The 70,816-nt window shown below is 37.1% G+C and overlaps 7 protein-coding genes across 10 annotated transcripts in view; 3 read left to right on the plus strand and 4 right to left on the minus strand.

Moving 5' to 3' along the window:
* Window positions 1-3,020: 3,020 nt before the first annotated feature.
* On the plus strand, window positions 3,021-22,435 carry LOC132149780 (zinc finger CCCH domain-containing protein 7A-like). The gene is made up of 23 exons (XM_059559182.1): window positions 3,021-3,209; window positions 3,676-3,781; window positions 4,089-4,128; window positions 4,215-4,412; window positions 4,965-5,123; window positions 5,202-5,282; window positions 5,434-5,487; window positions 5,568-5,607; window positions 7,012-7,319; window positions 7,399-7,642; window positions 15,818-15,849; window positions 15,936-16,107; window positions 16,223-16,381; window positions 16,465-16,670; window positions 16,969-17,069; window positions 17,790-17,971; window positions 18,052-18,122; window positions 18,205-18,341; window positions 18,602-18,707; window positions 18,820-18,928; window positions 20,195-20,331; window positions 21,508-21,671; window positions 21,746-22,435. The coding sequence occupies exons 2-23, from the start codon at window positions 3,714-3,716 to the stop codon at window positions 21,933-21,935; spliced, it is 2,958 nt and encodes a 985-aa protein (XP_059415165.1). The 5' UTR covers window positions 3,021-3,209; window positions 3,676-3,713; the 3' UTR covers window positions 21,936-22,435.
* Window positions 22,436-24,492: 2,057 nt separating this feature from the next.
* Window positions 24,493-27,977, minus strand: LOC132149788 (stannin-like). Of its 3 annotated transcripts, none has more exons than XM_059559191.1 (2): window positions 27,672-27,977; window positions 24,493-26,333 (listed from the first exon to the last, which is right to left on the minus strand). In XM_059559191.1, exon 2 carries the CDS (start codon window positions 26,247-26,249, stop codon window positions 25,986-25,988), a length of 264 nt encoding a protein of 87 aa, XP_059415174.1. In that variant the 5' UTR covers window positions 26,250-26,333; window positions 27,672-27,977; the 3' UTR covers window positions 24,493-25,985. The 3 variants fall into 3 exon arrangements, with proteins under 3 accessions (XP_059415174.1, XP_059415179.1, XP_059415180.1); XM_059559196.1 differs by lacking the exon at window positions 27,672-27,977 and adding an exon at window positions 27,308-27,569; XM_059559197.1 differs by lacking the exon at window positions 27,672-27,977 and adding an exon at window positions 27,300-27,569.
* A 3,640-nt stretch (window positions 27,978-31,617) lies between these two features.
* Window positions 31,618-33,899, plus strand: LOC132122153 (lipopolysaccharide-induced tumor necrosis factor-alpha factor homolog). Its single transcript, XM_059532133.1, has 3 exons — window positions 31,618-31,853; window positions 33,397-33,553; window positions 33,650-33,899. The coding sequence occupies exons 1-3, from the start codon at window positions 31,634-31,636 to the stop codon at window positions 33,756-33,758; spliced, it is 486 nt and encodes a 161-aa protein (XP_059388116.1). The 5' UTR covers window positions 31,618-31,633; the 3' UTR covers window positions 33,759-33,899.
* Window positions 33,900-40,168: 6,269 nt separating this feature from the next.
* Window positions 40,169-45,452, minus strand: LOC132149819 (ubiquitin domain-containing protein UBFD1-like). Of its 2 annotated transcripts, none has more exons than XM_059559198.1 (7): window positions 45,330-45,452; window positions 44,182-44,463; window positions 42,938-43,146; window positions 42,756-42,821; window positions 40,912-41,017; window positions 40,757-40,839; window positions 40,169-40,588 (listed from the first exon to the last, which is right to left on the minus strand). In XM_059559198.1, the coding sequence occupies exons 1-7, from the start codon at window positions 45,343-45,345 to the stop codon at window positions 40,478-40,480; spliced, it is 873 nt and encodes a 290-aa protein (XP_059415181.1). In that variant the 5' UTR covers window positions 45,346-45,452; the 3' UTR covers window positions 40,169-40,477. The 2 variants fall into 2 exon arrangements, with proteins under 2 accessions (XP_059415181.1, XP_059415182.1); XM_059559199.1 differs by having other exon boundaries at window positions 45,199-45,335.
* Window positions 45,453-46,227: 775 nt separating this feature from the next.
* LOC132149845 (UNC93-like protein MFSD11) lies at window positions 46,228-55,983 on the plus strand. The gene is made up of 14 exons (XM_059559200.1): window positions 46,228-46,520; window positions 46,990-47,169; window positions 48,022-48,077; window positions 48,608-48,715; window positions 48,804-48,883; window positions 49,373-49,469; window positions 50,409-50,467; window positions 50,654-50,798; window positions 51,200-51,249; window positions 51,445-51,510; window positions 51,599-51,724; window positions 51,853-52,027; window positions 52,200-52,335; window positions 55,306-55,983. The coding sequence occupies exons 2-14, from the start codon at window positions 47,080-47,082 to the stop codon at window positions 55,456-55,458; spliced, it is 1,341 nt and encodes a 446-aa protein (XP_059415183.1). The 5' UTR covers window positions 46,228-46,520; window positions 46,990-47,079; the 3' UTR covers window positions 55,459-55,983.
* A 2,161-nt stretch (window positions 55,984-58,144) lies between these two features.
* Window positions 58,145-60,475, minus strand: LOC132149877 (interleukin-4 receptor subunit alpha-like). Its single transcript, XM_059559202.1, has 6 exons — window positions 60,302-60,475; window positions 59,987-60,141; window positions 59,726-59,882; window positions 59,543-59,636; window positions 59,358-59,424; window positions 58,145-59,278 (listed from the first exon to the last, which is right to left on the minus strand). The coding sequence occupies exons 1-6, from the start codon at window positions 60,393-60,395 to the stop codon at window positions 58,913-58,915; spliced, it is 933 nt and encodes a 310-aa protein (XP_059415185.1). The 5' UTR covers window positions 60,396-60,475; the 3' UTR covers window positions 58,145-58,912.
* Window positions 60,476-70,322: 9,847 nt separating this feature from the next.
* Window positions 70,323-70,816, minus strand: part of LOC132149861 (uncharacterized) — a 4,093-nt gene continuing 3,599 nt past the window's right edge. The window contains exon 9 of the mRNA XM_059559201.1: window positions 70,323-70,816. This exon is cut by the window's right edge and continues 1,465 nt beyond it. The gene's annotated coding sequence lies outside the window, so the exon portion shown is untranslated.

Consider the following 70,816-nt stretch of genomic DNA (forward strand, 5'->3'; position numbering starts at 1 on the left):
AACAAACAAACCTGGCTATGTGTTCTATACTAGACTAATTGAGACTTGTCATGGCACTTGTATACTGTAGTTGTTCTCTTGTTGACCTGACTGCTTCTATTGTTCTCAATTGTAAGTCGCTTTGGATAATAGCGTCTGCTAAATGATTAAATGTAAATGTACATGTAATGATGACTCAATAAATACAATTCACCCTTATTTTTTTCAGTGTCACTGTTTCATAGACAATGACCACGCCATGTGGTGTTTCACTCATTTTTACCACAGATCTGCGAAAATGTAACTGATTTGAACAGCTTTAAGTGTCACAGTCATTTGATGGTGGATGTGAATAGCGATCAAAATGTTGTTTCTGAAGACGTTGAAAACGAAAATTTTTAGGTTGTATTTTATAACCTAAAGAGAATCTTCCCAGAATGTTCCCTGCAGGTTATTTTTAGTTGTCATAATGTAAACTTATTACAACTTTGCTGATGTTTCTGATTATTCTAATGCTGAAATGGGCATTTTTTAAATCATAAGCAAACTATTTTTTGCAGAGTTTCAAGAACAGAAATAAGCTTTTAATAAAGTGTATTTAAAATCGCATTATAATTAATATAATTCCAACTTCATAGCTGAAATTAAGCCAAAGTTAAGCGTAGTCTGAAAAAGAGTACACTGTGAAAAATATTCCGTAAAATATACGGTAAAAAAACGGCAGCTGTGGTTGCCAGAAATAAACTGTAACCGGCAGCTGTGATTGCCAGAATTAAACTGTAAAAAATACAGCAACACCATTTTAGGTTTAATGGATTTACCTTAAATTTACAGTTTAATACCATAATTTAACTGTAATGATATAATATTAATATTCCAACTTATTGAAGTTTTAAATTCTGTTTTGTACCTTTGTATTAACCTGGTAACCACTATAAAAGCAGGAGGTGATAAGAAAGTCACGTGATGAAACAAAACCCATCCCAAGCAGCTTTTAAATATTAAGTAATATAGAAGGTGCAGAGTGTCATTCACACAGACACTAAACACCATCATGGTGAGACTCATTAAACTGAAATATACAATAAACATTAAATTTAACAACATTATATGTAACAAACAACCCTAATAAACATAACAGATAAGAAAAAAAATAAGAAGAAACAGTTATTTCAAAGAAAAAATATCAAATTCAAACAAAATTTAAAATGCAACGCAGAGAACTCTGGGAACGAAAGTTTACGTTTTTTCTCTGTAAAGTTTACAGGAAATTACCCTTAACCATTTAACAGGTTTGTACTGTAGCATTTTCACAGTTTTTTACCGTTAAAATCACAGTAATTTTTTTACAGTGTATCATAAACACTGGGTTTGTTTGTATCTTTCTTTACTGCGCGCCTCTGATCTGCACGAGATTCTCCAACATGCAGTTTTCTCCTGTCTTCCATATAAAGTCTCGCAAAACAATCATTTTATGTTTTAAAACAAGTAAGTAAACTGTTAGTATTTCTTTAAAATTTTTGCTTCAGTTAAAGTTTTGCAAGATAGAACCTTAATAATAATTCCAAGCGGAAAATTACTTTTTAGAATTAGAAGGTTCTATCTGCATTTAACCTGTTCCAAAAATCCCCTTTTAAAAATTTGAAAGGATTTTGATTTTGCACATTTAAAATACATTTAGGGTCTCTGCCATTTTCCTGTATGAAATATATTTGTCCCTCATATCACTTTTGCTGTATGGAATGCAAAATCTTTGAAGGTCAATATCTCAAAACTCAGAATGGAGATAGAAGCTTATAATTCCAAGGCAGCAGGTCCACTATTTGCTCTCTACTGCATCTGTAAATAAAAAATTCATAAACTGATTTATGAAACTGAAAACGTTTACAGCGGCATGAGTCATGACTGTCATTAACCTGATGGGATCAAACTTTCTCTGCATGTGAATTTAAAACATAACACAGTACCTAGATTTGAAGACTACAATACGATTTCACTTCTACTGTTAATTATTATTATTATTTTGTAGGCTACTATGAGATGGATGGACTAAATGTTTTTTAATTCAAATGGGGTTTGTTGGCACATTTTACCAGTATTTTTCCATACTTTTAAAACAAAAAATTTAATAAAAAAAATATGCAATATGAAAATAATTTAGGAAATTAGGAATAATTTAGGAAACTTTTCCAAAGAGAGAGAGAGAGAGAGAGAGAGAGAGAGAAAGAATTTTTGGTTTCCAAAAAGCCTTTTTCCAAGCTTATTTATTCAGGCGATGTATAAATCTTTCAGGTGATGTATACATCTCTATTTCAATTGTTTTTTTGCTCCAGGGTCATAGTTGTGCAGGTGTTTCTCTTCACTTTCTTCTCACAAAATAATTGAAATCCCCCGAAAATAATTTAAACTCAATTAAAATGAATGTTCAATCTTGTTTCCTTTATTCATTTGGTAAGTAGACAAATAAATAAGTACTATTTAAATGCAACTGAATCAACAAATAAGCTTTAAAGGCAGATGAATTGTTGCTTTTTTCTTCATGTAGTATCCATTTTATGTATTAATCTGCAATGGCTATTTTTACACATTAGATTTGACTCTATTTGTTTTAATAGCATATTTGTTAACTTTTTTTAGTATTGAGTAGCCTAATCTGTGCAAAGACCGATTCAATATCCATTTTATTTTTCAAGGTGGAAGTATAGTTTAAAAGTCCGTAAAAATAGTCCATAAAAATAGAAGGGATTTTTAGGATTTTGTTTTCTTTTGCAGGTGTTTGACCTAAAATTTTGAACTACTTTAATGTACATAGCAAATAGCAATAACAAAGCAATTTTATGTGCTGCCATTTAATGTAAAATAAGATGCATTAATTAACCAATGTTCAAACACTGCCCACTATTATAATTTCCTATAGTAATTTAATTGCAAATTAAATAAATGTTCGAAAACCATAGAGAAAAAATATATAGCCTACATACAATTGTATGTTTTATATTGATTTAGCTAGTCAGCATGCCATGAGTGTGGAAATGAACGCAGCTGTTTTTGAGTGTGTCTCAAGGGGGCGCTGTAACCTTCTTCAGCCGCTGAGCGAAAAAAATGTGAGCAAGACACGTCACGAAGATCACGTTGCCCAAAGAAGAGACAGGATTGACGAACAGAGCATATGAAAACATTTGTGATTGTATGGGGCGCTCTCTTTCCCGTTGAAAATTGATCTATTTAAGGTGAGTCATGTTTTCAGGTTAGTGTCTTCTGTATTTTTTCTTGTTCGTAATCCTCGTCTGGCCGCTGTGTGTCTGTGTGAGTGGGCAGAGGTGCGCGGTAAAAATGCTATAATGCTAGTTTACCTAGCGACTGTTCACACTAGAGTTTGCGTGACCAAACATTTGGCTTGCACACAAGACCTGTGTGTGTGTTCCTGGTTTCCTCGGTTTTTTTTTCTTCATCGAAAATTGATTAAACCGAATCAATTCTTTGAACCGAACTGTTCTGAAGAATCACTTTGCGTGAATAAAAGTCGAGCATCATATCACTGTTGAAAAACCTTTTTCTTTTTTTTCCTTTCTTTTTTTATAGGAATACTTTTCCTATTTCACTATAAGATACGTCAATACGTGATACTTAGGGGAAATCTGTGTTAAGTCAATGTATCTTTTTGATGTCCGTGTATGTTTATTGTTTAAATCCTAGGTGTTGACTACGGTCAAGTCGCGAACGCGCATGGGAAGATGTCAGCCACGGGCCAGGACCGAAGCAGCCGCTGGCAGGACATCCAGAAGGGCTTGCAGTTCCTTCAGTAAGTGTTCAGAGTGAAAACCTGTAACCTGCAAGTTTCGATCATGAAGAGACGACTACAGTGACTTCAGAGGGGGAAAAAGAGAGAAATAGCTTCAGGCTGACTTCATCCACTGATGTTTTATTTCTGTCCTATCAAAGGAATTTGGTTGCGGTTCAAACACTTTCTGGAATGCAAATTACACACCGCTTTTAACCTCACTAATTCACGACATGTTGTTTATCGGCAAATCTGTCATTGCACATGTTCATTGCATCTGTGTTATATTGGTTTCAGATTGTTTCCTTAATCTTCTGCTCGATCTTAGGTCCACCCTGCCCTTTCCTGGCACTCAAGAGCAGTACGAGGTTAGTGGTTTCCACTCCCAATCAATCCAGCGCTGATCGCAGGTGTGCATTAGATGTTTATATTGTGCGCTGTTTCGTTCCTCTAGGTGTTCATCCAGAGTTTGGTGAGGAATCTTTTTGGCGAGGGAAATGATGTGTTCCTTGAAGGCGATTGGGCGCGATCTGTTGAGTTGTACACCGAGGCCTTAAACATAGCAGAGTACGCGGGATCAGAGGACATCCTCATCTCGCAAAACCTGAGAGAGAAGCTTCATGCGAACCGTGCTGCATCCTACTTGAACATTGTAAGAATACGCATCAATGTGGACATTCAACTTTTATTCAGCAAGGATGTGTTAAACTGATCAAAAATGACAGCAAAGGCATTTATAGTCTTACAAAAAAATTATTTCAAATTGAAGAATCCTAAAAAGTGTCATCTTGTTGATATCAATAAAACTGTTGATAAATCGATATTCGAATGCAATAAAAAATCGTCATATTAGTATGATTTCTGAAGGATCATATGACTCTGAAGGATCATATGACACTGAAGACTGGAGTGATGATGCTGAAAATTCAGCTTTACTATCACAGGAATAAATTACACTTTAATATACAATATAATAGAAAACTGATTATTTTTAAAGTGCAGTTATCACCGTATTTACTGCATTATTGATAAAAAAAAACTACAGCCTTGCTAAGCTTAATAGAATTCTTCTCAAAATATGAAATCCTAAAACTGTTGGAAGTGGAACAAGCAAGCAGTGTTTTTCCATGCAAAGTTTGAAGTCCGATTATGCTGCAAACTTAATTGTCCCTGTTGGTTTATTTAATTTACTGTAATGATGCAGGGACTGCACGATCAAGCCCTTGAGGACTCTGAAAAAGCTCTTCAACTCAATGAAAGCAACTACAGAGCTCTTTACCGGAAAGCCAAATGTCTGAAAGAAATAGGAAGACATCAAGAGGCTTACGAGGTGGTTGCTAAATGCTCCATGGCAGTGCCTCAGGTCAGAGCACTTTACTCTTGGTTTTTAATCAAGCCTTTTTTACAGTGCTTTGTTCGTCATGTTTCATTTGCCTTGCAGGATACTCATGTGATTGAAATGACCCAGGAGCTTGCCAAAATGTTGGGATTGAAAATCCGTAAGGCTTATGTCAGAAGCAAGGTAAAAAACAAAACAAATTATGGGTGTGTCTATTTTATAGCAAGTTGGGGAAAAATATTTAGTTGGAATAATTGTGCCAGGGAAAATAAAGCTCATAATCCATATTTATTTGTCTCTGATCATACTTTTTTTCTTTTTTTTCTGAAATCAGCCTGCTTTAAATGTTTTGCCCGGTTCAAGTCTATCAGGAGCGGTTAATGATAAGGTAGGATAGTGTATGTGTGTGTGTGTGTGTGTTTAATATTAATTTCAGCAACCCTACTGAGATGCTTTATTTCCCAACAGCATTCTCACAGCTCTTCCTCTGTGGAGGATATTGAGATGGGTAAGTCAGTGTATACCTGTCATCAGTAATGTTTACTACTGGTCAAAATTTGAAGTCTTTTCTTTACGGAAGTTAATACTGTTAGACAGCAGGGATACACCAAATTGATTAAAAGTGACAGTAAAAACATTTATACTGTTACAAAATAATGTTTTTTTTTAAATAAACTGTTTTTTACTTTTTCTGTTTATTAAAAATATGAAAAAAAAATATGAAAATAATATGAAAAGAGTTTTATAAATATTATAATATAAACATAGTAAGCGGCACAACTGTTCACAACTGATTTCTGAAGAATGGTACTGAAGTGGAGTAATGGCTGCTAGGGTTGTGCCTATAGACGATAGTCAGAAATATTGACATAAGCAGATTTCTCTGTCGATAGTCAATTAGATATTAGGCTCTTTCTCCTATTAATGTATTAATTTATAATAATAATAACTATTATTATTTGTATTTTTATTAGGCTGCCTATTATAATTCGGCTATCAACCTGCCCAGCTATTTCACTTCAGCACCGCATTTCTCTATCTCTCTCTCTCTCACACACACACAGCGCGCGGGCGCGCAATAGAGGATTAGAGCCTGTAACGTTAGTCGCTGAAGTTGTAACGCTTTGACTCGGATAACTCGTTAAATCCATTAAATAAAAGAGATAAAAAACGAGGAGTTGGTGTCCCACACATTTAATGGCTGATACACGGCAACGTGCTCTTCTCATATATGAGAGATTAACTCTTTCTTGGCATTACAAATAAAGAAAAGACTAAATAATAACATCCTTATGTTCTCACGTAGTCCTTCTCTTAAGGACTGATCACCTAACTTATAACACACACTATGAAGTGATGATCTAGAAGGACTACGTGAGAACCACTACGGATAAGTTCGCTCTGCCGCCTTGTTATTATCTTCATGCACACTGCACTATAATGGGATGCATGCAAAATAAATCGTTTTGGCTGTTACAAAGTCTCTATCCACAAACAGACGTACATCGTATTTCATTACACTTTAACAAGTAATCTGAGCGGCCTATATATGTGCACTTTTTAAATGAGCCCTCACTAACTGAGTTTAATGCCACAGTTATGTTAGAACGCATCTCATTCTTGTTCCGGCGCGCGGTCCGAAGCGATGTATGACTGATGCATCAGTTCAATTAAACTTCACTCCAAATATATCAACTTGCCCGTTTTGAATACTTTATATTTAACGTTTTCGTTTATGTCCAATATTAGTGTTAAACTGCTGGACCTTAAATGAAATCTACTATTGATTTTCACCATTGACTGAAAAACAATAACAACAAAACCTTAAACCCTGAAATATTGAACAGTAGTGTGTGTATAGTACATACAAAAAAAAAAAAAAAACCTTAGCACTGCCTCCTTGTCTCCATAGAAGTGGACCAGTCTATGCAGGGCATGGGCGGCCCGGTACAAGTCAGCATGCCATTGTGTTCGACAGTGAGTGAGAAGAAAGAAGTAGAGTCCAAGCCTCTTGTTGGTGTGATCTCACCTCCAGTCGTCCCGGTTGAGTCCCATAATCCAGAGCCTGTTCCCATGCCCATACATATGCCTCTGGCCAATGGAACCAGGCCCAGTGACTCTTACACGGTACCAGACACCCGCTTGGACTATGATACAGATATTATTGGGGATGAACTGGATGAGTTGTTGGACAGGGCAAGTCCTCCAGAGTCATCTTTGGTAAGTCTGAGAAGGGCCACAGATCTGCTTTTGTTTTGAGTGTGTACAAGACATGTTAATGTATTTTTTTTTCACACAGGATATTCCCACAGTGGATGGACCTATTCCTTTACCGACCAGTATTGCTGTCAGTAGTTCGATTCAGAGTTCTTTGCTCATGCCTTCACACCTGGGCCATCCGTTTTTGAGTATGGCTCCACGGTGCACAGTAAATTTGCCCGCACTGTATCACAAGCCAATTTCATCCTATTCTCTTGGTCTGGACACATATTCATCTCCTCTGGATTCATTGGATAGTTTGTCAATTTCAGAGTCTCCTACAGGTGCGTTGTTCATCATTGCTTCTTAGTAAGTAGGATCTCAATTCCAAAGTATGTTTTGGTTGTTATACGTACACTAGGTTATGCATACAGTGCATGTGACTAGAGGTGTGCCATATCATACAGTCCATGACAATAAAATACAGTCCACGGTATACATTTTTACATGATAAAGAAAAGTGTCTCATCACAACATCAATGATACAGCGACGTATGGTGGATATGTTCCCTAGCATGCACAACAACTCCACCACAAACCTGATAGGTGTGTTTGACTTGAAGCAGCACTGCCCAGACTGATCGGTGTATGATGACAAAGTATCATGAGAGGGGTTTTAGAGTACATTTGAGCACACACTTTTATCTTCAGAAATAGGCGAGGAGCATATCTTTATTAAATTGGCGTGGAGAGAAGGTCTGTGACTTCAACCGACTGCCTGAGGCCAGCGTAAAAAGACATTCAAAACAGTTTAAAGCATTCAGAAGACACGGAAAAATGAGTTGAAAATGACCAAACCGAGCTCCTGTTCACGGCCTCCTATGCCTGAATGAACTAATACACCTCACCAGTTTAAACATACAAGCAAAAAAAGACATGAAAAGCTTAATTCAGCACCACATGCTGTTCTGTGTGTACAGTGTGCATGCAAAGAGCCACGTCTACAGTCCTTAAACACCCAATTGAGTTTGGTCTCTTCTTGCTCTTGAAACAACAAATGTATACAAAATTGTCACCTCGAAAGTATCCTCGAAAAAATTATGTCTTTAGTTAAAGTTAATCGTTGTGAAAGAAATTAAATGTGTGTCATACTGGATGTATTGTCTCTTAAAGTGACCGCGCCTAATTTACTAGCTGCTGTCAGTCTCCTCAATGTTAATCCAAGAAATGAAATAGCAGAAAACTGCTCACTGCTCTTTACTGAATTACGGTACCAAGTCCATACTAAAAAAATTAAAATGCCCGGTCAACCTGATTCTTGATGCACTACCTGAAAGGTGCGCAGATGCGCGCTCTTCATAAAAGCGGTGAGACGTGACGACATCAAAAGAAGGAAACGCACCAAATTAACAAAACACTTTAAAGACAGACGCCCAGATAAAATGAAAGATTTTCAGAGTGTTCCCTCTCGAGGCGGTAACTCAACATTACATCAGCTAAGACGTATATGGGAAAACTCCTCCCTTCTCCACTTTCGCTGAAATCTTATTGGCTAATGCCAGCTGGGGGCAGCTGGCCAATTGACGTGAAGCATGCAAATACTGGCAGGTCAGCGGGCAGTATAAAATGCATGGGCACGAAAATTACGTCAGAATCTCTTTCTTCACACTAGAAGTCTTATCTAAGTCATCGTGGAAGTTGCAATAGAGGACTACTCACCCTGTTTTTCCTATCCGCATCCGATGGCTGCTAATGCTAGATTCGGACCTTCACCAGTTCTGTGTGACCTGCCGGGGAGCCTCACACGGACCACACGTGCGCCCACTGTGCCGAGCTGCCAGTGCGCGCCCTCAGAGCCAGAGTGGCTCGGAAAACAGCTGGAATGAGGCCCACTGCCGCCAGCGAGCCGCTGGTGGGCCCTCCCCCGCCCGAAGATGAGTTTGACGTCGGCTTGGTGGACGATAGCTTCCGCTCCGCGAACTTCGTCTTCTTCGGAGCTGGCGAGGAAAACGACTCCATGTCGCTTTCGACGTCGGAAAAGGTTTGGGCGTCGCAGTGGGACCACCCCGATCAAGATGGCCCTGCACACCTCCAGGAGGAGCTCGTCAGGGTCTTCGGAAAGGCCGTCACGGACCTGGGTCTCGCTTGCAACGCACCTGATGAGCCTGTGAAAGGTAGCTGGCTCTTCTAGTCGAGCTGCTGCCAGACGGCATTGAGACATGCAAGAACTCGTGGTAAAGTCGTGGGCTGCACCCCAATCGGCGCGCACCCACTCGGCCACGCAGGCCATGTTAACGCACCCCCCATCAAGGAAACTGTTACCGCACACCTGTGCCCGTCTCCCTCTGCATTGGGTTCGGACCACAGCCTGCCTTCCAAGCCGTGCGGTTCACGGCCCATAGACGGACAAAGCCTATACTTCTGAGGGAAGGCAGCTTCTGCTCTTTATGCCAGGGCAATACTCAAGGTGTTTCAGGCAGACGGCGGCACAGTAGCACTGACGTCATCAGGGATCTGCGCGCGGCAACTGATCTCGCGCTGATGGCTACTAAGCCATTTCATGGGGCTCATGGTTGTCCTTACAGGCACCTTTGGCTTACCCTAGCTGACCTGGAAGACGCGGACCGTAGGATGCTCCTAAACGTTCCAGTTGCTCCCTCCGGCCTCTTTGGTGACGCCATGGAGTCATGCGAGTTTGTGTGAGTAAAATTTTACAATAGAAGCATGTATCCAAATTCTTCCCTGTCTCAAACAGCGCAGAGCCACAACCCATGATTATAATGGCCTCTCGAGGGTGCAGGAGTGCCACACCATTAAATAGCCGACGCGAACTGCCCTCCCACCAGTGCTTCTAGCCTCGCGGGGCCAGGGCCCTGGTCAAAACAAGCCATCAGTGGCTGTAGACCTAACGCATCCGCGGTGTCATTTCATGGATGGTAGGAGGGCTATTCCGGGCGTTTCGCCGTGGATACTGGGAATAATTCACGACGGATATTCTCTCCAATTCAAACGCAGACCTCCCCGCTTCAATGGCGTGGTCCCGTCAATGACTTTGCCCCAAAACCATCCTGTTCTTCCACAGGAAGTTCTCAGTCTGCTCGAGAGGGAGCGATAGAGCGAAATTTCCACTCAGACCGAGCGGAATGCATATGTTGAATTATCTGGACGATTGGCTGATTTTAGCTCACTCAAGAGATGTGCTATCAGTCACGTGGAAACAATGCTTCGCCGTTTGGATACGCTGGGACTGCGTGTGAATATGCAGAAGAGCGTGTTTTTATATCTGGGAATATGTTTGGACTCGATGGCGTTGCGAGCCCATCTCTCTCTAGAGCATTTCATCGACTGTTTCAGACTGTGCAGGTCGTTTTCACTGAGGGAATTTCAGAGGCTTCTGGGACTGGTGGCGTCGGCTTCTTCAGTGTGCCATCTAGGTCTGCTACATTTGCGGCCGCTACAGTTTTGGCTGTAACTCGAGTTCCGCCGAGGGTGTGGTCTTCGGTCCACAAGCACATATCGGTCATTCACAGTTGCGTCTGCACTCTGAGACCGTGGAACAGCCCGGATATGTTCAGCCCCGGAGTTCCTTTCTCTAAGAAAAAAAACAAAAAAAACAAACGTGTCTACTTCAGGCTGGGGAGCAGTGCATCTGGGCGTACCTGCCTCAGGCCTGTGGTCGGAGTCACAGAGAAGGTGGCACATAAACCGTTTGGAATTGGAAGCGGTGTCCTTAGCCCTGCAAGCCTTTCGGTTGAAATTGGAGCGGCAACATGTACTGATTCAAACAGACAACACGTCTGTGGTCTCGTACATAAATCGCCAGGGTGGCGAGATGTTCTTCTCGCTTTCTCACTCCCCTCTGCCGGGAGATGCTCTGACATCGCGTTGGCCGGAAGCCAGGCTTACACGTTCCCTCCGGTGAAGATTCTACCTGTGTTATGCAAAATCAGGGAGGAGAGAGCGTCAGTTATACTCGTGGCCCCGAACTGGCCGAATCAGCCCTGGTTCGCGGACCTGAGAGAGTTAGTGATGGCTCCCCCATGGCGAATCTCCCTCAGGCAGGACCTGCTGTCTCAGGCGAACGGCACGATATGGCAACCAGCCCCGAGCTGTGGAACCTTCATGTGTGGCCGCTGCGGGGACCCTAATGAGCGGGACGCTCTGCACTAATGATTGCTAAACACACTTACGGAGACGCGTGCACCATCAAACAGTCGCTGCTACACGCTGAAGTGGGGAGTTTTCACAAAATGGTGCGAGGACATATATATTGACCCGGGGACCTGTTCCGTGTCGGATGTTTTGCGCTTTCTACAGCACAGTATGGATAGCGGGAGTTTGCCATCCACTCTGAAGGTGTATGTGACCGCTATTGCCGCTTTTCGTTCCCCGGTTGATGGGCAAACGATCGGTAAGCACGCTCGGGTAATCGGTTTTCTCAGGGGAGCAAGGAGATTGTGTACTTCATGGCCGCCCCCCATGCCGCCGTGGGATTTAGCTCTAGTGTTGAGGGCTCTATCTTTTACTACCGTTCGAGCCCTTAGCTTCGATTGCGGTTAAGTAGCTTCCCTGAAGTCTGCTTTGCTTCTTGCTCTCGCCTCGGCGAAGCGCCTTGGAGACTTTCATGAGTTTTTGGTGAACGATATTACATTGGTTCCGAAGTAACTCAATACACCGTTTTGTTTCCCTGCCCGCCTTATCTGCTGAGCAGTCAGCCTCGCGTGACGCTGATGCTCAGAGCGCCGGGACCCTGTTAGGGTTTTACGGATGTATATGGATCGCTCGGCTGCCTTTTGTCAGTCGGACCAGCTGTTCGTGTGCTTGGTGGATGTAATAATGGACGTGCTGTTTCTAAACAGAGACTTTCTCACTGGATCGTGGACGCTATCGAATGCCAGGGGAAGGATTATCCCCTCAACATCAGAGCTCATTCTGCAAGGACAATATAAATGCTTCCTCATGGGCCTGGTCTAGAGGTATGTCTATCCAGTATTTATGTTTTGCTGCTGGCTTGTCTTCCAAGAACACATTCGCCAGGTTTTACAAGCTGGATGTACCCTCTGTAGCGTCACATGTACTTTCGGTGAGTTAAGTTTTATTCATTCTGTTATAACCAGCTATACAGTAGTTACCATGGCTGCTAACTCTGTGTTATGGTTTATGCAGTTGTCACCGCAAACGCCGTCGACTCTGTTTAACTCTCATGCTTGAGTGCTTATTGCGTTGTGTCTGCCCTGGTTAGTGCTGACCTCGATTTATTGCTTGAAGTTATGCAAATTTTGTTAGGGTCGGAGCAGATTTCTCATTGGTCTAGTTCCGCCTATCAGATGCAAGCACTCTTAGCGACACGGCCATTGGGTAGAACTGTCCTGCTTATGTTTGGGGGTGATTGACTCCATTCAGGGAGTTCTTAGCTGACGTAATGTTGAATTATCGCCTCGAGAGGGAACGTTTCCAGTTACTATCGTAACCTCGGTTCCCTGAGAGGCGGGAACGAAACATTACGTTAGCCGCCGTGGTCGCTGTTTGATCAGCTGTGCTAGCGTTCAGTCGTGATTCTGATGTAATTTTCGCACCCATGCATTTTATACTGCCCGCTGACCTGCCAGTATTTGCATGCTTCGCGTCAATTGGCCAGCTGTCCCCAGCTGGCGTTAGCCAATAAGATTTCAGCGAAAGTGGAGAATGGAGGAGTTTTCCCATAAACGTCTTAGCTGACGTAATGTCTCGTTCCCGCCTCTCAGGGAACCGAGGTTACGATAGTAACCGGAGACGTTTCCCATACATTGGGAAATATCAAAACTGACCGCCACAAACAAAACTTTGACTTAGTTTAATAAACATGAGAACTGCACGTGTCAAAGTCGAAACCCGTGCTGGTGTTTCGATATCACTGTATTCCTAAGGAAAACCAAATGTCTTTAGAAAATTATGGATGTCATTTTTATTTCATCTTGCCTGTAATGCCTGAGCAGCGTTTGTGATCGCAGGCTCAGCACGTACTTGATTACAGCCGTTACCAAGGAAACCTCTCTCGTGCTCTACAAGCGCCTCCTGCTGGAAGAGAATGAACTTGCATAGATATGACAGATATGCTAATATAATGAGTATTAGAATTAAGTTTCTTTATTAACTACTTAATGCTCCAATAACATATTAGGTTAAAAAATCAGGAGGAAATTATGATATTTACTAATTTACATGCCAGATGCTTTTAAATGAATTGTAATCTCTTAAATATGAGTGTTCGAGAATGTAAAAGCAGGTCTGGACTTTTTTTTTTTTTTTTTTTTTTTTTTTTTTGAAGCTAGCTGTTATTCTTGGCTGTAAAATTCAAAAGCCCTTTGAAATTAAATATGTACACAGTTTGAATTGAATGAATGTATAGTCAATTTTTTTAATTAGCATGTTTTTGTGTTTTGCTTTGGTACCAAAATTGGTACAGAGAACCGTGGATTTTCACTAATATTGGTACTGAATATTGAAGTTTTGGTGACAACACTACTACTATTTACATTAGATTATTCAGTTTCTGTACCTGGACACCTACAAACAAATATATTTGTCTATTTGTGCGTATTTGTTACACAATTTCAAACCGGGCCCACTGGTAAAACCTGCACCGGAGCCCTACAAAACCCCAGATGTGGCCCTGTACACGGATCAGTCTGCTTCAAGTCGAACACAGCTGCTGCTGCCACCTTATGACAATAGATTTACACTTCACTTTAGGTAGTATCTGTCATCGATGACACTAATAAATGCTGCTTCCTGCCAGCTGCAATCCCCAGGCTGCAATTTTTTTATATATATATATATATATATATATAATCATAAACATCGTTATTGCAAATACTCCTGAAATTTTGTGATATAATTTTGAGGCTATATCGCCCACCCCTACGTGTGACGCAATAGTAGCATGGTACATAATGCACCCACATTTTTTGCACTAATTTTGTCCATTAGTGTTGTGACACTGGCCCTTCTGTTTCGCAATAGAAAAAAGAAATTATAACAATCTACTGGAGATGCAACAACATCAGACCCAGTGTTGAAATCTAGTATAAAATACAACAGACTTTTTTTTTTTTTTATGAATACAGAAGTATACTTGGTGCTTTGGTCATCTGAACATACTTCCAAAAGCAGTAATTTGCCTCACCTAAAAATGAATTAAGATCATTTGCCAGCCATAAATATTTGTTACCCAGCAGTGTTACGGTATTGAGCATGTTTCCTGGTGTATTTGTTTGTACATACATTAATTTGTTCTCAAAGGGGTCATGAACTGAGAAACTGAAATTCCCTTGATCTTTTGACATATGAGAGGTCAGTGCACTATAAAAACATCCTGTGAGTTTCAAAACCCAATTTCTTAAGGATTGAAACTAAAAGATGATGCTGTGTCAACTATATTGGATCCAAGAGTAATGTCGCAACACACAAGTGTGCATGACTCTTTTTTTTTTTTTCATTACGTAGTCACATTATTGCTTTGTCTGTTATTACAGATCGTTTTATATGAACTGAGTATTGATATGTTTTTGACCTAAACCACAGCAGCTTGTTATCTAAAACACGACTCTCGTCAAACTTGCTGCTGTTTGCAGATTCGCTCTCGCCTATGGAAGCTTGTTTCCATCACAGAATAAAACATAAAAATAAAAAAATTGCGACTTTATCTCACAATTGACTTTTTTAATTCAGAATTGCGAGATGATTGCAGTTCTTTTAAGATGTTTTATTCTGTGGTGGAAACAAGCTTCCACACTCGCCCGATCCTCGTGCAATGCCAGGTGTGTCATTCTCACCAGTGCTCACAATAAGCACCTCATACATGCGGTCTCATGAGAAACCTCATAGATGAACATATAATGGAGCTTTTCTCCCTCTTCCACTGTATATGATGGAATGTATTTAAGATTAAATGAAACCGTATTATTTAATAATTATATTATAGAATTTATTTATGGATAGTATAATAATAGATAGTATAAATTAGTGCGATTATATATTAATTAATCTATATTATATAATAATATTTAATATTAATCTATATTATGTTAATTAAATAATTATATATTAATTAATCTATATTATATAATATTGAAAATAAGAATATAAATGTGTGTGTGTGTGTGTGTATGTATATATATATATATATTAGTAAACAAACTTATTTTGGATGCATTTAATCGCAATTAATCATTTTATGGCACTAGAAATGTTTGATTTGTTCTTAAAATCATTTGTACGCACATTTCACACAAAAATTTGTGTACGCAAGCTTAGTGAATGAGACCCATAGTGTCATTAACTGAAATTTTTATGTATTAGACTATATCTTTGAGCCCATGTAGTGTTATGTGAATGCTTTTTTTTTTTTTTTCAATTTAGTCATAAAAAAATTGTTTACTCCCATTTAACTCTTAACAGGTTAATTTTGGACCCTGCTGCCACTGTTTCCTTTGCTCATTTCTGTTTTCCCTTTTGTTTTTTAATTCCTTATGGACCAGATAAACCTTTTAGCCAGCATAATTTTATGCAGGTAAGAGTTCATCTACATCAGTGTGATAAACATTTTCCTGAACATTCAGCTGTGCTCTTTGGTTAATCTGTTATTGGCTCTTTCAGCTGAGCAATAGCGACATGTCGGTGCCAACCATTCCACCCATCGGCATGGGTTTCAGCACATCCGATAGGACATTTATGCAGGATTATCCACCGCAGTTAGACCTTGCCAAGAACCCACTTGCTGATACCCATGAATTTAAACAGGCCTGTTCCTCATGCTACATTAAAACTGGTAAGCTGCAGTCATGCAGGAGTGTTGCTAGGCAGCGTTTCCAGTGTATGACCTTTTAAAGATGCAAACACTGAGGTTTTGCATTCGGTTCTTAATCCCCTGTTTGTATTTACAGGACCCGGAGTGCTGGATTACTCTTACCTTCCAGATGACCACAAATGCAAAAAAGATTTCCTTTTGGGAAGAACCAAACATTCTGAACTTCCAACATGGAAGCTTATTCGGCCGAGACCCACTAAAAACCAGTACATGGGGCCTTACTATATTTGCAAAGGTAATTACAGTGATCTCCTTTGAAGCTTTATTTTACAGTTTCACAGACTATTTGCTAAGATACTAAAAACGTCTGCTTTATAGATGTGGCGATTGGACAAGAATGCCGGTATCTTGGTCACTGTACCTTTGCTTATTGCCAAGAGGAAATTGACGTGTGGACGCTAGAACGCAAAGGCTTCATCTGCAGGGAAAATCTGTGTGATCCTTATGGATCTAAACCGAAGATCAATTTGACTGTGCCCAAAATCTTACAGGAGCACCATGGGATATTCATGTTCCTCTGTGAGGTAAAACGTGCCGTTGTTTCAATGGCTTGCTTATTTGTAGCTATGACTAACTGGAGGTCAGCTGACCAAAATAAATCAAATTTATGATTAGGCCCATTTCCTGTTGGAGATTTGTTTTTTAAGCAGCTGACTGTGTATTTAACACACCTTCTCATTTCATCATTGAACTGGAATGACCGGTTTTCGGAGGAATGGATTTTTAGTTTCTCTGTTTGTATTTCGTCATTGCTGAAATTTGCATTGGTTTAAAGTTTAAAGAAGCTGTACAAATATCTAACATGTGTGACTTGGTCTGTAGGTGTGCTTTGATCACAAACCCCGAATAATCAGCAAAACCAATAAGGACAACCCCAGTCTGTGCTCTCACCCAGTGACAAAGCATACATTTGAGGAAAAGAAGTAAGCGTCTTTTCTTGTGCAGACATGTCAAACACTAAATGTGCAGATTCATGCTTTGCAGTGAATGCCGATGGTCTGAATTAATGGCAATATGTTCAGTGTGTCTTTTTGTTAGACCATTAAATTTCCTAAACTCGTCCTAAACAAGTTGGTTGCATTTAATTTTAAGGTCCTTAAACAGTGTAGTTATACATTTAACTACCGAGTTATATTAATTAACTACATGTACTTCCTTTAAAGTTAGGGTTTGGCTTAGGGCTTAGGGTTACTTTCATGTAAGTATGCGTTATTAATTGTTATTATAATAGGACGTGCATGTAACTTTTAAAAAAGGACACCTTAAATTAAAGTCCTATGACATGATTCCAGTAGTCACACCACATACAAATCTACTGTTAGATAGTATTAGCAATATGGTGTGAAAAACATACTATTACTAAATTTTATTAAGCATTTAAAATGTGATCATTATTAAGTGGTGGTTTCTCCCCCGTTTAAGCCATTTCAGAGCAAGTACACTATAACATATGCAGTTTAGCAGTCTTTATTTTTATTTGGCCTAATACTATATTTTTGTATAAAGCCTTCTTCGGAGCCGGGAAATGATGAGATTGTTTTTAATTTTCTTTTATAGTCTGTATTGCCTGGCCCTAGGTTAGACCTTTTTGAAAGTGATGTTGCATTAACACTTTTTTTTTGTTTTTGTTTTTTCTCTTTCAGGTGCCTTGTACACTTTTTAAGGGACAAAACCATCAGGTACTCCAAAATCCGTCCATACATCCCTCATTGCCAGATGGATCTGTGTAGGCATGAGGTACGGTATGGCTGCCAGCGGGAGGATTTCTGCTTTTACGCCCACAGCCTCATCGAGCTCAAAGTATGGATGATGCAGAGTGAACAAAGTGAGCTGCCGCTCAGGATCGTGCATTATCCCACATGAAGGCTGACTGGAAACGCTAACTGTTGTGTTGGTTTGTTTCAGGTATCACACATGAAGGTATCGTCCAGGAGTCACAGAAATATTGGAATATGGATGCTGCTGTTCATGCTCAGGTAGAATTTTTACATGCAGACTAATAGATAGTGTATATACCTGCAAGAGATGTCTTATGTTATTTTTATACCAATCCTATAGGAACTCCCACCGGCCCTGCGCAGATTTGGACCAGTTAACCTGAAGATGCAGTTTGTATGTGCTCAGTGTTGGAGGAACGGCCAAGTCAGCGAGCCAGACAAAAACAAGAAGTACTGCAGTGCAAAGGCCCGGCATCCGTGAGTCCAGCTCATATGATCCAAAAATGGAAATTCTGTCATTTACTCTTAATTTTGTCAAACCCCACATAAGTTTCCTTTGTGGAACTCTAAAGGAGAAATGCTCATGAGTGCCTAGCACGTTCTTCAGAAAGCTTCCTTTGTTTCATGGAAGAAATAAAGTCATACAGTTCAAGTAAACTTCCTTTAATTCGCAAAACTGCAATTTTGAGTTCAGTATTCTGATAACATGTCATCATGTGTCCCTTTCTGTGGACCAGTTGGTCAAAAGAGAGACGGGTGGTTCTGGTTAGCTCTATTGAACGGAAAAAGTGGACTACAGTTCGACCGCTCCCAACCAAAAAGCCCATTCCTGCTCAGTTTGAGGTAGGTGTAATATTTCTCTTTAACGCTAAAAACATTAACCCTTGTTTTTAATACGACCTGAAACTGATGTTTTATTGTCTCTTGTATAATTGTTATTGCTGCATGTTTGCAGATTTGTTTGCATGTGGCAGCTGGCAAAAAGTGTCAGTACATTGGAAACTGCTCCTTTGCTCACAGCACAGAGGAGAGAGATCTGTGGACCTTCATGAAAGATAACAATAGTAAGTTCACTGTGCATGTACATGCATTACGGCCATTTAGGGACAATATATACATTCTATTTAATTTGATTGCAGAATAGTTGTTCAGTGTTTAAGTTTTGCTTTAGCTTAGCTTTAATGGTCGAAATTTTCAGATGATGACAAACAATAGAGTGAGCAGTGTTATGTAGTCTTTTTGTTTGTTTAAAGTAATGTTTAATTACAATATCCTAGCTTGCACTTCCTCCTAAACGGCTTTCCTGTTCTGTTGATAGCCAGCAGTCCAATAGCTGTAAGCTTATTCATACACTACTGTTCAAATCTGGGGTCAGTAAGATTAAAAAAGGGGAATTTACAGTTAAACCCAAGGACCAGGTAAGGCGAACGAAGACCAGGAGTCAACTGAACTAAAAATAGTTTGCAGTTTTATCAGCAGAAGTCAGCCTCAGTACTTCTGAGGAGTTTGTAGGCTGCTCTGCATACACTCTCAATACAGCAGTATTTATACTCTAACAGAGGTGCCTAGCTAAGTTAGGACTTGGGTAAAAAGAATTCTGATTGGTTAAATCATAGGAAAACAGATGCGTAAAGTTCAAATCCTGGACACAGTTTCCGATTCTTCCTTGAGACCAGTCCTGCACAGACAAATACTAACACACATACACAGAGAATACACAACTTCTTCAAGGCTGGGTTGTTCAAACCCAAGCTCTTATCAGGAACTGCTCCCACACATCCTGATATGAAGTACTTTTTCTCAGCTAGTGGTTTCAGAAAATATTCTTCATTATTTTCTTCTGTTTAAAGATGAAAAATAAACTAAATGCTTTAATTGTAAATCGATCCTGTAGATGAGAGAGGCCCTAATGACCCCTGTGACCTAAGCGGTCTTTGTAGGTTAATAGAATAAATGTGTGTTTTCATGTGTTTGGTGCTTTCCTTAAACCAAGGAGATTCAAGCACATTCCAGTGAGAAGACATGTAATTCTACACTACTCAAGCTTCACATAGGGAAAGCCTTTCAAATCATTTTATATTTCGAAGAATGATACTTATCACCAACTTAATAAACCACAAAAGGATATATATATATGGACGCAGCAATGGATTCCAGAGTCCACCACTTCATTACAATTTTCAATTTGGATTTTATTTTAAACTTTATTACTGTTATGCAAAGATTTCCAAATCCAGATTATTCTGATCCATCTTTTCTGAACACCTGGCCCTGACAGATACTGATGTTGTGACTGATTAATCCTGTATCCTTTGTGTTTGTGGATGTAGTTGCAGACATGGAACAGCTGTATGAAATGTGGCTGCAGTCTCAGAAGCCGGGCTGGAGCGAGGAGAGCAGCAGCAGCAGCGCTACGAGAGAGAACGGCAAACAGATTCACATGCCTACGGACTACGCTGAGGAAGTGGTATGGAAACTTGAGCAGCATTCATATTACCACGCATCATTATCACGCTCTTCTTACTCTGACACAACCTTGGTCTATCTTAGAGTGTCCGGTACACACAGGCAAGGAAATTACAAAATGCTGATTGTCAAGAACAACACACACACTCAAGGCTCTGTTTTATCTCATGTTTGCATGCTTCTGTCTGATGCATCTGTCTATTTTCACTTGGACTAAAGTGCTAAAATTTGTTCCACTTAAAAAGGCATCTCGATCTCTGCAGTGTGTTCCAGTGCGTTGTGCTTCCTCTAGCTGTTTAAACACTAAACACGTCCTGTATGTAAAATTAGTAAGGTAGAGTATAGTGAGTGAATATTAATTGCGAAATAAAGATACTGCTTGGTAACCTTAGTGGGAGCATTGTCGTAACTTAATAAATATTCATGAATACCATTAGTTCGCCAACTGATTAGCGCACACTCTTGAACTCAACATCTGTATTTCAGGCAGTGAGTTTGACCTTCTGGGCCAAATGTCAGATAATGCAATTAATATTCATGAGCAAATCCTTCACCCAAATAGGACTATACAAGTAAGTTACAGCATACATACTATGAAAAATCATGAGGTGGTCAATGTTAAGCTTATAATTTGTATTAATATATTTAAAATATATGGTATATTATGCAGTACATAGCCACTTTAAATGAAGATTTCATCAATATTTGTATGTTCATTAACTAATAATCCTACAAGTGTTTATGTAATTATTTTATTTTTTATAAATCTACACTATCATTCAAAAATTGGGGATCGCAAGATGTTATGAATTTTTTATGTGGCAAAGACAAATTATTTGCTTTACTGTCACTTTTGATTAATGTATGTTAAAAAAGATCTGTTTCAAATAAATGCAGTACTTTTGAACTTTCTATTCATCAAGTAATCCTGGAAAAAATGCATTACGGTTTCCACTAAAATATTAAGCAGCACAACAGTTTTCAACATTGATGAGATGTTTCTTGAGCGGCAAATCAGCATATTAATATGTTGAAGGATCGTGTGACACTGAGGACTGGAGTAATGATGCTGAAAATTCAGCTTTGCAACTTGGGAATTAATTACATGTATAACACATTTTTTCTTTTCTAAAAGTGACTGAATACATTCCTAAATCTCTAAACGCTGTTTCATCAGGCTGGCAACCATTGCTGGTTGTGTGGGAAGAACTGCAACAGTGATAAACAGTGGCAGCAGCATATCACCTCCGAGAAGCACAAAGAACGAGTGTTTAACTCGGAGGACGATCAGAACTGCTGGCAGTATCGCTTCCCCACAGGAACCTTCAGAGTTTGTGAACGGTCAGTCTAACACCACTCATATCACATGAACCCTTAACAGCCGTCGCTGACAGATTGGTTTCTACTCACTCCAGGTTCCTCTTGGGCACCTGCACGGAGGAGGAGCTTTGTAAGCTGGCACATGGAGATGAGGAGCTGAAGGAATGGAAGGACCGAAGAGAATTTCTTTTGATGAAACTTGCCAAAGCCAGAAAAGATCACTTGATAGCACCAAACGATAATGACTTTGGCAAATATAGTTTTCTGCTTAAAGATATTAAGTAATGTTTTAATTAATCTTAATCTGTTAAAGCAGTGTGTTCTGGAACTATGATGTCTTGAGTTCAGTATTGAATCGGGCGAGCGTGGTGTGGCTCTCCAGAGAAGGAGGACATCCTCCTCCTGGGTTTTCACAGAAAGCACAGAGCTGGCCTTGTGTTCACAGTAATCACGGCTTTGTTGCTTTTATCACCAGTTAAAAATAAACGCACCATCGCCTTTTATGTTTCTTTTATTAAATGGCACACATCGGATCGCCTTTCAGGAACTGGATTTTCTCTTGAAACCCAACGCAGAAGGCAAGAACTGGCGCATCTGACATTCCGATGTCAAATTCCCGCCATTTTTTTTTTTTACCCGCGGTTTGTTTTGGAATGTTGGGTCCTGAATCTGTTATTCTACATCCGCACCGAATTACTTTACTATGTTGTGTGTTTTTATTGTGTTAATGCCTATTGGTATTATATATGGACCAACATAAACACAATAAAGTCGTATTCTTATAAGTGTCTGTAGTTCCTGAAAGTAAAATGGCGAGGGAAGTAATACCATAACAGTGTATTAAAGGGTTAGTTCACCCAAAAATGAAAATTAGTCATCCTAGGAGAAATTACTTTCTTCTTTCAGACGAATCTGGTTGGAGTTATATTAAAAATTGTGTTTGATCATCAAGCTGTTTCATGCCACTCAGCGGGTGTTGCACTGCATCAGTCCAAAAGAAGTTTAAAAGTTTAATAAAAAGCGCCCATCCATAAAAAAAGAAAAAGTGTCTCGCATGGCTCCGGGGGGTGAACAAAGTCATCCTGTAGTGAATTGATGCGTTTTTTGTAAGAAAAATATCCATAACGTAATAACCACTGTAATGTAGCTTGCGCTCACATTTGTAATCTGAAGCAGTTCTTGGTGGATGACATATGGAGGTCAGCTTTGCGCATGCGCCGCTCAGAAGTGATGCACATGGAAACGCAGTGGAGAGATGAAATCAAAACAACGGTCACTAATTAGAAGTACAAAACAAGGATTTGTAAAGAATGTTAGAGGATTTCGATATAAGCCAAGAGGAGACTGGTTTTCCCTTGCTAAGGTACGGAAACTTTGCTTCTGTTAACAAAACGTTGGATTTCAAGAGACTCACCAGTGCATTTGCAACACCGAACACATACACGTCATCAGCCTGGAGATGCTTCTGTGAACAACTGTTGGCACAAGCTACATTAAACTGATTATTACATTTTGATTATGGATATTTTTCTTGCAAAAAATGCATTGATTCACTACAGGAAGCCTTTGTTCACCCCCCGGAGCCATGCGAGACACTTTTTCTTTTATGGATGGGTGCTTTTTATTCAACTTCTTTTGGACTGATGCAGTGCAACACCCGCTGAGTGGCATCAAACGACTTGAAAGATCAAAGACAATTTTTTATTTAACTCCAACTGAAGTCATATACGCCTAGGATGAATTGAGGGGGAGTAATTTATGGGTTTATTTTCATTTTGGGGTGAACTAACCCTTTAATGAAAATTTAAGACCGGAATTGTCATGCTGTAGTAGGCGAATTATGTCAAGACTTGTTTTATCCACTAGAAGGATACAGAATAAGTGATAACCTGCCAGATGCACTTCTGTATCTTAATAAAAACATTATAGGTTGGATCTGCTGTACATTCCCTTAATATTTCATTTAAATTCTTTATATATAGTTATTTTATACTTGTTTGATCTAATTAAACTGGTGTATTCTATTGTCTTGTTTTATTAATTATATTCAGCAAGCATGTGTCCAGTTCATTAAAGTGGTAAAATGACAGTGGAGATGCTTGTGCTATAGATTTCTATTTTTTAAATAAATACTGTTCTTGAGCAGCAAATCAGAATATTAGAATTATTTCAGAAGGCTCTTGTGACCCTGGAGACAGAAGTAATGATGCTGAAAATTCAGCTTTGCCATCCCAGAAAAAAAATGAATTTTATAATTTTCAAATAAAAAAAATCTTTAAAAAAATTATTTTTAAATAAAATTTTTTACATTAAATTAAAAAAAAAAAAAATCTTACCAAGTTCATGTAAAAATGGGATGAACAATTTTAATGTCATTCCAAATAAGACTTGTTGACCCCCAAGTTGCAAAAACTATTTTGACAAACTAACTTTCAAGCAATATCGATGAGTAGAGTTTACACTGTGCACACGCTTAATCATGTGTGGCATTTTCTTCACAGTTCTGCACTGCACGTAATGTGGTTTGCCTTCATCTCGAAATTGTCCCCATCTGCCTTGTGCTGTTGTACATTAGCAGCAAGTGTTTACAGAGCTCTTTATAAAGAACTTTGCATTAGGTGTTTTTGGACCAAAAACAGGAAGCGTTTCCAACACAAACACAAACCTTTATGACTAATACATGCTATAATATGAAACTAGGGAAATTCACTGGGCTAACTTATGTTGTAAGAAAACTTTTCCATAAATGCGTATCGCTTATGCATAATATTTAAAAAGTTAACCGAAGAGTTAGGACTTGCATTTAAAAGTTGTGAATGCACATAAAACTCACAAGCAAGCATTTGTCTAGTAACAGGTTTTATTGTTCAGTACAGTCAAACACTGGACAGACACACTGGCTGGAGTGACATAAGCTATATACTGGGCGCTTTACTCACAAGAAGTTGCTTTTCTCAAATATGCAGATTAAATTAACATGCATGTACTGTCCTTGTTTATTTCTGTATATTGAACAGCAGATTATACACACACAAAAAAAATCAGCCGACTTCAAATGACAGAACCCAAAACATCGATCAAATCATTTTAGCTGCATTTTCAAGCTTCACCGTCTACTTCCCTACATGCCTGACTGATGATTTTGTCCCTATAGACAACATTTGCATGAATACTGTATAAAAATAAATCATTTCTCTCTTTCATCTTGCATCTACAAACAGCAAACACTGCGATATCACAAATACATTCGGAATTATTGAAACAAAAAATAATACTATGAAGGAACGTGTTAAAAACACAAGACAATGACTTTTCAGTATCCAGGAACGCATTAAGCCATCTATAAAAATAATATCTACACTTTCAAATGACTTCTTCCGATGTAGAAATGTGCTCAACCACGAAAAACGAACGCCTCTGGGGTCACAATAATATAAGAAAAAGACCTCAGTCACTGGCTTTCATTCTTATAGTGGTTTCCTAGCAGGTTTAAATCGGAATCGGCAAATGCAGTTTACAAAATCACTTGAATGTCACATCAAAGATGAAAAGTGCTAATGAAACCATGATTTTAAACATGTCTACATATAATGTAAGAGCTTTCAAAAGCCAGTTTACATAATTTGGCAAGTTCTGGAATCCTGAAGTGCTTATTTGTAATGAAAAACATGTTTCTTTTGTATTGCAATTCAACATTTAAAAATAAAGGGAGTTTTCACAGCGATGCCATAGAAGAGCCATTTTTGTTTACCAAAAAAACATACAAGTGAACAATTCTTAAAATTACCTTTTTCTTTTACAACTTTTTTTTTTTTTTTTGCTATAAAGAACCTTTTGTGGAATGGAAAAATTCCATGGAGGCTCTTCAATGGAACCATAGATAAGCATAACGAACCTTTATTTTTAAAAAGTAAATGGAATGAACTGGATAAAAACCTCAAAACTATCTAAAACTTTGACGTGGTTTTGAAATCAGTCCATTAAAACTCATGTTGAATTTCTTAATCGCAGAGCCAGCTCTGGATGAAAAAAAATAAATCAAGTAAAAACACCACTAAAGAACTCAGAATCATTTTGATTTAGCTTCAGAACGCAGATACGGCTTTACAAACAGCATTGCACAAAACGCTGACAGTTGTCAATTTCACATTATAACAGGGCTCTACCAACACAAAATGGAAAAAAAATCAAGTCAAAGCAACTAGACAACTGCATGCACTAGCTTCGTCTCAGTTCATTTCAGTGTTGATTGACACTGTAAGGTTTAAAATTCTTTAAGACTGACGGAGTCTACAAACACAGCACAGTATGCATTGTGAAGGGAGATGAGAGGACTTAGGTGTGGCTCTCGGTGCCGTTAGGGGTGAGCTTGGTCTTGTGCTCCACCCGCGGGCCTTTGGCCGAATACTGGACCAGCAAGAAGGGCTCCTTGGTTTCACCTTCACCAACAATGCTTTCCTCGTCTTCAGACTGACTGAGGCGCTGCAGCCGCAAGTAGCACCAACAACCGAGAATTAAAGCCCCCAGAGCGGCAATGGCAATGAGTATTACAATAATTGTGACGACCCCGGTGGTGGGGCTATGGTCCGTGATAGACATCCTCAGTCAGGAAAAGTTCAACAACAGGCCTTCAAACGTCCACGAGAGGCAGTTCTGCAGAGTTTGTGTAGGTCAGGGCTACATCTGAAAGACATTAGAACCAGGATTATTCCTCAATAAGCACAAATTCTGAGAAGCTTCCTGAACATTTTCTCACTGGAGATATTAAATGGTTTCAAAACATTGCTTTATGTAGCATCCAAACCTTTGCCAATCATTTCTTTCAAAGAACTTCTCTAACCGCCAATGTCATGTCATTTCAGCCATCTGAAAACTTATGTGGGGGAAGTCGTGGTCTAGTGGTTAGAGAGTTTGACTCCTAACACTAAGATTGTGGGTTTGAGTCTCAGGCTGGCAATACCACGACTGAGGTGTCCTTGAGCAAGGCACTGAACCCCCAACTGCTCCTGGGGCGCTGCAGCATAAATGGCTGCCCACTGCTTCTGGTGTGTGTGTGTGTGTGTGTGTGTGTGTGTGTGTGTGTGTGTGTGTGTGTGTGTGTGTGTTCCCTTTGGATGGGTTAAATGCAGATCACAAATTCTGAGTATGGGTCACCATCCTTGGCTGTATGTCATGTCACTTTCTAAGCTTTGTTACATCATAACAGTTCAGAAATGTCTCTTAATAATCTCTGTAAACACATGAACCAGTGTATATATTGTTTCACCTAAATTTGTGGACATTTTAATGATGCATTTTTGTATAATAAAAAGCAAGTGTGACAGTTCATACAAACTTATTGGTCTGATTAACCAAACCAGTTTTGTCAATCAGACAAAACAAACCCTATAGTTGAATAATAACACATATGAATGGTAATGCATCATATGTTAATAGTATTTATCAGATTAAACCCAATAAAACATTTGCAATTGGTTTGTAAATGGTGTTTTTAAGCATGTTGGCCTGAGTTCTATATCGTTCAAGCAGTGAATCAGTGAATCATTTTGCTCAGTATTTGGTTCAATTGATTCGAAGTTTCGAAAAGCTTCGTTTCTCCCATCGCTAGTTCGCACTCATTCTTTGAAAATTTGAGAAACAATTTCATACAGCTTTACCAGCCATCACTGCTCAGGTCACGGTTCCCCTTCGAGAAGCCACAGGTTATGCAACGAAGACTTTCCATCTTGCCCACGCGACTGTTAAAAGCGCTCGTTCTTGTTTTTTTTTCCGAGAGCGCGAGGCCCTTCCGCTGTCACTAACGCAAAGCTCGCAAAAACGCGTTACGACATTAATGCAACCCACAGATAACGATCTACTGCAGCAAATATCCGTGCAGTCGTTTATTTGTTAATTATTTTTCCCAAACGGAAAGAGCATTAATTTTTTCCCAAAGAGTAGCGATTTATATGCGATCTACGCGAGACCTGAATGCAACAGACCGTTTTTTCCTGAACAATTACTGATATAAGTGAAGCTTACCAAAACCAGGCCGCTTTTTATCAGAGAATAACGCTCATGTACGTTTTGCAAACCATCCCGTGCAATGGCGCGCGCTGACAGTTGCACAAACACTCCGTCTGTCTCCAGTCATCCAGCTCTTATGTTACATCCACAAACATCTAAAGACAGCCGCTTATATTTCTAGCCCGAGCAGATACATTAATAAATAAATATAGCTTGTCACTGTACAGGAAATGAGATCACGCCTGAAAAAAGGGAAATATCCAATCAAATAGCCTAAAAGCAATGCTGAGCTGACCAGTAGAGGAGCTCTGGCAGGCGGATGGGTGGCATTTGTACTGCATTAACAGTCAAATGGAAAGTGATTCATTTGTGTATTTGTTTGTGAATATGAAACACGCATGTGTTGCACTGATCGATAAGTTAATCGATCAAAGTCATTTTTACAGAATAATATGTGCACAAGTCCCTTGGGTGACAATGATAAAAATAGAAAAGTAAAAAAAACGCACCATTTTAATACAAATAATTTAAATAAATAAGTTGTATTATACAAATAACAACATACTAAATGTTTAACTTTTTACTTCAAAGGGAGGACGTGTAAATGCACCTTTTTAAACTTTTTTTTCATGCACTTGAAAATAAAGTTTTATTTTTATCTACAAATAATAATAATAATAATAATAATAATAAAAATAAATTACGAATACCAAGCCAAAAAAATATATGATTCATATAAAAGGCGTTTAATATAAATTGTTAACCAATAACAGGATACACGATAAACACACAAACAAAGCAGTTGCTAGAGTTAAACTACGTGAAAATACCAGTTTTTATCATAGACTATGTTACACATACGGTCAAGCCAGCCTCACTTAGTGTTTTTGCGCGTCTAATCGCGCATTTAAGATATGGGTGCTGGGAGCGGCCAAAATGCATGAAAAGTTTCCTTTATACTTTTGTTGATGTTTTTTTTAATAGTCTGCTGTTTATATATCACTGTATAAAATGTAATTTAACCCTAAAAAGACCATAAAACGATATCAGAATATAATTTTTTTGCTACTTTACATCAGTACATAATAAAAGTTTACAAGTTAAAAAATGACTTGAACATTATTGATTTTAATGTTAGTTATTACATGTTTTTGTACATTGGCATGGATATTATACATTTATGTATGCATAAATTATTTCCATAATTAGGACCGGTAAGATATTAAATTTTTTAAATCTAGTTAATTAGATGATGTGGTGATTAATCGCACATCAAATTTGTCTGAGAAATTACTCCCAAAAGATAATTTAAAGTAATTTGATGTTTAAAGCATCAAACAGACATTAAAAAAAGTAGCTTCAGCAAGAAATATTCTGTTTGATAAAATTTATTTTTGACCATGAGGGTGAGTAAATCATGACATAATTGTCATTTTTGGGTGGGTAAACTATACCTTTATTAATTAATTGTATTATTATTACTATGGAAATATGAAATTATTTCTCTAATGAAATTATACTGTAAATAATGAACTAAAACTGCTAGTAGGCGGTGGTATTGTCTTAATGATTAAAGGCACAATATGCTATATATATATTTTTTAGCTTTATTAAAAGATCCCAAAACCATTAGAACAGTGTTATATATTTTGCTGACTTGTGTACTTATATTATCCCAAATTTTTAGAAGAGTGTTTAAATCCAGAGAAATAAGCAATTTTTTCGAACCCCCAACTGCTCCCCGGGCGCCGCAGCATAAATGGCTGCCTACTGCTCCGGGTGTGTGTTCACAGTGTGTGTGTGTGTTCACTGCTCTGTGTGTGTGAACTCCGGATGGGTTAAATGCAGAGCACTAATTCTGAGTATGGGTCACCATACTTGGCCGAATGTCACTTCACTTTCAATTTTTTTTTAGGGAAGTCATGGCCTAATGGTTAGAGAGTTGGACTCCCAATTGAAAGGTTGTGAGTTCGAGTCCCGGGCTGGCAGGAATTGTGGGTGGGGGGAGTGCATGTACAGTTCTCTCACCACCTTCAATACCACGACTTAGGTGCCCTTGAGCAAGGCATTGAACCCCCAACTGCTCCCCGGGCGCCGCAGCATAAATGGCTGCCCACTGCTCCGGGTGTGTGCTCACAGTGTGTGTGTGTGTGTTCACTGCTCTGTGTGTGTGCATTTCGGTTGGGTTAAATGCAGAGCACAAATTCTGAGTATGGGTCACCATACTTGGCTGAATGTCACTTCATACTGTCATTGTGTCGCCTGCCAATGATGTCATAACCCTCGATTTCTGGTTTTGTTTTGTAGAAAACATGGATGTGAAAAATATGTTGTGTGTTTTAATAGACCGGTAACAACAACACAGAGTGGCATTATAACAGTACTTCAAGAACATATCTAGTGTGATAAAACAGCACTGCTTTTTCCCCACATACACATGACCAGAAGGGCTTGTTTTGCTTCGATAGCTTTCAGCCTCACCCTGCTTCATTCTACTACTTAAATAAATCATCAGCTCATCCATGAACATGATTTCTGCCTGAGTCCCGTCGTATCATATCGGCTGTGGGGATGAAGACTACAACTCCCATGATACAACACTCAGTCACAGCGTTTGTTTGTTTGTTTTGAATATGTACCCTCTAGCGGTGAAAACTTACATATTGTGCCTTTAAGTCATCAAGTCATTTATTCATATAAGTTTAAATTTATAAGGCTGATTCATTCAGGAGTGAAGAATGGTTGTCTTTATGAAAACCCTAGTTTTCCTTTCCTCTTCTCTAAAGCAGCACAGCATTGCATTGCCCCCTTTGCTGCATGTTCCCGGGGGCGGTCCTTGTCTGGAAGTAACTGTAATACTTCACGTCTTATCTATAAAGGAATAACTACCATTTCTGTCCTTTAGTGTTACATAATGTCTTTTGGTGTGACAAAAGAACCAAAGATTTGTTTTTATCTCGAAATATCTTTAAAAAACAGTTGAGCCTATTGCAGTAGGGGAAATTTTACAAAATATATTTTTACTGTCTATTTGTCAGCTACCCATATATATATATAAATGTGCAATAGAAATATTAATGTACAAAATGTTCAAGTCATAAAAACATCCTGAAAATGTATTATTTATGAACTGATTTAAAACAGTGATTAAATATTCTGATGTCGCTTTATGGTCTTTTTAGGTTTAAAGTACATTAATATTCGTGGTCACCGTGAACAGCAATCTTGAAAATAGCAGCCGAAGTATAAAGGAAACGCCATATCTTTCCATCTATTTTGACCGCTCCCAGCACCCATACCTTAAGTGCACGATTAGACGCGCATAACAAAGAAAAGTGCCTAGAAGTGTCTACACTGCAAGAAAAATAAAGAAGACTAATAAAAGTGCGGCTGTCTTGCCCGTGTATTTCCACGACGCGACTGTCTTGACTGCAGTCCTGTTCATCATGTGACCAAACACGGAACTTGGGACGCCCATTTATAACAAAAACAAAAAAACAACAACCTGTCAATCGCTATTTAGTAAATCTATCGAGATACACACACTGAGGTTGTGTACAGCTCTACTGGTGTAACGTGTCCAGTTTTGTCTGATCATGAGAGAGCCCGCCCATCTCTGCTGCGGAAACACAGCGAGTGCGTAACAAAATAAAGAAACAGGAAACGTTTTTTTTCAGATCATTCTTGAGTGTGTTCCCAAGAAAGCGTCAAACACGTAAGTGTGATTCTTTCAAGCTTCTTTTTGTTTTGTTTTGAACGCGCGTCGCCTTGTCGTTTAAAGCCTTACCGACTCTGAAAACTTTTATTTCTCGTGATTTTTGTAGTTTGCTTGTATTTCGAAAGCGCCTCAGACTGCCTCAGATAAAGTCCCGTCACGAATTGGGCAAGACTGTGAATATCGGTACAGTATAATAACCGTATATTTACTAAGAAGCTATGGTTCGGTTCTGTTCTGTTTTAGAGCACCCATCAAGGCCATGGCAAGCGCACCCCCGCTGGAGTCATCCACTCTTGTGGGACACCCTCCTCCTCCCTCGTATGAGGAGGCACTGGGATCAAATCCCATGTACCCACCAATGCCCTACGCTCCTGCTCCAGACATGAAGACATCTGTGCCTCCGTATCCAGCACAAGCCTACTGTCCCATGTATCCACCACCACCAGCTCAACAAGGTCAACCTGTCACCAGTCCTGTTGGTAATGACCCTAAATCCACCATGACCTTTTTCTAATCAAACGTTTTAAACTCAAGTGTTTCCAAAAAAAAAGGTTGTATACATCACTCAAAAGATAAGAAATAATGTAGAGATTTTTCTGAAGACTGACCTGGTTGACTTCTGCCCCATCGACTGGTCGTGTGTTGATTGTCCACGTAAACCAACTTGGAAAAGCGAAAAACAGAAGCTGGTTGAATTTGGTTTTTCCAGTTGAATCCTGCTTAATTAAGTTTTTTTTCTTCAGATTTGGCAAGTAGTTTCAGATTTGCATTTATCCTGTTTTAAATACGTATTTGTTTTATTTATTATAAGTTATTTAAACTATAAAATGTGAGCTTGGACCACAGAACCAGTCTGAAGTGTCAATTTTTTAGAAACTGTGGTTTATACATCATCTGAAAGCTGAATAAATCAGCTTTCCATTGAAGGATGGGATATTATTAGGATATGATAATATTTGGCTGAGATACAACTATTTTAAGATTTGGAATCTGACGGTGCAAAAAAATCTAAATACTGAGAAAATCGCCTTTAAAGATTAATATATATATATATATATATATATATATATATATATATATATATATATATATATATATTTGAAAAAAAAAAATATTTATTTAATTATTATTATTAATTTTCTTTCCTTCATTTTTTTAAAGAAATTTATTCATAATTTAAACAATCCTTTGAATTTGCCTTTAATTTTCTCTAAAACTATACAGTAAAAACACTTGACAATTGTTACAGTAATAGACAGGTTCACTCTGAACAGGAACTAACTGAAAAAAATGAGCAAACCTGTAAATGAAACATTTATATGAGTGTTTGATAGAGGAAATGAATATACAAATTTAAAAAAATGTCAAACAGGCCCCGGCTTCACAAACCCCTGCTAATATAATGAAGCAACATGAATGCTTTATTATATTTAGTAAAATTCGTAAATATGAGATATTAGTAGGCTAATAGCTACATTCCCGCCGTTAATATTCCATAGATCCAAACCATTGCAACTAAAGCGTCTCAGCTGGAAAACCGCTGTGCCTCCAAAGCGTTCTCAAGCGCCACCGTCTGGTCGTTTTAAGAAGAGCGCCTGACATTTTTCCAGCTGGCTTGGTTGTCAAACATTACTGAATATTTATTGTTAGGCGTTTGGCCTAGTCTTTTTTTGCATTTATGCAACATACTGAAGCCAAACCTGAGAAAGTAGACCAGAATATTCCACTGCGTTACTGGACACGCAATTTGCGTAGCTGTAATTCAAAGGCGGGGATTATGCTAATTGTGAATGAGCGTTAACAGAGAGTGCACAATGTTAACAGAGTTTGTGAATCCGGAGGAAAGTTTTCGTGAAGGGCTGGTTTACGCACAAATTACTCATATATTTACACACATTTCTTTAATGAGGCCCATTTATTCCAACACATCCTTTTTGTTAAGTCTCAGATATTCAAACAGTTCTTGTATTAGAAATCCTGTGCAGCACAGGATATCTAAGTGTTCTTGTTTTTGTACCGAAGTATCTGTGCAGACCGTGTACGTTCAGCCTGGGCTGGTGTTCGGGAGTGTCCCGGTGCAGGCACATTGCCCAGTGTGCTCACTGAACGTGATAACTCGCCTGGAGTATACATCAGGAGCATTAGCTTGGCTCTCTTGTGCAGGCCTGGCCATTTTTGGGTAAGACAAACATTACATAACATACACTCATATGGTTTTCTTCTTTCACACCGAGACATTGCTCTGATTGTTCGGTTCACGTCTCTCATGTTCTAGTTGTATCTACGGCTGCTGCCTGATTCCCTTCTGTGTGGACAGCCTGAAGGATGTGATACACCACTGTCCGAACTGCAGCAGCGTTTTAGGAGTCCACAAGAGAATCTGAAGCAGCTGCAGAACATATGAATGAGTTGTGTAACATACCACTCTGTGTTTATAATGGGGAAAAGTTACAGTCAATTCATTTTTTTTTAGCAAGAGTTAATTCAATATCTGTTCCACCGACACAGTGACTAGTATTCGAACGTATACACACACACACACACACACACACACATATATCTTAACATACTTGTCTTTTTTTCAAATAATTGTATCACAATTGTGAAGAAATCTTTATTACATTAGATTTATGGATAAACAGTGCAATTATTCTCAATTATACTTTCTGTAATCAAACTGATGTAGAGAAATATTATATAAATAAATATAAATATGCTTTCGCACTTAAAGGCCCTGTATATTCTCCATATGTAATGCGGTTTTTGTTTGTTCCATCGGTTTACTTGGCAAATATTGTTAAGTGCTGCACCAGAACGAAATCAAATACATTAGTCTCATGAAGCAAACAAAGATCTGCTGGAGATCTTCTACTTCATAGATCCATAACTCCAAGAGAATGCACATTCAAAAGTTAAAAATAGAACAATAGAATAGACTTAGTGGACTGTTTGCTCACCTGACCTAATTTATATTCATGAGTTGTGTTTTTGTCATTTGGAGATGTTTTCTAATATGCAAACAGAAAAACAAACTATATTTTTTCCTTTGTCAACAAGGACCCAGTGAAAGTATGTGTGCTTGAACATCAGAAAAAGGTTTGTCCTCAGGAAGCCTGACTAATTATTATATGAGCTGCCTTTAAAAAAGGCTACTATACCAGGACTCAGGCTGGGGTTTTCTTTGGGCACGCTGTTAATGCCGCTGATGACAAAGTTGCAGGAATTGTGTCGAAGTCTGTTCCTCCTGTGTTGTCAACTCATTTTCAGGAGAAGTTGCTCAAGGAAGGTTGATTTTTTGGTAAAAGTTGCTAAATGATGTTGTGATGTCATTGCGTGATGACGTCATTACGTAATCCCGACGCAAAATTGTGTCAAATCTCAGCAAAAACACATTTTATATATGTTAATTTAGATTTGTTCGTAACAATATAAATGCATACTATTTAAAATATAAAGAACTATTTTTTAATACATTTAATTATCGAAAACGTACAGATTTCTGGACAATTACAAATTTAAGGTTTTTGTTGTTGTTGTTGTTGTTGTTGTTAGCCAGTAATCAAGTAAAACTACACATTCTGAACAATTCTACTTAACTGTCACCCGTCCCCTCTGTGGGATGCCCAAGTTTACTTCACTATTTTACAATTAAATAATTAAATCCAAATCTAATCAATCATGACAAACTATATATCATTGGGAACATCTAAGACTCATAAATAGATACCTTACCACTGTTTTTTGTTGAAAATATATGTAGGAAAAGTTATAGATTAATTTAGTGCACCTCAAAAATCAACATCATAATAGCAGTTCTGACCTTTGTCACAAAAAGTCTTCTTCGTTGCCTTTTTCTGTATCACACTTTAGAAATCATCAGAAATTATAGATCCAAAACTTAAAATCTCAAAATTCATCCTTTGAAAACCATTTTAAAATCAGACATTGCATTACCATGAAAATGGTACATCAATATGTTACAAAATGTTTTCATTCATGAATCATAAAAATTTAAGTCTGGATAGTGCACTTTCACATCTGTGTTCAAAAATGCACAATATGTTAATTATGAAGGAATTTTCTCTAGGCCTATTGATTTTTCCACAGTGTCTTTTTAACTACATTTTAATTACACATTGTATTTTGTGTTTTTGGGTTACAGGGTTGCAACAGATAAAGTCCTGGAAAATTACTAGCACCTTTTCCATTTTTCGACATATTTTTCTTACAGTGTACTAACTCATCAACAATCGCAGGTACAAGCTAGTAACAAAGTGTCTCGTAAATGAAGAATAACAGTTTTCAATTATTATTATTATTACTATTAAATTAAACTTGCACATAGCAGGTAACTTCATTCCTGTGATGCATGTACTGCTAGGCATCTTTGGTTTCCTCGTTTTGTGTAATTAAAATGGTAAATTGTGCCCCTTTTATCATTTGAATCACTTATCAAAAATTGTTAAACGTTGACAAATCAATTTTAAAAATTTTAACATTTGTTGCTGCAGGAGATGCTTTTGGAATATAAAGTTGCTAAATGTTGGCAACACTGTTAAGCTTTTCCGCTACGCAACCAGCATACAGAGCATGCGTGTGTGCTCGTTCCACTGCTCCCTCTTATCTCTTTGTCATCTTATAATATTTACTATATTTTAAGGTATTGATCACAGGATTGATTTGAAGGTTTTTCTGAAGTCTTTGCCGACTGCGCTGTATGTAAAAATGAATTCAAATAAATGTAGGCCTACAACGTAATTCTACCTCTAACAAGTATATTTTTATTGTTTCTGCTTCTCGGTCTTAGTTTAAAATAGTTTATTGCCATTATATATTACAACCCGAATTCCGGAAAAGTTGGGACGTTTTTTAAATTTTAATAAAATGAAAACTAAAGGAATTTCAAATCACATGAGCCAATATTTTATTCACAATAGAACATAGATAACGTAGCAGATGTTTAAACTGAGAAATCTTACACTTTTATCCACTTAATTAGCTCATTTAAAATTTAATGCCTGCTACAGGTCTCAAAAAAGTTGGCACGGGGGCAACAAATGGCTAAAAAAGCAAGCAGTTTTGAAAAGATTCAGCTGGGAGAACATCTAGTGATTAATTAAGTTATTTGATATCAGGTCTGTAACATGATTAGCTATAAAAGCTTTGTCTTAGAGAAGCAGAGTCTCTCAGAAGTAAAGATGGGCAGAGGCTCTCCAATCTGTGAAAGACTGCGTAAAAAAATTGTGGAAAACTTTAAAAACAATGTTCCTCAACGTCAAATTGCAAAGGCTTTGCAAATCTCATCATCTACAGTGCATAACATCATCAAAAGATTCAGAGAAACTGGAGAAATCTCTGTGCGTAAGGGACAAGGCAGGAGACCTTTATTGGATGCCTGTGGTCTTCGGGCTCTCAGACGACACTGCATCACTCATCGGCATGATTGTGTCAATGATATTACTAAATGGGCCCAGGAATACTTTCAGAAACCACTGTCGGTAAACACAATCCGCCGTGCCATCAGCAGATGCCAACTAAAGGTTTGCTCTATCATGCAAAAAGGAAGCCATATGTGAACATGGTCCAGAAGCGCCGTCGTGTCCTGTGGGCCAAGGCTCATTTAAAATGGACTATTTCAAAGTGGAATAGTGTTTTATGGTCAGACGAGTCCAAATTTGACATTCTTGTTGGAAATCACGGACGCCGTGTCCTCCGGGCTAAAGAGGAGGGAGACCTTCCAGCATGTTATCAGCGTTCAGTTCAAAAGCCAGCATCTCTGATGGTATGGGGGTGCATAAGTGCATACGGTATGGGCAGCTTGCATGTTTTGGAAGGCTCTGTGAATGCTGAAAGGTATATAAAGGTTTTAGAGCAACATATGCTTCCCTCCAAACAACGTCTATTTCAGGGAAGGCCTTGTTTATTTCAGCAGGACAATGCAAAACCACATACTGCAGCTATAACAACAGCATGGCTTCGTCGTAGAAGAGTCCGGGTGCTAACCTGGCCTGCCTGCAGTCCAGATCTTTCACCTATAGAGAACATTTGGCGCATCATTAAACGAAAAATACGTCAAAGACGACCACGAACTCTTCAGCAGCTGGAAATCTATATAAGGCAAGAATGGGACCAAATTCCAACAGCAAAACTCCAGCAACTCATAGCCTCAATGCCCAGACGTCTTCAAACTGTTTTGAAAAGAAATGGAGATGCTACACCATGGTAAACATGCCCCGTCCCAACTATTTTGAGACCTGTAGCAGAAATCAAAATTAAAATGAGCTCATTTTGTGCATAAAATTGTAAACTTTCTAAGTTTAAACATTTGCTATGTTATCTATGTTCTATTGTGAATAAAATATTGGCTCATGTGATTTGAAAGTCTTTTAGTTTTCATTTTATTAAAATTTAAAAAACGTCCCAACTTTTCCGGAATTCGGGTTGTAATATATAGTGTTTGTATAATATAGGCTATAATGCAATACATAGGCCTTTTTGTTCTGCTTTTGAGGATATGTGGTACTTTACCTATTTACTGCTAAATTACTCAGCTAGCCTACATAATTATGTTTTTATGAAAAAATCCACTAAAATGATTAATAAAATTTAAAAATTCTAATTTGAGTTGTATCTGGATATTGATGATTGTACTTGAAGCAATTAGAGTTTTAGACAACAGACTTCCCATCATATTGTTCCCTTTTTATTTCTTACAGAAGCAGGTTCTAATATTTTTCAGACTGATGCTGGGGTACTAATAGAACTTTTTTTTATCACATAATGTTAATTATATATTTAAGTATTGATCACAGGATAGATTTGAAGGTTTGAACGCTTTGGACACTGCTTTGAACATTTTTTTTATCTAGTATGTTTCTGGGTGCTCCTCAAATGGCTGCATCCTACCGCAACACATAAAAACACAGTATAAGTCATTATAATCCGTAATTATGTCCTAGCTGGATGCAACAAATCCGGTGTTCTGACCTGGACACATGGCAGTATCATTTCCGTCACGCGCTTGAGGCATTCAGCCAATCACAACGCCCTGGATAGCTGGCCAATCAGAGCACACTTTGCTTTTCAGAACGATGAGCTTGGTCAAAAATGACACGTTTCAGAGGGTGGGGCATAGAGGAGAAACAATAATGTACAGTATGTGAGAAATTGTGTGTTTTTTTTTTTTACCTTAAACCACAAGTTAAAATTTCACTTTTTTAAATGTGCCGTTTACATGAATGATCATACGAGTTTACAGTCTCTGCATCAGTAGGAAAGCGATAAAACAAGCATCTTCCATCCAAAGACTTGTGCTGCGTTTCGGGGGCAAAAAACCCCCACATCGTCGAACAACAATATAAAATGCGGGAAACTATTATATGAATATGGATCCACTGCAGTGAATGAGTGCCGTCAGAAACAGCTGATAAAACATCACAATAATCCACAAGTAATTCACATGACTTCAGTCCATCAACCAGTTTTTTTGTGAAGCAAAAAGCTGCACATTTAATATAATAAATAAAATAATATTAGTATTAAATGAATCCAGCATCATTTGTAATAAAGCATTTTAACTTCAAACCATCTATTCTTTCCAAAATACGAGTGCATCGCCTGTTGTCCTCTCACTTCAAAATCCACAGACGTATTTGTTTAGAAGTGTTTTGGACCGTTTTCACTTGTTAACTTGATCTATGCATATTTCTCTCCTGATTCAGAGGAAGTGACCTTTTTACTGGAGAAAATCAATATTATGGATAGAGAACTTGTATTTTAGCAGGAAGCAAAGGTATAAAGTAAAACAAATATATATCATAATGGATGTTTCTTACAAACTTACAATTTTTCGCTTCACATGATGTTGACTGAACTAATTTCATGTCATTACTTGTGGACTATTGTGATGTTTTTATCAGCTGTTTGGACTCATTCTGACGGCACCCATTCACTGCAGAGGATCGATTGGTGAGCAAGTGACGCAATGCTAAATCAACATCTTGGATGGCCTCAAGGTGAGGTTTTCATTTTAGGGTGAGCTTTTATTATTCTTACTCTTATTATTGAACTAGATACATATATACTGAAACATGTGATTTAGAAAGAATTTAAATTGTGAGCTGCTTAATAGTTGAAAAAATGTAATATATATATATATATAGGCAAATTTATTATAGAAAGGTCACTGAAATTCTTCCTTCCTTTAGGTTTTATTGAATTAAAAATGCTTATCATTGGTTAGCACCATGTTTGAAAAAACAATATGCATGATCAGAAGTCAATCATCAGCAACTTGGTTAAAAACTGAGTATTAAGGGCACATCAACACTGTTTTCCCTAATATAACATCCGCTTTGAGAGGGACTTGGCCCTAGAGATGTTGCTGCGTTTAACCATGAAAGATTTCAGAAGACATTTTGCCTTTGTCAAACTATCATGTGGTTGGAAGTACAGAGACTGAGCAAATGTACTCTTGGCTTTTGGGTTGTGATTCTGCATCAAGGCTCCTGCTGTCAAGACAAAAGGAGATGAGCCCTCCATGTGCTATTAAAAGTCTTCAAAAAATTCTGCATTTTCTTCAACCACATAAAATACAACAATGCTCTTTTAACCTGCATTAATACCATATTTGAGTGTTACATTGTTGCTGTTTTACATGTAAACTATAATCGGTGCAATGATAAAAAACTGATTGTAAAACTAACAACTGTGTGAATTTTCGACTTTGGCAAGATTGCTTGAATTTTATGGTAAACCGAGGAATATACTAGATAAAATCTATCTACTGCATCAATCATTTTCCTTAAATAATGTTTATTTCTTTCAGAATAACTATGAGAAATGTATATGCAAGTTCTGTACAATTTTCTGTTTATGCTTGGGATTTCTTTAAAAAAAAAGAGAGTGGTGAAACAGTTTGAAAAACGGGATGTTGACACTTAGTGCACTTAAAACCCCCAAAATATTTTGTCCAACAGCAATCCTTCGGTTTGCTCTGGAAATACTTCAGAAAAATCGGTTCTTCAGATTATTGTGTTGGCTCCAGTTAATGTTTTCAATCTTTTGCTCTGAATCCCAATTCTTCAGTGTCTATAGAGGCACGTTAAAAATACTGCCATTTTCCGAGAACTGTGTCTTTGATTGCATCAACAAACTGTGCAGGCACCCAGTAGACCCAATATTGTGAGGCTTCTGTCGGACCCAGCTGAAATGCCTAGGGTGACAAACAAACAAACAAGCATTCATATATGTCTTATAGCAGCACCAAATAATAAGTAATATATTTACAGTTATCATTAGTATAGTAAGTTTTAAAAAAATCCAGTTTGAGGATGACAGGTACAATGCATAGTTGGTTAAAAATGTTGCGATAAACACCTACCATCATATGATAGTCCTCATGACCCTCTATTGGCTCGGTCACAACATTTTTGATGGAACCCATAGGAATTTTTTCTGTTCTTTCTGCAGGCCAGAAAGAAAAATCATCATAAATCAAGTATTATGGATAAAGGTTTAAATAGATGATGAAATCACCTTTTGTTCCGATCCACAACTGATCCTGTTCCAGTTTAAACGTGAGTCGTACTTTTCCACCAGATTTGTTGTACATTCCTGATAAAGGCACTGTTGGCAGACGCTCCTGTTCAACAAATAGAGAGATCACTCAGGTTTCATCAGTGCACACAAAGAACTTATTCTTCATCCTTATAAGAACATTATAGCTGGGGAAATGAAGGACATGATCACTAAATCACCATTCACATGATGATGCTGTACAGTAAAACACACACAAACTGTGTATATCTGTATATCTATCTATCTATCTCTCTCTCTCTCTCTCTCTCTCTATGTATATATATATATATATATATATATATATATATATATATTAGTGCTCTCAATCTATTAATTGCATCCGAAAATAAAAGTTTTTGTTTACATAATGTGTGTGTGTACGGTATATATATATATATTATATATATATATTATACTATTTGACCAAGAAGTAGAGTGATGGGGTGCTGCGTCAGATGACCTGGCCTCCACAGTCACTGGACCTGAACCCAATCGAGATGGTTTAGGGGTGAGCTGGACCAAAGACAGAAGGCAAAAGGGCCAACAAGTGCTAAGCATCTCTCGAGGAACTCCTTCAAGACTGTTGGAAGACCATTTCAGGTGACTACCTCTTGAAGCTCATCAAGAGAATGCCAAGAGTGTGCAAAGCAGTAATCAAAGCAAACGGTGGCTACTTTGAAGAACCTAGAATATGACATATTTTCAGTTGTTTCACACTTTTTTGTTATGTATATAATTCCATATATAATTCCACATGTGTTAATTCATAGTTTTGATGCCTTCAGTGTGAATCTACAATTTTCATAGTCATGAAAATAAAGAAAACTCTTTGAATGAGAAGGTGTGTCCAAACTTTTGGTCTGTACTATATATATATATATATATATATATATATATATATATATATATATATATATATATATATATATATAAATACATAAACCTACAGTGTATATTTTTAAAATATTTACGTTACATTTATTAGAATAAAACAGAGCAAATAAAGTGCAATGACATAAATAAAAGTATTTACAACAGCTTCAAATGCGGCTCAACCAATCAGAGTCAAAGAGAGGAAGTATCCTTTTTCATAATTGTAATTTTTTTTTATTTTGGATGTGATTAATTCCGATTAATCATTTGACAGCACTAATATATATATTTTTTAATAATTATCTAAATAATTAATAAAATAAAATAATTAATTACACTTCTTGTCAAGAGAAAAAGTGACAGAAGCAGTAGTTGTGAGTGGGGTGGCCAACCCTAGCCTTGCCCTTATGTTAATTGCGTAGTTTAATAATATTTTTAACACGTTAAACTGAAAAAATAATCTCATGCGTTAATGGGCTAATTTTGACACTACTAAATATATACACACACATATATACATATTAAGGCTGGACGATATGATATATTTTACACTGTCCAGGCGACATCGATATTATATAGCGATATGAGAAAAATAATAATAATACCGGTAGTCACTTTCATAGCACTCCTGTCAATCTATTAACATTTTTTATGTAATTAACTGCAAAATGTGTTGATTACTCTAATCACAAATTGAGTTTGACTGTGAAAATTCCCACAAAATATAAAGCCATTATTGTGTTAAATGAGAAAAAAATCAAGTAGACATAACAAAAGAAATATATTATTAATGTGTGTTGACTGTATTAAAATATTTTAATCACATTATGTTTCCATAACTAATTATTTAAATTAAAAGCCCTAATATGTATAAATTAATTTTGTACGGCATGTGTGCAATGATCAGTCTAATCACAGGTTTTGCATACCTTGGCTCCTTTTATAGATGGCAAGACATCCTCTGGTTTTCCTTTGTCCAAAACTTTTCTATGTTGCTGAGAAAAAAAAAGCATCCACAAGCACATTTATAAAATATAAGTACATATTTGTAGGAATTCTTTCCATCATAGCTGTCTAGAGTTCACATTATGTAAACAGGGTTTCCACCCACCTTTTGCCTGCACAATGGCTCCTTTTTGTTCTCCTCAGCTTTAACCTCCTGCTGAATAACTTCTTTTGGAGTATTTACAGCTAGTACATCATTTATTGTAGATCCAACAACCATAATCTTTGCACCATTTGTAACTTTGATTTCTCGAAGCGTCTTGTCCTCTGGCAGCAGTCCTTTGTACATCACTTTCTGCATAGCAGGTGGAAGACCTGATAACCATACAAAACACAAAAACATTTGTATTCGCTAATTTCAATCCTGATATAATATGGTGGTGTAACCGATAAGTAACACAAATAAAATACATCTCGTATAAACAAACTAAGGCTTTGTCTGTGCTCTTTTCATTTCAAATTGGAGGCAACCACTGCATTTGAATAATGATCCAAATAAAAATGCGGCATACGTATAGCATGAGTGGATTTCAATCTAAATTAGACAGCATAATTTTGAAATATGAAGCAAAAAACAGAAATGGTCTGACTTAAGTTTTGTGAAACTATATTACATAAAACATATCTGAAGATAAACAGCAGATGAGCTGAATGAGATGCAAGTTCACCCTCTGAGAGACTGAATGACTGAACGTGTCCTCCATCAGGTTAAGTCATATTCATAAAAAAAATAGTTTGCAATGTCCTAAGAGTAATGTTGTGGTAATATAATAATATTCTTTAAATTTTTAAGGGTAGCATACTCCTCAAGGCTCTGGTCAATGCGTTGATTTCTATAAAGTGAAGCATCAGCTTCAGTTTTTCCCTCTGTTGTTAATCCCAGTGTTGTTTAGCGCTCACGTCACTAGCTCCGCTCTTGCGCCATAGCTCATGACCAGAAGAGAAGAGGAGTCATTTTGAGGGAGAGGGGAGGTAAACGTTTTTGATTAAAGATTACTAGGGCACATGGAATTTTTAGTTCACAGATAAATTATTTATAATAAACACTACAGTATTCCATTAAAAAATACGAATTTTCAATTTTGATTTCATGGTGACTCTAAACTCTTTAGAAACCGATTTGATCATCTGATCATATATATCTTTACACGGGATTGTCTTTTGACTGAGATTAATTTAAATATTGACGCTATTGTCCTCGGCAAACCTGCTTTACAGCTGGAATTGAATTTGTTTCATAATTGGTGAAACATCCTCAGAAGGGGACGGAGTTTCTTCAAGGTCTCACCTTGTATGACCTCTGTGAAACACAAAGCCATACAGGTTTGAATGACATGACATGACGATTACCAGTGAGAGTGTGAATCTTCTCTTTCAGTTTAGCACCGGTGCCATCTAAAGGAATTTTAAGGTCATATTTGTTTTTGTTCCAAATGATCTTCACTTCCACCATCTCTTTCCCCTCGTCGCTTTCCTCTCCGTTGCTGACAGCAGCAGGCTGAGCTGATGTGCTTTCACCATCACTAAGAGATGCTTGTTCAGTCCCTGCTGCATCTTCTTGTCCAGCAGCTTCACATAACACTTCTGGTACCTTCTGCGTGACCTCAGCCTCCATTCCTACTACCTCACTTCCTGTGGGAACAATTATCAGATCAGGAATCATATTGTAACACATTTAGTTTTCAAGGTGCAAATATTGACCTGCTTCAGAGCAATGATATGACAATGTCAAACTATAGTATTTAAGTATTAAAATAAAACAAACAGATGTTCACGGGACAATATTTTAACCAGTAAGATAACACTTTTGGGAAAACTAGTTAACCATCTAAATTTTGACAGATAAAAGCTGAATTAATGTATTTGATCTAGATTTACACCCATTACTTTCATGTTTTACTCCTTAAATAGTCCCAACTAGACCGTCTCTAGTACACAGCTTTTAAAAGCTACTGACTAGCTGCTGTTCAAAGCCTCAGAAACATCTAGTAAATTCCCTTATCGTCATTTGAACCCAACGGTTGAACTAAGGCCAGTAACTGCAAGCATGTGCGACTCGACAGAGCCTGTGTTGTAACTTAGCCAGACCGTTGTGCTAATATTCGCAAGCTCATATCAAGACCGTGTCTCAAAATTCACTAAGCTGTCTAACTAGACAGCATTTTTGGGCAACGTACTCTGGGCTCGATTGGAACCTTCGTTCGAACGTTCCAAACGCTTCCGCAATGCCCATAAGCGTTAATCGAAAGTTCCACAAAGGGTCAAACGTTTCTCCAAATGCGGTCTAGGTAGACGGCTCTCTAGATTTTGTGACACAGCCGAAGTTTTCGACATGGCTAATCACACAATATCTAGCTACTATTTCACCTTGACAAGGTAAAACAGCATCTATTCGGTGTACTACAAGTGTCAGATAACTGGAACTGATGTAATACGCCGCAAATTATCACCGCAAAAACTGTGCAATTGGCATTTAAGTACATTTTCACGCTACCTACCATCCTGCGCCGCCATGATGATTGTGTACAATATAAGGAAAGGCTTCTGGGAAAGAGCGTGCTGTCAGTGAATGAGCTCCGCGGCTTTCCGTAGTGACTTTGCGATTTAAAAATCAGGTTTATGAAACGTAACGAGAGGACTTTTTTGGACCGTAAACTCAGTTATATGGAATGGACAAAATTCTGACTTGTTTGACCAAAAAAAAAAAACAAAAAAAATTGTTCCTAACAGGCTACATCATAAACTCCAGTAAACTATAAAGTTTATAATAGTTGTTTACCCAATTGCTCCTTAGTCATCACAAATGCCCATTTATTGTGTTTTTGTATAGAACTGTTTGTTGCCAGTTGCAAAGGACTGACTTTTCTAACTTTGTCAAAATGATTTCATAACCGTATTAGCAATTTTTAGTGACTGAAAATAGGCCATTTTTCTTTTGAATTGCTTTTTTAAAAATTGCTATTCCTTGCAATATGTTACATTAATAAATGTAAATTTCAAGAAATGTGTTGATTCTTTTGATTCTACTATCATATATATATATATTAGTTTTCTTTTTTTTATTATTTCAAATTCAAACATGACATCAGAGAGATACAACTTAGCATACATTACATAAAATGTATTAACAATGCATCCAAAGTCATATGAACTAATGGAAGAGAAGAAAGACGAAAAAAGGAGGAACAGAACAAATAAAGAAAAGAGGATTATACAATAATAATAATAATAATAATAATAATAAAAAGACAAAAATACATCAAACCAAGTATTAATCACGGTACATGAAAGATCTCATCATATCTCCTCAAAAAAGAAATACATTTTTTTGTTATGAATTACTGTAATTCAAAAAGAAAACATAACGAGGATCCCAGATGTGACGTAGCCTGTCAACGTTAGATGATTTCCACATAATAGCGATTGGCACGCGCTCTGTTGATATTGCTTATAGATCTACGGATGAACTAAGCGTAAACTTACCCTACCTTACCTTGACTTGAGGGGCTGGTGATCTTTCAGCGCTTACACAATCGACCAACATTAGAAAGCAATTTGTAAACAAATACAGATCATTGCGCGCACATTCTAGTGTTCATAACACACACAGTGAATCGCTGCTGATGTTAAAGATCGCGCGTGACCCATGCAACAGCGACTGCGTGTTAAAGTTTGGCTCTGTGAATCGGGTAAGTTATTGCAGTGATACAGTGTTATTGACGGCAGGCATGTGTAACTAACTAGCACAATGCTGTAGCTAACCTCTACAACTCGGATGTATTAAATAGCTTAACGATACAAAGAGATATTATGAGATCATCATCAACATTTTACACAATAAATCCAAGCAGCATACTGTACATGTAGGTCTCTCTATCTCTCTCTCTCTCTCTCTCTCTCCCTCTCTATGCTTTTTATATTTTGGGATTTTTTTTATTTTGAGCCATGCTTCTGAAGTAGCTGCCACGGAAACCATCACGTGGATTTTGCATTCCAGTAACTTTCATCTCATGCTTGATGGTCACGAGGCGCGTGCACGTCTGTGACCACGAACTTGTTTTCGCTAATGTTTAACTGCTGTATTAGATATAAAGCAATAACAGTGTAATATACATGCTGTAGATCACTAATTACACAATTTATTTAGTTTTCACACAGTTTGCTTTCCTGGATGCTGGTTTTATTTACATGGATTAAGGCACACTCGCTGAAACTGGCATCTTACACGAGGATTTGAATGAGCTGAGGATGGCGGATATTAGGACGTATAATGTGGTTATTTTGGGAATAGGATTTTTGCTCATTTTTACCGCCTTCACCACCTGCGGTAATATCGAAGTAAGTCGGGTTCCATTCCTATGTCATGCTATAAACAATCAGACTGATTGGTATGATAGGATGGCATGTTTCAAAATATGTCAGAAATGTTTTTTTTTTGCACTGAAATTTTAGCAGTACTTGTGCCAAGAATTGATAAGTGCAAGCCTTTAAAATTTGCAGCGGTTTCAACTTTTTATTACCAATAAATAGTTTCTGCAAAAATACGGCCAAAACCAAACTGTATTCTTAAAGTTTTATTGCCGTAACAATAAATAGCATGGTAAATAGCAAGTGTTTTTTTTTTCAGCTTAAGTTTTTTTTTTTTTTTTGTGAAAAACAACATTCAATGAAGTTTTTTAGTTAGATTATCTGAAAACAGTCTATTGTTGAGGTAAATCTGGGTCAGGCGCATCTCGTGTTTTTGATTTTCCCCATCAGTCTATGAATTATCCTGCAGGACTAATGGGAGAAACAAATTCAAATGTCACGGTGGACTCGTGTTAACCTCAAAGTCATCCAACACACAAAACCCCACAAACTCAATTTAACCACGAAAGGATATCTTCTCATAGATTCTCTAAAGTTAATCTATGTGTTAACATTTCAGTGTAAAATGATCTTTAAAATATTCACATTGACATAATGGTAGTTGACATATAAAGCAATGTCTTGCAGTATACATCCGTCATGTACAACTTTTTAAAATAGCATTTATTTCTATATATAATCATTTTAATTTTTAAATACATTTAGTTTTTATGAGTTCATATTCACTACTTTAAGTTTTTATTTAACATTTTATATTTGTCATGCATGCTACAGAGTTATTTGAGTCAACAGCAAAAAGTTTGTTTATTTATTTCATTTTAGCAAACAGTGGTGAAAAGCTTGAATAGCACTAACTTCACTGGGAGTGGGTATCACAGGTAAGATCTCAGTCCTTCACCTTTTCTGCCATATCCCACATTCATAATATAATATGCTGCAAGGTAAAAAAAAATAATAATGCTTGTGCCACATTGTGTTATAACATATTTGTTTCAATCTAATTCAACACATCATGTTATTTAGCTTGATTTATTGAGACTTCATAGCTTTAACTCTGTTTTCTTCATCTGTAATAAGATGACTGTAATGAGTAATTAACGTGGTTGTAAAAATGTGACGAACTCATCACTGTAGGTTGGCACCAGTTTGACAAAAAAATTTAAGTAGCAAACTTATGTCAGTTGAACACTGGTGAGTTAGTGATTGTGACAAAGAAATGCAAAAGAAACCATATGCAGCAGATTAATGGTGCATTATTTCACAGTGCAATATGAATACCAAGAGAAGTAGAGGCTAAAAAGTGATATCACATTTTCTAATGTCAGAAAAAGAAGGTGCTGCAGTTGAAAGTCTAGATGTAGATATGATGAAATCTGATACCCTATAATATCCTTTTTTGTTTTGACAGCCTTGGAATAATATATGGAGTTTTTTCATTCTGCAATGTGTTAGCTCCCACTATCATTACAATAATCGGACCCCAGTTTGCAATGTTCATGAGTGGAGTTCTTTATAGGCAAGTATCCCAGATTTCTTTGTGACTGTTCATCTAGTAGTCACCATGCCACCGTGGTTTGTATTGTTCACTTCTGTGTGTTTTTCAGTGGTTATATAGCTGTTTTCATCATTCCATCCACATGGTCCTTTTATTTCACTTCCGTGATAATTGGCATTGGAGCAGCCAGTAAGTAGATACTTAAAACACGTGTTTAAGTTAATCAAATATTTCATCACCAGCAAGCTTATAATTGACTTAAATGAAATCAATTCTGTCAGTTAATATCAACTCTATTACTTTATCCACATAATTAATGTTTTTTTTCATTAAAAACAATTCTTGTATTCAATACTGCAACATTTTCTCAGTTAGCGTGTTTAGTCTTTTGTGTATAGTACACACTTCTGCAGAAGTAGGTGTTTCACATTCTTAAATTCCTTCACCCACTTAAACAATATGATAGAGGCAAACTCAGACAAAGGTAGTATACAGTAGTTGCATTGTTTTGTTACACTGGTGAATCCATTATAGTCAGTCTATACAAATTGCAGGCAATAATTTAAATGACAGTTAATGGTTATTAAGATGTATTTATAATTAAGAAGTGCAGCATGGCTCATATTAGCCCTAAATTCATTTTTAATCATCATTGGAATCCCTTTTTTCTATCCACAGTGCTTTGGACAGCTCAAGGGCACTTTCTAGTGGAGAACTCTGATGCTTCCACCATCAACAGGAACACGGGACTGTTTTGGGCTTTACTGCAGTGCAGGTCAGAAAGAGACAGCAGCAAACACTTGTAGAGATTCAGCAACAATTAACAACAAATTATAATCTGAGATGCACTTTAATATATTAGCGTTAATCATGTGTGATCATCAACCGTATACTAATATGGAATGTGAGGAGTTAAAGCAGTAGATAATTATCAGCAGCATCCAGATGAATAACTCTGCCTCTTAAAGCTGTAGTTCATTCAGATGTTGTTCCAAACTCATGTTAAGTTCTTTCTTCTGTGAAAGAACACAAAAATGAGATATTAGACAGAATGTCTCATTTTGTCTCGTCCATATAAAATGAAAATAAATTTAAATGCCAAAGCTCTAAAAATAAGGAAAGAACATCATAAATACAGTAATATTACTCTATATTCAAAGGTATGTTACAGTGTTATTTTATTTAGTATTTTAATACAATCGAGATTTAAGAGTTAGAGTTATTTATATTTTGAATTGGTTTTCATTTTTACATTTCTCTTTTCATTTTAATTTGAGTTAATATTAGTAATGTTGTGTTTTTTAACATGTCTATAATTTTAATTAATTCATTAATTCATTTTATTTCAGTTTTAGTTTGAGTTATTTTAGCACATCATATTAATCTTCATTACAAAGACATGTTGCATTGGCAGCTAGTTTTAAGTTTTTAAAATAATGTTTTTTAAAGTAATGTAACTTTTTTGTTTGTGGTTTTAGTTTCAGTTTATTTTGATGTTTATATTATTTAATATTTACTTCATTGTATGGAAAATGGCATCTTGGACATTCCACCTAAACCCTACTTTTGTGTTTTACTGAAGAAAATAAGACTTATTGGAGGAGTTATGCAAACTTACTAACCAAATCAGTAAAACCATCAAGAGCTATGTTCTAACTAACTAAAACTGTCCCTGATTTCTGTATGAAAAGTTCCATTTGTGTTTTCTTTCCAGTATGTTGTTTGGAAATCTATACGTTTATTTTGATTGGAAAGGAAAATCTGACATTTCAGGTAACATGACGGTTTGAAAATTGTGTTTTGATAAAAGCTTGATTGTGTTCACTCTTTTATTTAACTTAAGTTAATCAGCACGTATTTAACCTCTGCTAACCTAATACATAAGAAATAACAAAAATATTTAACATTTTAAGCATAAATTGAGATTTTTTTTTTCTGTCACAATTTTTTCCTCCACAGATAGAGACAGAAAGGTCATGTTTATTGCTCTGCTGGTTATCTCAGCACTCGGCACACTGAGTTTTCTTGCATTGAGGAAGGTCTGTCAGCAGGAAGAGGTTCTCTCTGAAGAGGAAGCCCAGTCTCTTTTATCAACTAGATTGAAGTAAATTCACTCATTCATTTAGTGAATCGTGATGGTGAATGAGAGTTTCCACTTTGCAATAAAAGCATTTCTTTTCACAGATCCAACAATAAGGTTGTTCTGATTCAATACTTGTCCATCCGATATTTTTAATGTACCAGCACAGAAAAAGAAAAATATTCTTGTGTGATTTTATGTTCTTTATTTTAACAGACAAGTAAATAAATAAATAGATAAAAATGCAACAAATAATTTTTATTTGTTTTTAATGTTCAATAATTACTGTAAATGATAACCATGATAACCCCAACTATAAATTCATAAACTTTTGTTGGAAAACGTTGTTGATTGCTACTTACTGATACTTATTGTTTGATTTCTCATTGGTAGCTGATATAAATTTTTGTGTAATGTTATTTTAGATATAAACAGAGAGCAACATCTGCTGTGATGGAAGCTAAAACCGAGTTTAGTAAGTTCATTTGGCTTAATTTTCACATTTGTAACATGATGTTCTATTTTTAATAAAATTAGAAATTTATCAAATAATTATTACACAAATTGCCAGCGTGGACATCTGTTCTAGTGCTTCATCTCAGTTGTTTTTTATTTTATTTTATTCATACACTTATTTTAAAAATGTTTTTTTACCTTTCCCCCCCTTTAGAAACAATGTTGGAAATATTCAAAACAAAAACCATATTGTTATTAAGTTTCTGCATGGCATACAGTGGTAAGGACATCACTAAAGGGAACAGCCATTGGTTCCATTAGCATTTGAGCATGATGAGCATGTTTTGATTTCTGCCATCTCGTTGAAGGTTTGGAGCTGTCATTTTACAGTGGTGTTTATGGAACCTGCATTGGAGCTACAACACACTTTGGAGATGCAGCAAAAGGCTTAATCGGCATTTCAGGCATTGTGGTGGGAATCGGAGAAATAGTTGGTCAGTGCACTTTCAGTATGCAGAAGCATCTGCCTTGATTGCTCTTGGTATTACGGTCATCTAAAGACAAGCTGAGCAGATTCTTTAATAGGATTGGATTCTGATTAGATGTTGTCTCTTGTTTGCAGGGGGAGGATTGTTTGGCCTTGTACTGAAGAATAACCGTTTCAGGCGCACTTCAGTTGTCTTTTTAGGGATGGTTGTGCACTTTGTGGCCTTCTACTTGATATTCCTCAACATACCAGATGATGCACCTGTGGTTTTCCAAACAAGCTCACAGCATAAGCCATATCTGGTACCAAGGTAATAATTTAAAACAAAACACAAAAACTGGAAGGGAATGCATTACCTGATAACTGGATACACTGAATCCAGTATAAGCTGTTTTGGATAATCTGTTGTGCTAAATTGTGTTTCCTAAAGAGTGCAGTGTTGCACTGTTGATCTTGCTGTGTTCATTTATTCACTCTTGTAGCGTGTCCATTGCCCTGCTGTGCAGCTTCCTGCTGGGTCTTGGGGACAGCTGTTTCAACACTCAACTCTACAGCATTCTGGGCCGGATGTTTGCTGAGCAGAGCGCTCCAGCCTTTGCTATATTCAAATTCATACAGGTAACCACAGTCTGCATTTATTTACATTTGGATTTTACTTGAGATCAACAAGCCTGCTGTTATTTAATCAAAGAAGGCACAGGCCAGTGTGCTTGCATGATATTGTGTCATAAAATATTGAGCAATAGGAACTGTGTAAGAAAGATTTTTTAATTAATTAATTTGTTTATTTACAAGATTTTAAAAAGTTCAATTCAATTCAATTCAAGTTTATTTGTATAGCGCTTTTTACAATACAAATCGTTACAAAGCAACTTTACAGAAAAAAAGTGACAGTAAAGACACTTATAATGTTACAAAAGATTTCTTTCAAATAAATGCTGTTCTTTTAAACATTCTATTCATCAAACTAATCAAATATAAAAATAAACATACAAATATTAAACACCATAACTGTTTTCAACATTGACAATAATAAGAAATTGAGCAGCAAATCATAATTGGATGATTTCCGAAGGATCATGTGACACTGAAGACTGGAGTAATGATGCAAAAAAATTCAGCTTTGACATCCAAGGAATAAATTACATTTTAAAATCTATTGCAATAAAAAACACTCAGTTACTAACGTATCTTCAGTTCCCTGAGATACACAACAAGTACTGCATCTGTTTAAGACGCTTTGGGGAAAAACGTATTTTCCTCGGCAGCGGAGCCCACAAAAAAACCCCAAAATGGGCTGGGTCATCTGGCTATATAAGCAGCACAACGCCATAGGATCCTCATGCTACTTCGACTGAAGCGACAACTGAGTCGGGCAGCTACATAGCACGTCAAAGTATTCAGTACTCTTTCCGTATCTCAGGGAACCAAGGTTATGTTAGTAACCGAGTTCATTCCCTATCGATACTTCACTCGTACTGCATCTGTTTAACACACTTTGGGGAACCAGTATATTCCCACCATCTATCCTAGAGGAACGACTAATACTTGAACTTGCCTTAAGCACCCAAGGCAACCCAGGGGCCCACAGGGAAGGCCTGCAAAAGACAGTAGGGCTAAACTCACAGAGGTTGGCCCAGACTCGTCCTGAAATATTTCAGTATAGCCTCAGCACTCACTGAGGGCCAAGAGCGTACATGAAGGAGGCAAGAACCAAGCACTGGTTGTCATACGAAAGAGTGCACTGCTATGTAGAAAGGACCCACTTGTAAAGGCCGGGAAGGACAATATCAGAGATATGTTGCATGAGATTTGGTCTGCACAGCAGGCTGCACAGCAGGCTGTACATCAGGCGTAGAAGACTGACCATATAAGGGCATAGAGGCGTCTTGTAGACAGTGCTCTCTAGCCTTAGAGATTGTGTTTACCATGTTTTCTGGGAGGTTTGCAAGCTCCCATCGAAAGGCCAAAGGTGCAGAGCCCACAGTTCGGGCTGGGGGTGTCATATCGTTCCATTTGCCTGTCTCAGGGGAATGGGCCACGGGGCTTTGCAAACCAGTGCTGGTTCCTCCAGAGTGGGACAATCAACAGAACCTTTCATCTCTGACCCCTGACTCGCCTGATCACGTGTGGAATCAGAATGAGTCGGTCATTGAGGTAATTCAGAATGTGGATTCCTGCCTGTCTCACTGGGGAAAGAGCCACATCCATGCACTTCGTAAAAGTGCGAGGAGATAGGGACAGTCCAAATGGAAGGATAACCCACTCTCTTGAAGGCGAATCTCAAGAATCATCTGTGACGGGGGTGGTGGTGGTGGGGGGGGGGCTATCTGGATGTGAAAGTAAGCGTCTTTCAGTTCCAGTGAAAATAACCAGTCCCCTGGGCATACTTGCGAAAGGATCCGTTCTGTAATGATCCTGAATGGCTGTTTCATGAAGGCGCGATTCAGGTGCCTAAGATGGAGAATGGGCCTTAGGCAACCATCCTTCTTGGGGACGAGGAAGTAACAGCTGTAGAAGCCTGACTCGCTCTCGGCTGAGGGAACTGTTTCTACGACCCCTCATGACCCAGCTTGATACTCAGGGATGGCCTGCCAGGCCTCAGCTCGTATGGCAAGGGGCTGGATTGGTCTGAGTGGTGGGCCGTCTAGGGGGTACCTTACGCTCGCAATGAGCGGAAGAGAAAAACAACGCCCGAAATTTTATTCTGAAATTAGCTCTTATATTTTGCCGGATAGCTGCAGAGAACCGAAGACCGTCACTGCTGCAGGCGCGAGGACGGCGTGAAGTAGCGAGAATGGCCGAGCAGGAAGGGGTCTCTCGATCTGCTGTGAGGCTTGATCACGGTGAAGGCTTCATAGTCTCATAGTGCGAAGATCTAGTAGTAGTCACTGTAGGAGAATAATCTGAGAATCCTATGGCAATGTGCCGCTTATATTGCCAGATGACCCTGCCCATTCTTGCAGGCTTTACCGCCATAGGCTCCGCTGCCGAGGCATTGTTTTTTTTTCACCACATAAACCAATGACCGTGCAGTTACACTGCGTTATTTAAAGGCTTCTGTCAACTTAAACATATGCAGTATGAGTGAAGTAATGATAGGGAACAGTTATTTTCAGTATGTTGTTGTTTTTAATGTGTTTTTGATCAAACCAATACTGCCTTGGTGAACATAAATTTATTATAAGAAAAGTGCATGTTTGAGTGTTACATAATAATAAATAAATGTATATAAAAAGTATATAAATAAAAAATCTTTAAAATATGTTTGTGCATCTTTGTGGATCTAATCAGTAGACAAGTGCATAGCCGATATTCCTACATGGATGATGGCATTTTGAGAATTCGATAACTGCTGATTTACGTCAGTAGAATATCTGATTAGTGTGTAGAGATTCTGAAAGTTTGAAAAAAAAAATTTCTGTGCTTCATGAGAAGCTTTTTATTTTCACCTTAAATTTAGCAGATAAAGTATACCCATTGCCTTCTTAATAAAATGCAGTTAAAGTTACATTTGCCAATAAATAAGGTCAAGTGTATTCTATATGAATTGGATTCAGTGTTTCAATAAAACGCTCCCTCTCTCAGTCTATTTTCGCAGCTGTGGCGTTCTTCTACAGTGGTTATATTCTGCTGACCTGGCAGCTCCTCGTGATGGTCGTCATGGGATTTACGGGAACGCTGTGTTTTTTCATGGTGGAGAGGATGCAGAATATGTCAGCTGACACACAGGAGTATTAGATTAGAGTCTTTCTCAGGACACATTTCAGTAAATCTGATGTAAAATAATGTTTGTATAAAACACTACACGTGACTTGTGAGAAAGTGCCTTTGTTTTTGTTGGACTTTGGGACTTTAATATAAAGGTGGGATTACAATGATTATTTTTTTTATTTACATTCTATGATAGAAAATTATTAGTTGGAGCTGCATTACAACGTTCTATCTTTAATGTGATTGTTTTACGTTAAATTTGATATTTCAAATGAAATTACATTATTAAAGGTGCACTTGGTTTGGATATGCTCATGTTGTGTTGACTGACGTGACAGTCATCTTATACTGACACCTAATGATTTAGTTACAGCATCATGCAAAAGCAAATTTGGTATTTCGCTTGATTTATTTATTCCATGAGTGAAAGTGTCAGATTAGAGCTGGGTTAGCAAAATAAAACTAATATTTAGCTGGTCATGTGATTTCATGTCTGCTCCCATGATTGGACCTGCTCCATGTAAAATATTACAGCTTTTATTATGCTTCTGATATGACTGGAGCCTTATTCTTGTGTGAGATTTTAAACTGATTTTTATGAAGTATTATCCATTTCTTTATATGCATTATGTGCTAAACAAATACACAATGAGGAAAAAATACTGCACCTTGTGTAAAAGGATGTTGGTGACAGTCAGATTATCGCTCAGTAATTGACCTCTAAACTGAAATAAATGTACACCATTATACACCATATAACTTCTACTCATTAGTTTGGAATCATTAAGGTGTACCATATTTTTGAAAGAAGTCTCTTTTCTTATATATAGAAGAAAATGTAATTGTCTACACAAAGTGGAGCTGTATCATTTCAGTTAAGAAAGCATTTCTCTCAGGGTCCTGCTAAATAATTGTAGGATTTTATTAGGATCTTCAACTCTAAAAGGCTAAAATGATACTCTATATACACTCTGTGTTCTTGATTGTGAACCATTTTAAAGTTGTTAAAATCATACCAGTTAAGCTTATTCAGATATTGAAAGTATTAGACAGCCAGACAGTGATGTAATGAGGACTCTGTCACAAGACGGGTTTAAATAATGTTTACACAAAGCTCGTCTTCATGACAAGTGTCTTGAAGACACAAGTCTTCTAGGCTATATAATGTGGTCATACATCACAAATCACAAAAGTGCTGTTTGTTGTTAACCAGTGTTTATTTGAAACAACAGCTCTCTAGGCATGACCTTTTGTAAGATTCAATTGCATATAAGAAAGCAAAATAATAATTGAAGAAAGCTTTACATTACATTTTACATTGCATAAAATGCACTTAACATTACACAAATATCTTGTTATGCATAATACATGATGTAGTTCATTTGGTATGCATTTGGTATGTTTTAATGTGTAATTTAAATTTGTACTACACCCCTGCTACACACTAGCTACATTCCATTAGATTAGAATAATTTATGTATCATATTGTAAATATTTGTGTTCAGATTTAATCCTCATTGTGACATTTGATTTTTGCATTTGTAATTGACAATCAATATGAAATGTTCTAACCTTCTGGGTTTTATTTCATGTTTCAATGCATTTCAATAAAGAATTATTATTATTGGTATTATAATGTGTACATATCGTATAAATTAAACATGTTCATATCTATATATTTTCCTTTACAATTACCTTTTCACTGATCATCAATATGTAGTATATTACATTTACTAAATCTTTTATCTGTCCACATTCTAGTTTTCGTGCTTGGCTTAGTGTGAAAAGGAAGCAATTTGTGAGGAAAGAAAATCATCAAAATATCAATAAAATCATGGGATTTCCAGTACTTTTTTTCTTTCTTCGACTTACATTTTGATGCCTATGAATTTAAACATCTATTGTTTTTCAGGGCCACTGCAGCTATCATACGAATTTCAATAATAGCTATTGTTAAATTTGGTAAAGTGTCAAAATGGTCCCGTTCTATGTCTTCGCCCCAAAAGTTTTCTCAGTCCTTCAGAAGTGTTCACGGCCGTGGGAAGAAAAGGCACAACAGACACAAGTTCTGAGTATACCTTCACTTCAAATCTTTATTGTTATACACAGAGTTTATATAGGAAAAAAAAGGTGGTATGATCTTTTTCGACCAATGAGATATGGATTACATACAGTACAGGCCAGAAGTTTGGACACACCTTCTCATTCAAAGAGTTTTCTTTATTTTCATGACTGTGAGACTATGTAGATTCACACTGAAGGCATCAAAACTATGAATTAACACATGTGGAATTATATACATAACAAAAAAGTGTGAAACAGCTGAAAATATGTCATATTCTAGGTTCTTCAAAGTAGCCACCGTTTGCTTTGATTACTGCTTTGCACACTCTTGGCATTCTCTTGATGAGCTTCAAGAGGTAGTCACCTGAAATGGTCTTCCAACAGTCTTGAAGGAGTTCCCCGAGAGATGCTTAGCACTTGTTGGCCTTTTTGCCTTCTGTCTTTGGTCCAGCTCACCCCTAAACCATCTCGATTGGGTTCAGGTCCGGTGACTGTGGAGGCCAGGTCATCTGGCGCAGCACCCCATCACTCTCCTTCTTGGTCAAATAGCCCTTGATGCCTTCAGTGTGACTCTACAATTTTCATAGTCATGAAAATAAAGAAAACTCTTTGAATGAGAAGGTGTGTCCAAACTTTTGGTCTGTACTGTATGTGTTGGATATAAGCCAAAACAACAAGTTATATATAACATACATGTGATCAGGAATAACTGGACATACAAGGAATAATACTGGCACTGAGCCTTTCAACTTTATGCAAAGGTTAGACTAAACTCATCAACCTGGGCCTAAAAGGTCCCCCCACCAATCTTCACCCATTCACCTTTAGGTATCATCCGCGCGTGCGCGTATACATTTGGGTAAAGAGACAAGACTAAAGCATAGAGAGAGAAAACACAGATGAGAGGAGGGAGACAAGGAGAAGGATCAAAGAAGACAAAGAAAAGAAGAAACACATCATATGTAGGAAAAACAGGAAACACCTGTAGAAGAGGACGAGTAAGAAGGGAGGAGGAGGCAAACTCACATTAATACGTGACAGAGATCATGAAATAATCTAACAGCTATTAAGTGAGACTGGAGGCATTTCTAACTAACTAACTGACTCTATATATACATGAGATACCAACAAACCTCTTACTGTTCAAAATGTAACTTTCAAATTCAAGGTTTTGGAGTCTAAAGAAAGAATTAGTATTTAAAATATCTATTTTAAAAGAGCTCTTATTGCTCTTGCTGGTCTGAATTGTTCAACGTATTCCACTCAAAATGGAACAACCAAAAATTACCAAATATATATATATATATCATTTGCTTTTAGAGCACAGTTAAACACACTGATACGAACTGTCTATTTGAATACTTGGTGAGAAATGCAAAGAACTCTGCTGGACAGATGTGGGTTCTTGGCCGGTGCTCTAGGGGAATTTCAAAGCTCCAGATGCATTTAGTGCTTGTTCAGTACTGACGCTCGAGCTCAACTGTCCTTCTGTGCTCTTTGTTAAGCCTTGAAAAGCCTGATATCCTTCATCAGTTGGTGTGACACTGCCATCATCCAGAATAAGAGTAGGATAGAGTGGATTTGTGAAGGCAATGAGATTGTTCATGATACACTTCTCATCAGCATCAACATCATTTGAAAGACTCAAACAGACATCTGCATCATTTCCCTTTTCCGAAACACTGATGCACTGATTCAATTTCATATCCTCATGAAGGTCCAGTGTTGGGATCTCTGCATGGATTTGGGAGAACTTCATAACAGATGGAGGCAAAATATGACCCTGTTAAATATGAGAGAAAAAATAAGATGTATTTTGACCCATATTATCAATATTTGTTTTGGTAGGATTTTTCTCCCACCTTCTCCTCTCCAAGATTGGCATCTATATTTGGCTTGGGGATTTTGTCCCACCAATTCATCTTCATTCTGTAATGAAGAAATAAAGTGTGTAAGAACTGAATTTGTCAAGGATGTGTGAAGGAATAATAAAAATGTAAGAAGTTTTGTTATCGAATGATGGAAAAACACAAAACAGACAACTCACCTCAAAATACAGTAGAAGATAACAAAAATGATGATGATTAAACCAAGACAGAGAGTTGGAATCACCATTTTGGCCTTTTCATTTGGGGATGAGGCTGTAGAACATGTATAAATTGATCTGGATTATCAAAGACTATTAACACAGACGCAATAATGACTTTGAGACAAATACAGATAGACTTACGTGCGGTGAACTCAACTGGTGCGCTCTGGTCACTAGATACACTATGATCATTATAGCCTGTGCTTATTGTTGCTGTCAGAACGTAGTCGGTATTTGGCTGGAGATTTTTGCCCACAATTTCAAAGGATCCCACAGTGTTCTGCACCGTCTTGGATATCTGTATGAACAACGTTTTTCTTTTTAGTTCTTTATAAAAAATGAATGTGTGAATATGTGTATTAGGGTTCATGTTATCTATTTAACATATATCATCTTCCTTACCTTTTCAAGTCCTCCTTTGATGCCATAGGTCAGGTTTATTGTCAAGGATTCCAAGAAATTTTTTAAATCACTTATTTTATACTGGTCATCCCAAGTTACATTAAAGTTTCCATTTTCAGTCTTCTGCACTGATAAGACTGGAGTTTTCGGTTTGACTACAGAAAACGACAAACACATATGCAAATATGCGAGATAAGATCGGATTAAACTTTTTAACTTCTTAAAATCATAAATTTAGAACAAAAAAATCATGTGAATTCTACAAATCTAATAGAAAGGGATTAACAATAACTTGTATACAACATTTATACTCACTGAAGTCTTCAGTCTTTAATGTTTTGTTTAATAAAACATATGTTCCTTCCAGAAGTGTAGCAGTGTAGATCTCTGCTCTGACAAACTCTTCCATTTTAATTTTGCACTCACATTTGTCACTGAGATTACTTCTCTCAAAGATACATGGTTTATTTTGAAACCTGCAATTTAAGAGATATTTATGTCAACTGATTGCTAAATGAACAACAATGCATTCAGTTATAGAGGAACTACAGGCCTGAACAAACACTCACATATTATGGGTGATGTTGAGCTTGTATCCAGAGCAGCTTTTGAGTCGGTCAGTGGAGAGACTGCATTTCATCTCTTTCTCATAGTCATTAAAACACTTCAAGTCCTCCTCTGTGGGCTCTACAGTGATTGGAAAATAAAAGACTAGGTGAGATCAAAGTCCCTTTAAGGCAAGTCATGTCACTAGGCGGACATCTTTGAAACGCCCCTCAGGCATTTAAGTGCAGCTCCTTTCACTTTGAATGGGGAAACATCAAATTCTCCAAAAGTCTTCACTAAGCTTACGATTAAATTTATTATTTGAAATCATCAATGAAATCTAACTTTATCATTAATGTTGTTTATTTTACACAAATGGTGTTAAAAAGGCATATTTTTCAGGCTAGATCAGCCAGTGCACATGTGCAGTCCTAGGCGCATTTCTCAGAGTTGACTGTTTCTATAGCAACCAGGACTTCTAACGGCAGTTGCAGTGATGCACTGATTTTACCGATTATCGATTGGCTCTTTTGTTTAGAAGGCGGGGTTTCGTTCAATCTATTAAATAACAGCAGTAAAAATAAGTATTAAAGGGGACATACACTCTCAAAAAGGATGTTAATTAATAACACATTTTTTGTGTTATGGCTATTTTAACACATTCTGTGTAATTTTAAGTTGATCATGTGTAAAAAAAAGCGAAAGAGAGAGAGAAACAACACAGTGTGTGCAACACAATATGTGTTAATTACTATCATCCAATCACATTGCTGCAACGTCACTCCGCACCTCAAGAAGCAAGTTCGCACCTCTTTTTCCATCGATGGTGGATGACTTGGATGCACACATCAGGTATTTCGGTTTATTTTTTATTAGAAATTGTAAAATATAAATTTTCAAATGTATTTTATTATAATTTTTTTAGACGGTCAAATGTAGATTTAGTTAGCGACCTCTACTCTCTGCAGGTATTTTCCGTTGACGCGAGAGGCAGTGTTGAACAAGGCAGCAACCGCGTCTGATATTAACGTTAGTAACGTTAAGTTACTTCAAAAATGATTTTTGGTCCCTCATTCTCTGGAGAGAACTTGTTTTTAACGAGTTTTGTTTTTCTTTGTTTGATTTGTTGCAAATGACATGATTGACAAAGTGGTACCACTTTCATTGTTATCTGTCGCATCTCTTTCAATAAAAAACATAATGTATTGATGTTTAGTTAAATGCCCTTAAACAATAACATGATTTATCAAGGTAATATTAACGGTAAAAATTTGATTGACTTTGACATTCGAGTACGTCTCCATTTCAAAAAGGATGTGTTCATTTGACTATTTTAACACAGTTTGTGTAATTTCATGTACGTAATTGACACAAATTGTGTAATGATAACACATTGGTGTGTAGAAAATTAGCAGGAATAACACACTGTTGAGTTAAAAGTAACACAATACGTGTTGTCCTCATACATGTTTTCAACATCCTTTTAAGAGAAGCGCAGATCCTGGAGTGCTCTGGGTCTCGCGCTCCCCCGGGATTTTGGCATTTCTCTTAAAAGAAAAAAAAATTCAAGAGTGCATTGTAATACGAGGCAAACCGATTCGGAATTCGGAACCGCGTACTACCACACTAATGTTACTTGTAATATGTTTTACCATAATATATGGCAGAAATAGTAAAAGCAATATGAAGTACCATTTTCATTGAAAATGAACATATTTTAACTGCCTTTTTTTTCTCGAAGGTTGCACCAAAGAACACACATGAAGCTGGTCCAAGTAGTCATCAGAAGGTTTGTATATATAACTGAGTGCTGAAATAACAGCACTCTTTTCAATATTTTTATCACTCTGTTTGAATTTGTTTGCACATTCCACAGAAACTAATAGTCTTGTTTTCAATAAATTAATTTAATAAATATCAGCAAATATATTTGGATAAAATGTAATATGTTTAGGACGCAGAACCTTTTTTTAACACCTATAAAAAAAAGGTGTGAGTGAGTCTTTATGAGTGTGTGAATCATTCATCAGTTCTTTTCAAAACTGGTGATTCATTCTGGAGCAATATAAGTGACTTTGAGTAATTGAATCACTAACTCATCTAATAAGAACTACTTTGTGCTTTTTATATTTCCAGCATCAACGTAATATAATTGATGTGGACACAATGCGAGCACTAATTGAAAGCAAAGGTTCGAGTATATATATAAGGATTATGAAGCTTCAGGAATGCTTTCAGAGACATCAAGAAAGCTCCTTGTCAAAGCTCCTTGGACTCCGAGTCCATAGGAGTCCACAAAGTGGATTGTAAGTTTACAGTTGAGAAATTAACTAAAACAGCTGTGAATGTGATAACTTATAAAGTTGAATACTTTGAAAACACACTTATTTTTAATAATTTGAACTGAATTTGGTTCCTGTATTTTATTTTAATGTATTATGCACGAGTCGAATTGGGTAGTTCTTCCATGTTTTGTCTATGTTTTGCTTATAGTTACCCTTGTAATGAAGAGAAACGGATGTTGGCAGAAATGGTGGTAACACTGTTTCCTTCTCTGAAGATCAAAATGGGAGAAGAGAATGAAGGATTTGTAAGTTGCACTTATTAAAACCCATCGAGCCTACTTTAAATAAATGCAAATTGGAATAGTAAGTGTGGTATGTTAATTAGTTAACAGGTTACAAATCAATTTTAAAATTTAGTGACTAGGTTTTTATTTTTTTTATTACCAATATTACAATTACAATAACACCAAAAGTACATCCACTCTGCTGGTTTGCTTGTCACACATCATGGGTTCTTGTAAAAGTTACAATTGTTATCCTCCGCCTTTCATTCAGGAACATTTCTATGACCCACAGTGTCCATGTCTCCCACAGTAGACTTATTGAGATGAGACTTCGAAATCTACGGAGGAAACTTCATGATGATCAGTGTTGCTACTAAACGTAGTCGATTCAGTGATTCCTCTGGTGTGTCTATCACTTTGGAGGTACCATCTCCAGAAAACCTCAATACCATCAAATTGGGCATGGAGAAAACATACAGTAATCGCAGGTTATGGGTCGCAAACAAGTCCCCAACAGTAAAAGAGATTTTTGGACAATATCCTTTAAACATGCCACACTTGGTAAGGACTTTTGTTTTGCATGGCTTTTCCTTATAGCTAGGTAAGTATAGACTTGTCAGCAAATAAGGGACATGGCTGGTAGATATTCAGTCCACATGAGTTCAAAATGTTTTTTTTTTTTCTTTTTTACTTTGTTTTTTTACTTTTTTTACTCTTACATTATCCTTTAAACATCTTTTAACCACACCCCTCCAACCATCAGTTTGCTGCAATCTAGAGATTAAGGTGCACTAAAATCAAGCCATACCACTTATCTTTCTCCATTCAGTTTAATCAAAATCATAATACTGCCGTAAAGGTTTTTGTTCTTTTTTTTTCTTTTTTTACTGTTATTCATAACCTGGAATGGCCCACAATGCCTCTCTGAAGTTAAAACTGCATAAACTTGACTCGAAAATATTTTGTGAACATACTGAGGAAACCCAGTAGTGTTGTAAGTATGTAGTCCCGTGTTGTAGCTTGACACTGAGTTTGGAAAAATGTTTCCTGGGAAAGTGATTCATTTGAGAAATGCCGCTGATGTAAAACCTTCACATGATTTCCTACAAAGAAAACCTTTTTGTAAATCCGAGATATAAAATTGTTTAAAAATGTCTTTATGAAATTCAAATGACATGTGGATGTTGACTTTGTGAAAATGTAGCAGTTAAGTTTTAAATAAATAAAAAAAAGCTTTTTTGCTTTGCGTTCATTATAACTGGTCAAATAGCACATATATGACACAAATTGTGTGATTTATGACACATTAGTGCGTTAAATATTTGAACACACTCCCTGTGTTAAGAAGAATAACACACTGGTTGAGTTAAAAGTAACACAACATGTGTTGTCCTTAACTAGACACACAGGTGTGTTAAGATATAACACAGGTTGTGTTGTTTTTTAACACATCTGATTTAAGAGTGTATGATGCGATTTCTATTTTTCCTTTCTCTTGGTGCATGAAGAAGATCTGTAAAGTTTCAAAGACTAAAGTCTCAAATCCAAAGAGATATACTTTGTCAAAGTCAAGACTTGTCCACGCCTTCCTAAAACACCTCATTAAAACACACCCACACATATCTACATTACTATATGGAAATATTTGTGTAATGCCGCCCAAATGTTCACACAAAGAAAGAAAGCGAGCTCTCAGTAACGGCAGTTAGTGTTGAAGCAGCCATGTCTGTGTGTATCTAGGCAAAAGCACTTTATTTGGCCTTTCAAAAGTCGTTGCATTTAGGAATCTTTAAGGGAAAATGCCACCATTTTTCCATATTTCACTATGTTCTTCCCTCAACTTAGACGAATTGATATGTACCTCTCCCATCTCAGTACGTGCACTTAATCGCTGTTGTGTGCGGCGCCACTATGTTAGCGTTTAGCTTAGCACCATTCATTCCTTAGGATCCAAACAGGAATGAATTTAGAAGCCACCAAAAACTTCCATGTTTTCCCTATTTAAAGACGGTTGCATGAGTAGTTATACGAGTAAGTATGGTGACACAAAATAATACTCCCCATACATACTCATATAGACAGAGACAGAGAGGTACAGACAGGTAGGCTACAGATCAACTTGTTTAAGTTGAAAGAAGAACATAGTGAAATATGGAACAATGGTTGCATTTTCCTTTTAAGATTACTTACAACAGCAACACATTTTGTGGACTATCGTTTCATGAACCTTGTAGAGGAGGTAATTCTGACTTTGCTACAACAATCTGGCGCTTCTGAATCAGCTACTGGAAGTATGTTATTAGTTTAAGTATTTGCTATTGACTGATCAAATGCGTTTTTCGCGTCGCATGTGTGTGCGCATGCATACGGGTGTGTGTGTGTGAGAGAGAGAGAGAGAGAGAGAGAGACGGTCACACAGTGGAGTCAGCTGTCTTAACTGTCTGTGGCTTGTGTACTGCAAACACATACGAGCTTCATCACTGCATCTGTCACACGACTCTTTTCCCCTTTTGGGCTTGAACTGATGGTAAAACTAAGGACATTATTAACTATCTTTACACTTATTTTGAAAGATGAAGCTCGCGATTATGGGCGTTATATTTCCAAAGAGTGCTTGTGGTGATCGGCCAATCATAATGCACTGGGTCAGTTGGCCAATCAGAGCAGACTGCGCTTGTAAAAAGGAGGTACTTTGTAGAAAACAATGTGTTAGAGAGAGGCGGGGCATGGTGGACCTTGAACAGTATTTGAAAAATAATGTTTTTTGAACATTAAACCATGTCAAGTCTGTTACTCGAAATACAGAAAATAATGATCTTTAAAAAAGCATCACATGACCGCTTTAAAGTTTAAACGTATTTTAGTGAATAAAGTAAGCTCTACCACATTTCAGCTTTTTTAGGGTGGGTACACAAAATGTTATTTTATCCTTGCTTCTAGAAAATCCTCAATCTATAAGCTTTTTAACAGCTTCATGTGGCCGTAAATATTTAATTTTAACGTTTTAACATTTCCGGGCAAACAAAAAAAAAAATTTGTCAAACAACAATATAAAACGCAGGAAACTATAAATTGGTTATTCTACAATGAATTATACTATAAATTCTACACTACAATTGGAAAATACTGTAAATTAATAAACTGTTGAAGACGTTTAATTTCTCCGTCAGTGCCTGTAGTCCCATTTAGCAACTTTTTAGCAACTATCTGTTTAAATAAACGTAACAGTTTAAAAAAATCATGAGCGGGATGTAACTGGTGTTTTATGTCGTAGAATAAAACGTGAAAGTATCTTGAGCTTGTGTGAATTACGGACCTTATTTTAGTTTTTTCAAACTCACATTCAAAAAACCCATTGACACTGGGATGATGGAAACGTGCTGACTCACTTCCCAGTTTTTGCCTACAGAGTGACGTCATAGTTCCACCACTCTATTAAGTGTTGCATTTTTCTCCATTCAAAACTATAAGAGTGACATATCTTGGGTATTCTATAGTCTTTAGTATCACTATCACAGATGACCACAACAGAAGTTGCTTTGCAAAAGTAAAAATGTTTAACTGTAAAACACTGTCTAAAAAGTATAATTTTTTTTTTTTTGCAGCACAGCAATTCATGTCTAAATAATAATTTGAGATATATTCATGGATTTTAAATGACTAGTGGTATCTCAATCATCAGTTTTTCTCGTTTCATTTGGTATATAATATTTCACAACATTTTCACCATTGGGTGCAACAAACATGATGCAACACATAAAATAGCATAGAGTTACATTTGACACAACACACTATGTTTAGAAACTTTTTTTTTTTATCTAATATCTAAAAAAAACTATCTAAAGACCCATCTTTTTAGCCAGGACTTGATCAACTAATACTAGCGCTTATTTTTTGTTTCTATTCTATTCTATTCTATTCTGTTCTGTTCTATTCTATATAAAAAACACTAGCTATGTGTACTGCGATAACTGATACTTGTCATGGCACTGCTTGAATAGTAATACTGTTGTTGTTCTCTCGTTGGTCTTCTATGGTTCTCATTTGTAATTCGCTATGGATAAAAGCGTCTGCTAAATGATTAAATGTAAATGTTTTAGCCTATGCATTTGTTCTACACAAAAGTATGAAACTTACCAAAACAAAATGCCTGGCAGAAGAGTGTGAGGATGATCTGACTCAGAAGAACAGTGGGAACCATTGTGAGCGAGCTGTAAAACACACACACAAACAACAAATATTACTATTTATTTAGAAGAAATATCTTACGCGGTCAAAGCTGTAGGCCTTTCTTACAGTTCGTGGCTCCTTACCAAGTAAACAGTTTACAACGGAAAGATTTTCAAGTTAATCAAACGGTTTCACGTCACCTCAAAATAACATACAATTCCCTCTTAATGCTCTGTCGATCCTTAATGCCCTGATCGTGACAGTCAACAAAAGAGTTGTCTTGCTTAACTGCCAAAGCATAATCGAATTTACAACATGTCTGGACAGAACTACAGTAACGTTATAGTGTCGCAATTCGGTTTTTATTTTTTTTATTTTTTTGCTGCTTCCGCTCTAGTTTCGCTTAAGGTTAAACGACGATCGAGTTCGAAGGCAATTATGGAAATATGAAACAAACATTTTGACTTTTTCCTGTCTTTTACTTCCTTTCTATTTTTAATGTTAAGGACTTTATAGCATAACAAGTTACATGTCAACTAGTCTGTGGGATGTGAGAGGAGGAAACAAATCATGAATGTGTAATTGTGATATTGTTGAAAACCAGTAGAAACGTCTTATGTCATTTCAGTTGTTTTATCCAAAGAGACTATAATAATAATATGCAAGTGCTCAGTTTGCTTAACTACGGTGCCTGTAAGGTGACTTGTTCGGTTTACTTAGTTTTGTCGTGGTCACGAAATAATAACTCGTGGGAACGTGATAATATGTCGATGCCACAAGATATTAATATGTGGGAACGTCATATTAACTCGTGGGAACGTCATATTATGTCGTGGCCACGAGATCATTTTGTCGAGGTAACGACATCCTTATGTCGTGGCCTCGAGATGCTATGTTGAGGGAACAACATCCATTTCTCGTGGCCACGACTTCTTATGTTGAAGGAACGACATGTTTTTCTCGTGGCCACGAGTTTAATGCGTAAACAAACCTGCGTGCCCATAGCAACCCGGGATTATCCCATCAGAGATGGATTCATTCATATTTTATCTTGAATTAAGTAATTATTATATTAACCGTATGCTTTGGCAACCAGGCTGTATTACATGCGATTGTCAGCATTCAAATTAAGTTTATCATAAATAAATATTAAATGAAGTGCATAATAAAATATAAAAACTTTTTTTATCCATCCTACAGTCTTGTAAATCCATTAACTTATAGTCTTTCCCCGTAATATGTGTACATTATTATTATTATTAGCCTATTATTATAGTTTTTTTTTTCTTCAACTTCGATCTCTTTACTTAACATTCTGAATACTTTTATAAATAATAGCTTACTGTAAATGCTCGACATAAACATAAAATGTCAAAATGCTTAAATTTTATATGTATAAATAATAAAATAATTTCGTAATTCAAAATAAAATATGAATGAATCCATCTCTGATAATCCCGGGTTGCTATGGGCACGCAGGTTTGTTTACGCATTAAACTCGTGGCCACGAGAAAAACATGTCGTTCCTTCAACATAAGAAGTCGTGGCCACGAGAAATGGATGTTGTTCCCTCAACATAGCATCTCGAGGCCACGACATAAGGATGTCGTTACCTCGACAAAATGATCTTGTGGCCACGACATGATATGACGTTCCCACGAGTTAATATGACGTTCCCACAAATTAATATCTCGTGGCCACGACATATTATCACATTCCCACGAGTTATTATGTCGTGGCCACGACAAAACTAAGTAAACCGAACAAGTCACTTTACGGGCACCGTACTTAACACATGAAGCAAGGTGTGTGTGTTTGTGTGTGTGTGTGTGTGTGTGTGTGTTTAGAGTAGTAGCTAGAATATAAAAAGAAAAGGAAACAGAAGTAGCCTATTAGAGTTTTCTTTTTAACAATAAAAAAAAAACCAAGTAGATAGATTAGAAAAAGAACAGAGAAAACTGGTGTTAGGGGCCTTTTTTTTTAAAGAAAACATGCAGTTAGAAAATTAATAGAGTATACAAGTTTTAGCGGGCTTTTTAAGATAATAGTAGAATAACTTGATACACAAATGGCATATATTCACAGTGATTATACTCATATTTTGATTAATGCAAATCTTCTACATACAGTATGTAGGACTGTGAGTTATGAGTTAAAGCTGCTTTGTGCATGCTCAAAATTTTGTTGAAGAACAGACAAAATATGCCTGCTCACAGCTCAGTATGAAAGTATCAATGTTGTAATTACTGTGCAATTGCATTTATACTTCCTTTTTTGAGCATTATTGAACAGTCTGTGTACAGACAGCTAAATGAAACTGCTCCCTGAGCGCCGCACCATAAATGGCTGCCCATTGCTCCGGGTGTGTGTTCATGGTGTGTTTGTTTGTTCATTGCTGTGTGTGTGCCCTTTAGTTGGGTTAAAATGCAGAGCACGAATTATGAGTGTCACCATACTTGGCTGTATGTTCACTTCACTTTGGAAGACTTTTGCTCACAGTGTTTGTGTACTTCTCGTAAACGCCCTGCAGGTAACGCTGCGATCATCCAATTGACTAATCTATAAATATAGACTATATTTAATCCTTAACCAGAAATAAAGGTGTCATCCACACCTAAATGTATCAAAAAAGATGAGACTGTTTTTGAACTGCACATTACTAATTCCACCAAGGGCTTCAACAGTCCAACTAGCTATTCTAAAAAAAATTCTGTCGCATGAACTTTATAGGCATATGCCAAGTGTAAGATCATATTTTATCTCAAGACACTTTTCAATAATAACAGACTTTAGTTTTCATAGTCTATTGTTATATATAATTTACAATATTCATATAGCATTCAAAAAAACAATACCACTTTCTACAGAACACGTGTCCCTTGTTCACATGCTTATGTAAAGTGTCATTCATTTATTAAGTATAAAGTCTCAACACGCACTTCACTGTATGTGCCTTCCACAGAAAAACAATTCTGCTTCCTGGTTCACAGTAGGCAGCATAAAACAAAAGCCCTGTGAAACCTGTATGAAATTTACCCGAAGGACTCAGACTCTGTTTCAACACTCTGAGGTTTTATTTTAGAAATGTAGAAGCAAAGGCTGTATTTACATTGCTCTTAACTGAGAAGTGAATACCATAGTGGTGGAACAACTAGAGATTACATACAAAAATAATGAAATGTTTTTTTTTTACACACATACCAATCATCTGTTTGACAGCACAGTTACTGTATGCAGGCTAACACTAACTGTCTATGAACTGACCTTTTGAAGAGCAGGCCATTGTCCTGTTGATGATAGCAAAACAAAAAAACATCACAGTGTCATCTACATCTAAATGCATCCTATATACAAACATCTATTCCTTTTTGTTGGAACATCCTATTAAAAACATACAAGTTCAATTTACAGACTGAGACCCTGTAATGAAGCCACAGACCCTGTAATAATGCCATTATAATGAAACATAATATAATAAAAATGTTAATGCCAAGAAAAATAATACATGACTCCCTAATTAGAGTAAGTCGCTGTGAATAACCCCT

This window comes from Carassius carassius, chromosome 1 (assembly GCF_963082965.1).
Source record: "Carassius carassius chromosome 1, fCarCar2.1, whole genome shotgun sequence".
NCBI classification, from domain to species: domain Eukaryota; kingdom Metazoa; phylum Chordata; class Actinopteri; order Cypriniformes; family Cyprinidae; genus Carassius; species Carassius carassius.

Excerpts from the sequence above, each read along its gene's own strand:
- LOC132149780 (XM_059559182.1), top strand. The coding sequence starts at position 3,714 with ATGTCAGCCACGGGCCAGGACCGAAGCAGCCGCTGGCAGGACATCCAG. Across the intron at positions 16,671-16,968 it reads TATTCATGTTCCTCTGTGAG|GTGTGCTTTGATCACAAACC; the intron begins GTAAAACGTGCC and ends CTTGGTCTGTAG. Across the intron at positions 17,972-18,051 it reads GATGATGCAGAGTGAACAAA|GTATCACACATGAAGGTATC; the intron begins GTGAGCTGCCGC and ends GGTTTGTTTCAG.
- LOC132149788 (XM_059559191.1), bottom strand. The coding sequence starts at position 26,249 with ATGTCTATCACGGACCATAGCCCCACCACCGGGGTCGTCACAATTATT.
- LOC132122153 (XM_059532133.1), top strand. The coding sequence starts at position 31,634 with ATGGCAAGCGCACCCCCGCTGGAGTCATCCACTCTTGTGGGACACCCT. Across the intron at positions 31,854-33,396 it reads ACCTGTCACCAGTCCTGTTG|TATCTGTGCAGACCGTGTAC; the intron begins GTAATGACCCTA and ends TTTGTACCGAAG. Across the intron at positions 33,554-33,649 it reads GCAGGCCTGGCCATTTTTGG|TTGTATCTACGGCTGCTGCC; the intron begins GTAAGACAAACA and ends CTCATGTTCTAG.
- LOC132149819 (XM_059559198.1), bottom strand. Across the intron at positions 40,840-40,911 it reads GTTGTGGATCGGAACAAAAG|AAAGAACAGAAAAAATTCCT; the intron begins GTGATTTCATCA and ends TCTGGCCTGCAG. Across the intron at positions 40,589-40,756 it reads ATGAGGACTATCATATGATG|GCATTTCAGCTGGGTCCGAC; the intron begins GTAGGTGTTTAT and ends TTGTCACCCTAG.
- LOC132149845 (XM_059559200.1), top strand. The coding sequence starts at position 47,080 with ATGGCGGATATTAGGACGTATAATGTGGTTATTTTGGGAATAGGATTT. Across the intron at positions 51,250-51,444 it reads GGAAGCTAAAACCGAGTTTA|AAACAATGTTGGAAATATTC; the intron begins GTAAGTTCATTT and ends CCCCCCCTTTAG. Across the intron at positions 52,336-55,305 it reads CTATATTCAAATTCATACAG|TCTATTTTCGCAGCTGTGGC; the intron begins GTAACCACAGTC and ends TCCCTCTCTCAG.
- LOC132149877 (XM_059559202.1), bottom strand. The coding sequence starts at position 60,395 with ATGGAAGAGTTTGTCAGAGCAGAGATCTACACTGCTACACTTCTGGAA. Across the intron at positions 60,142-60,301 it reads ATTAAAGACTGAAGACTTCA|TCAAACCGAAAACTCCAGTC; the intron begins GTGAGTATAAAT and ends CGTTTTCTGTAG. Across the intron at positions 59,883-59,986 it reads TCAAAGGAGGACTTGAAAAG|ATATCCAAGACGGTGCAGAA; the intron begins GTAAGGAAGATG and ends TTGTTCATACAG.